The sequence below is a fragment of the Rhinolophus hipposideros genome (genome assembly GCF_964194185.1).
Source record: "Rhinolophus hipposideros genome assembly, chromosome: 21".
NCBI lineage: Eukaryota > Metazoa > Chordata > Mammalia > Chiroptera > Rhinolophidae > Rhinolophus > Rhinolophus hipposideros.
The window spans coordinates 47,347,416-47,409,204 of NC_138067.1; the positions used below are offsets into that span (position 1 = coordinate 47,347,416).

The 61,789-nt window shown below is 51.9% G+C and overlaps 3 protein-coding genes and 2 pseudogenes across 7 annotated transcripts; 2 read left to right on the forward strand and 3 right to left on the reverse strand.

Moving 5' to 3' along the window:
* Positions 1–2,317: 2,317 nt before the first annotated feature.
* LOC308489942 (large ribosomal subunit protein uL2-like) lies at positions 2,318–5,102 on the reverse strand (annotated as a pseudogene). Its single transcript has 2 exons — positions 5,043–5,102; positions 2,318–2,986 (listed from the first exon to the last, which is right to left on the reverse strand). The product of its transcript is annotated as a large ribosomal subunit protein uL2-like (transcript).
* A 2,010-nt stretch (positions 5,103–7,112) lies between these two features.
* On the reverse strand, positions 7,113–18,698 carry RDH13 (retinol dehydrogenase 13). The gene is made up of 7 exons (XM_081030654.1): positions 18,505–18,698; positions 15,874–15,992; positions 14,219–14,374; positions 11,761–11,865; positions 10,593–10,805; positions 9,705–9,806; positions 7,113–8,324 (listed from the first exon to the last, which is right to left on the reverse strand). The coding sequence occupies exons 1-7, from the start codon at positions 18,567–18,569 to the stop codon at positions 8,080–8,082; spliced, it is 1,005 nt and encodes a 334-aa protein (XP_080886780.1). The 5' UTR covers positions 18,570–18,698; the 3' UTR covers positions 7,113–8,079.
* A 3,361-nt stretch (positions 18,699–22,059) lies between these two features.
* Positions 22,060–22,924, forward strand: LOC308490110 (large ribosomal subunit protein eL6-like; annotated as a pseudogene). The gene has a single exon. The product of its transcript is annotated as a large ribosomal subunit protein eL6-like (transcript).
* Positions 22,925–29,739: 6,815 nt separating this feature from the next.
* On the forward strand, positions 29,740–41,109 carry EPS8L1 (EPS8 signaling adaptor L1). Of its 2 annotated transcripts, XM_081030653.1 has the most exons (21): positions 29,773–29,846; positions 30,116–30,260; positions 30,527–30,581; positions 31,791–31,831; positions 32,057–32,115; positions 32,705–32,866; positions 33,139–33,288; positions 33,785–33,867; positions 34,262–34,523; positions 34,727–34,853; positions 35,050–35,138; positions 35,230–35,304; positions 35,409–35,557; positions 36,234–36,375; positions 36,471–36,499; positions 38,396–38,528; positions 38,618–38,749; positions 38,959–39,070; positions 39,226–39,400; positions 39,770–39,902; positions 39,990–40,407. In XM_081030653.1, exons 2-21 carry the CDS (start codon positions 30,221–30,223, stop codon positions 40,068–40,070), a joined length of 2,229 nt encoding a protein of 742 aa, XP_080886779.1. In that variant the 5' UTR covers positions 29,773–29,846; positions 30,116–30,220; the 3' UTR covers positions 40,071–40,407. The 2 variants fall into 2 exon arrangements, with proteins under 2 accessions (XP_080886778.1, XP_080886779.1); XM_081030652.1 differs by lacking the exon at positions 30,116–30,260 and having other exon boundaries at positions 29,740–29,846; positions 39,990–41,109.
* Positions 41,110–42,298: 1,189 nt separating this feature from the next.
* On the reverse strand, positions 42,299–60,168 carry PPP1R12C (protein phosphatase 1 regulatory subunit 12C). 2 transcript variants are annotated; one of them, XM_081030796.1, is made up of 22 exons: positions 59,711–60,168; positions 55,963–56,093; positions 55,764–55,882; positions 50,383–50,542; positions 48,074–48,218; positions 47,911–47,985; positions 47,097–47,170; positions 46,884–47,011; positions 46,675–46,748; positions 46,261–46,419; positions 46,118–46,185; positions 45,355–45,438; positions 45,040–45,130; positions 44,761–44,844; positions 44,618–44,678; positions 44,390–44,472; positions 44,234–44,274; positions 44,039–44,132; positions 43,691–43,795; positions 43,277–43,327; positions 43,035–43,085; positions 42,299–42,957 (listed from the first exon to the last, which is right to left on the reverse strand). In XM_081030796.1, exons 1-22 carry the CDS (start codon positions 60,029–60,031, stop codon positions 42,871–42,873), a joined length of 2,286 nt encoding a protein of 761 aa, XP_080886922.1. In that variant the 5' UTR covers positions 60,032–60,168; the 3' UTR covers positions 42,299–42,870. The 2 variants fall into 2 exon arrangements, with proteins under 2 accessions (XP_080886922.1, XP_080886923.1); XM_081030797.1 differs by having other exon boundaries at positions 44,390–44,475; positions 59,711–60,115.
* Positions 60,169–61,789: the final 1,621 nt, after the last annotated feature.

The window sequence follows — 61,789 nt, forward strand, 5'->3', positions numbered from 1 at the left end:
TGCCATGAAAAAAGATGAAATAATGCCATTTGTGACAACATGGATGGATCTTGAGATTATTATGCTAAGAGAAATAAGTCAGACAGAAAAAGTACAGAACCATATGATTTCACTGACATGTGGTACATAAAACTGAAAGCAACAAAATAACAAGACAAACAAATTAAGAAACAAAAACTCATAGACACAGACAATAGTTTAGTGGTTACCAGAAGGTGAGGGGGTCGGAGGATGGTGGGTGAGGGGGTAGGAGGATGGTAAGGTGAGGGTAAAAGGGATCAAATACATGGTGATGGAAGGAGAACTAACTCTGGGAGGTGAACACACAATGTGAGATATAGATGATGTAATACAGAATTGTACACCTGAAACCTATGTAACTTTACTGACAATTGTCACCCCAGTAAACTTCATTTAAAAAATATATTTTCCTATTTTTCTATCAATGTTTACTTGGTCTGCTATGCTTCTCATAGTCAGCCGAAAATTTTGACGTACAATTCAATGAAGTTTTGCCATGTTTTCATCAGTTCTACTGGTTACTGGCTGTCTTGACCTCTCTTCATCAGTGACACATTCTCACCCCTTAGCAAAACATTTAATCCATTTGTACATTGCTGTTTTCTTCATGGCATTATCCCCATAAACTTGGACTAACATGTCCCTGATTTCACTTCAACTCTTGCCAAGTATAACAAGAAATTTAACGTTTGCTCATTGCTCTAATTCAAGCTCAGACATTCTCAAGACAGCACACAAAAGCACACAACAATAATGAACTCCACTCAGCAAGACAGCGCCACACGTCCACAAGAACACAGCTGTCAGACACTGATATTTCAAGGTTATGAAACTTTACCAAGTGCATGGTAGCCAGTTCGCGATCTTAATTGTCAGAGCTCATATTTTGTGATTCCATTTATGCGAAAGAACTTCTCCACATCCTTTTGTCAAAATTTATTGAAAGAATTACTTTTAATACCATCTCCAGTTTTTCTCCTCTTCTTCACATCTCCTTTTTTTATTATGGTCTATTTATTTTAATTGCATAATTGAAAAGAGAAATTCATCAAAACTGGGGGCAAACTATAAATCCCCCCTCCACAGATGCTCCCCAAGAGTAACCCTTCTTGTCAAACTGCTTCATTTTGCAACTTTGTTGCTTCACGAAAAACACTTCCTTGTTCAATTTTTGCTGCTCTGAGAGCTCAGCTCTCAACAGCTCCTGGAGTGTGAGACTGAAACACTATTAGGAACTTCTTATTTGCCCTATTTGACTCCTACTTCTTTTTTGGGGGGTGGAGGGTTTAAGGGTTTTGTTATAATGTGGACAACAGAAATGAAGTACATTATGTTTTCATATTAAAACAAAAAATGCTGACGGTTGGATGGCTCAGTTGGTTAGAGCCAGAGCTCTGTACAATGGGGTTGCCAGTTCGATTCCCGCATGGGCCAATGAGCTTGTGCCCTCCACAACTAGATTGAAGGACAATGACCTGGAGCTGATAGGTCCTGGAAAAACACATTGTTCCCCAATAAATCTTTTTTTAAAAATGCTTACATTTTTTGATGGGCATGTTTTTTAAATGTGTTGCTGATGTCCCTCCATTCTTTTTTTTTTTTTCAGTTTTGTTTTTTTCCAATTACAGTTGACAGTCAATATTATATTAGTTTCAGGTGTGCAGCATAGCAGTTAGACATTGATGCAATTTACAAAGTGATCTCCCTGACTAGTCTAGTACCCCCTGACAGCATACATAGTTATTACAATACCATGTTTCCCCAAAAATAAGGCCCAGCCGGACCATCAGCTCTAATGCATCTTCTGGAGCAAAAATTAACATAAGACCTAGTCTTGTTTTATATTACATAAGACGGGGTCTTATATTGATTTTTGCTCCAAAAGACACATTAGAGCTGATGGTTCAGCTAGGTCTTATTTTTTGGGAAACATGGTGTTATTGACTATGCTGTACTTTACATCCTGTGACTATTTCATTTCTTTTTTTTTATTAAATTTATTGGGGTGACAGTTGTTAGTGAAATTACATAAATTTCAGGTGTACAATTCTGTATTACATCATCTATAAATCCCATTGTGTGCTCACCACCCAGAGTCAGTTCTCCTTCCATCACCATATATTTGATCCCCCTTACCCTCATCTGCCTCCCCCCACCCGCTTACCCTCTGGTAACCACTAAACTATTGTCTGTGTCTATGAGTTCTTGTTTCTCATTTGCTTGTCTTGTTCCTTTGTTGTTTTGGGTTTATGTACCACTAGTGGCAAAAGGACAGACTTTATTGCGCCTCACAGTCCTAGTTCTCTTTCTCCTGCACAGTCTTGGTTCCAGGTAGACACACCACAGCGTTCATGGCCACACACTGCACATGGGGCCAACAATTACTCTCTGCCTTGTACTTGCGGTAGGCAGGGCCAGCCTTCAGGATGGGCTTGTCAATGCGGCCACCTCTGGCCACCATACCGACCACAGCTCTGTTGGCAGAGGAAATTACCTTTTTGGAGCCTGAGGGCAGCTTCCCTCGGGTCTTTTTGGTCTCGGGGTTGTGGGAGATGGCAGTGGCATAGTTGACAGAGGCATGGGCCAGCTTGTCCGGGGCACCAGGCTTCTCCAGACAGCACACGATGGTGTCCTCAGGCCTGGTGCCCACCGGGAGCACACTGCCAGTGTTCAGTGGAGCCTTCTTGCAGCAGTACACCAACCGGCCCATGTGGATGCCTTTCGCAGCATTGAACAGGTCCGTCTGCTTCTTAAAGGGTATGGATCACGGAAGACCACCTTGGCAAGGGGCGCACCGCGACCTAGCTCATGGATGATATGCTTCACCATGCCCCTGAGGTACCTGTGATGCGGGAGGAAGTCCATGGGCACGCAACCCCGCAGCACCCTTGCGGTGCTTCTCATGAATGGGGAACGCGGAGCCCGCGTGTCCCTCTGTCTGTGGATCACTGTGCCCACCCGCACTCTGCTCCCCAGCGGCCAAAAGAGGCCGGGACTATTTTATAACTGGCAGTTTGTACTTTTAATCCCATCACCTTTCTCCCCCAGCTCCCCAAACCCTCCCATCTGGCAACCATCAGTTTGTTCTCTGTGTCTATGAGTTTGTTTCTGTTTTGTTTGTTCACTTATTTTATTTTTCAGATTCCACATATAAGTGAGGTCATATGGTATTTGTCTTTCTCTGTCTGACTTATTTAACTCAGCATCATACCCTCTCATCCCATGTGTGTTGTCACAAATGCCAAGATTTCATTCTTTTTTATGGTCAAGCAATATTCCGTTGTATGTATGCCCACTGCTTCTTTACCCGTTCATGTATTGGTGCTCACTTAGCTTGCTTTCATGTCTCAGCTATAATAAATAGCGCTGCAATGAACACGGGGATGTACATCTCTTTTCGAATTAGGGTTTTGGATTTCTTTGGATACATACATAGAAGTGGAATTGCTGGGTCAGAAGGTGGTCCTATTTTTAATTTTTTGAGGAACTTCCATACTGATTTTTATTCTGAATGGCAAATGTTCAGCTTCAGAGAAGCCACATCCACTTTCACCATTTGTGAAAGAGGGCTACAATATACCTAACACATTCTAAGAGATCAGATGCCCCTTAGGTGCTGAAGGCCCAGATGGGAGATCTTAAAGACTGACCACAGAAAGGCAGCTTGTGATAGGAGATCACGGGGAGGACGGGTAGGAATCCACGCAGGGGGCTCCTGGGGTTTCCAGGGGTGAATGGGGAAAACTGTTCTCCATCAGGCACCAGCAAAAGAATTTGAAACCTGGAGCTTTTCAAGCCACATTCTGAGAGACGAAAAGGAGGAGAAAGACTGGCAAAAAAAATATTCCAGGCAAAGGGTAAAAGCAGAGTCAGTGAAGCTGTTAGGAAGTGAGAGTGGAGTGGAGACAGAGCAAGGGTCAGAGCTAGAATCAGGGTTTGCAGGAAGGGCAGTGTTCTTCATTCAAAGTACCAACCAAAACAAAGATTTTGAAGGGCTTGCCTGAGCTAGTGCTGCCCTAGGATGGCTTTTGAAAAGACCATTTTATTTGCAGCATGGAGGCAGCGCAGAGCCGGGCAATCGTGGGAGATGAACACAGGTGGGGAGGATGTAGCTGGAATCCATTGATGTGCAAAGTTCACCTAAGAACACCTGAGGGCATGGAGAGAAGTGGGCAAACTGTGATCATTTTCTAACGTAGAAAGGGTAAAATATTCACCCGTCAAGTGTGGGTTGTAAGGGAAGGACAGAAATTGAGATGAGCCCAAAAATATTTGATTGGAAAGAAAGACAGAGATCCACACGTCAGTGCTGGGAAAAGGGTTTGAGGGAGGGAATTGTAGGATGCAGGGAAAACTTACACATTTTTTCACATAAGTGCCCTAAGAAACAGATGGGAGGCATCACTTCCCTTATTTCTAATGGGGAGAATTCAGCCTTATTTTTTTTTAAAGATTTTTTACTGGGGAAGGGGAACAAGACTTTATTGGGGAACAGTGTGTACTTCCAGGACTTTTTTTTTTTCAAAGTCAAGAAGCTGTCCTTTCAATCTTAGTTGTGGAGGGTGCCGTTCAGCTTCAAGTTGTTGTCCTGCTTCAAGTTGTCCTTTCAGTCTTAGTTGTGGAGGGCGCAGCTCAGCTCCAGGTCCAGTTGCCATTGCTAGTTGCAGGGGGCACAGCCCACCATCCCTTGCAGGAGTCGAACCTGCAACCTTGTGGTTGAGAGGATGCGCTCCAACCAACTGAGCAGCTCAGCTCAAGGTGCCGTGCTCAATCTTAGTTGCAGGGGGCCGAGCCCACCATCCCTTGCAGGATTTGAGGAGTTGAACCGGCAACCTTGTGGTTGAGAGCCCACTGGCCCATGTGGGAATCGAACCGGCAGCCCTCGGAGTCAGGAGCACAGAGCTCCAACTGCCTGAGCCACCGGGCCGGCCCCTCAGCCTTATTTTAAATTTGTAATTGCTCTCACACTTTCAGATGTGACTGCGAGCTCCCAGCTTATGGTGCCAATTTGGTGGTCAAACCAGTAGCTTCCCAGACTCCCCCACAAACTCCCCCACTGACCCTGTCATGCGGGGTGTCATGCGGGGTCTCTAGTCCCACTCCCCACATAAGAATGCAGGATACGGTGAGGCCAAAGAGGAACACCCACGGAGCCATAGGTAGGGCTATACCACTATACCACACCACTACAGTCTCGCTGGCGGCTGGGTTGGAGACACAGGAGGCAGGAGCCACATGATCCGCAACCCACCGTCCACTTGTCTCTGCCAACCAACCTCACTTGCTAGCTGCAATGCACCTCTCTACAATCCGTAATCCACACTCCACCACACCACACCACGCCAGGACTCCACACCACTACATGGTGGTACGTTCCCAAGCAATCAGTCAAGCGGTCCATCAAATCAGGGATGAACAGCAATTCCCCATAGTCCACAGTCATTAGCCAGGGCTGTGAGCCTCACAATCTGCGCCCCCTCCGCAGGGGGAGGGCTTCAAATCCTCCCCAACCTGGGGGTGAGGGCCTCAGCAAGCATTTCTGTGGGGACAGAGCCAGGAATGCCATTTCCAGGCTCTCACCCTCACATGGAAAGGTGTTGGTTCAGGTAGTAAATGGCCATCAACTGTGATTGGATGGCCGTCAGCTGTAACCAGTGAACCACTGGCCACTAATATAACTGTCATGGCTATGCTAGCAGAAAAGGGGGACTAGCGAGAAGATGGTGGCTGGTAAGTGCGGATTGCAGTTAGGACGGTGGGTTGGGGACAGTGTGGCTCCTGCTTCCTGTGTCTCCAACCCAGCTGCCAGCAAGAATATAGTGGTATGACTCCCACATATATGGCTCCGTGAGTGTTCCTTTTTAGCCTCACCCTATCCTGCGTCCTTATGTGGGGAGCGGGACAGAAGACCCCATGTGACACCTTGCATGACAACTTCCCAGCCCACAGGGCCACAATGACCTTTGCTTTCTCCGGCCTATGCTGGTTGGAGAACCGTCCACGTCTTCCCACCCCTCCACGGGGGTCCAGCTCTCCGGCAGCTGCTCCTCCTGGTCTTCCTGAGACTGAGTGTTCATACGCACAAACTGCTCCACTGCCCTTCAGAGAGCTTTGGCCGGCACCGTACCCTACCCTGCTTGCTGCGCCATGTGTCATACAGCGTGTCAGGCAGGGTCTCTGGTCCTGCTCCCCACATAAGAACGCAGGACATGATGTGGGGACAGAGTCCCAGAAAATAGTTTCCAGGCTCTTGGCCTCACGTGGAAAGGTGCTGGCTCGCGTAGATGTGCGTCAGCTGTAACCAGTGAGCCAATCAGCCACTGATCTAACTGCCGCGGCTGCGCTGGTTGGTCACTCGGTTGGTTGGCAGGCAGAGAGGCAGACAGCAGGTTGCAGGTCGTGTGGATCCAGCCTCCAGTGAGACTACAGTGGTCTGACTCCCCTACCTATGGCTCCATGGGTGTTCCTTTTCGGCCTCACCATGTCCAGCGTTCTTATGTGAGGAGCGGGACCAGAGATCCCGCAGGCCGCCTTGCACAACACATGATGAAGCCAAAAAGGAACACCCACGGAGCCAGAGATAGGGGAGTCATACCACTGTAGTCTCGCTGGTGGCTGGGATGGAGACACAGGAAGCAGGAGCCACACAATCCACAATCCGCCGTCTGCTTCTCTGCCAACCAACCTCACTTACTAACTGCAATCCGCACTTTCTAGCTCAGCCACCATCTTCTTGCTAGCCCCCATTTGCTGCTAGCGTAGCCACGGCAGTTATATTAGTGGCCAATGGCTCACTGGTTACAGCTGACGGCCAACTAGCCACAGCTGATGGCCATCCAATCACAGTTGAAGGCCATTTACTACCCAAGTAAGCACCTTTCCACATGAGGCCGAGAGCCTGGAAACTGCACCCCTGGCTCTGTCCCCACAGTCACAGAAAGAAAACTAACTGGATTTATAAAGTGTTGGATGTCTTTGATTCAGCCTCCACCACTCCCCCCCACCACTGCTGGCATCCAGGGCTGGTCATTCTGTGCTGTTCTGTGGATTGTAGGATGTGACGCAGCACCTCTGACTTCCTGAAGTATCGTAAATATTAAATATTACATTTTTTAATGTTAAAATGTTTATCTGGATTACTGAGCTTTTGGTGCCATCCCCCCTCAAATCTGTGCCCAAGCTGAGTGCCAGCCCTGTTTCTAACACAGAAGACAGCTAGACTTCAATGACTGTCGCCACATAAAAAGAGGGAAGGGACCCTTTCACCTCTAAACATCTGAACATGATTGTTTTATTGCCCTGATATTTAAATTGACATCTGAGTTTCCCAAAAGGAAGAAATGCATGAGTTGTTCTTATTCAGCTCATTGGCACTTCCTCACTGGCATGGAGGAAAATAAAACCTATGACTCAGCTAGATGTTTTATTATTAGTCTTTTTAAAGATAAGCTTGAGAGTCTACGGGCCAAGGAAAGGTCATGACCCCAGGCATCCGGGGTCCTCAGCAGCAGCAGCTGTTGTCCTGGGCGTGACTGGGGGACAACAAGGCCAGGTCTGGCTTATGTAAGACCCTCAGTAAACTTACTCTGGGAAGGAATGCACAGCTACTATTCACTGAGCATCACGCCATCCTGTGAGGTAGTCAAGATATTGCACACATTCTACAGTTGGAGAAACCGAGACTCGGAGAGGAGGCTGGAGCTGTACAAGGTCCCACAGGGAACCGTGAACTTGACAGTGTCTGTCAGACAACTTGTCCATTGTCATACGGTCCCCCATCACTGTGGCCCACACCAGAGGGAGCTGGCTCCTCTCGGCAGGCACAGTGTCCCAGCCAACCCCCGGGTAAGGTGCCCACCTGAAGTCCAATCCACTGTGGCCACAAAAGAGAAAAAAAAACCAGGTCAATACTGCCATTTAGAGGGTGACGTGGGCATGGCAGCCAGCATTCCTTGGCCAATACTGCCACCTAGAGGGTGATGTGGGCATGGCAGTTATCCTTGGTCTTGCTCCATCCTGATGACTGCCTCCCTGATGGCTTTCACACCTGCTCCCAGGTTATTTGGGGAGGGGCTCTCTCCTCACAGAGGACCCATGAGAGACCTCCAAGCCCACCAGGCGGGCACTTTCAGCCCAAAGCCTCTGGGCTACCTCCTCATCCTCAGCCTCAGGGGCCGGAGCTTTCTCTTTAAGTCCATCGAAGTACTTTCCAGAAACGCCTTCCAGTTCCTCTGCCACCACAAGGTAAGTGCTGGGCTGGGCCGCCAGCTGGGGGCTCTTGACCAGCAGCCAGAAGATGGGTCCTGCAATCAGCCCACAGAACATTCAGTCCACACACACTCAGAGAGGAGGACACAGAAAGCCCTACACCACCCCCAGGACACAGGGCCCACTGAGGCCAGACGTTGGCCTATTGTCCCACAGAGCCCAGTTCCAGGCCTTTGCTCCTAGGATGCCCTCCACCAGGAATTCTCTTCCCTTGCACTGCCTAGCCAAATCCTTCCAGATGCAGGGACTAACCCAAAAGCTGCCTCCCCCAAGAAGCCTCCCTGGCTTTCCCAGGCAAACGGAAGGCCTCTGTCCTCTTGGTCAGCCCTGAGTCCCACCCTGCCCCATCGTGCTTTAAAATAACGTGTATTTGTTGAGCACCTCCAGTGCCAGCCTCAGCCTAAGACCCTTGACACTTGGCACTCACCTACCGAATGTTTCTCAGGATTACAAATCCAGTTACAAAGTTCTAATTACTTACTCAGCTTAAATCTGGGCCAGGCACTGTGCTGGCCTTTTTAAGCGGGGGGTCTCATCTAAACCTCCCAGCAACTGTGAGGCAGGTACTATGCTGGCCCTCACGTTGCAGGAGTAAACTGAGGCTCAGAGAGGTGAGCCTCGCAGAGAAGCACAGCTAGTTTCGGGTGAAGCTGAGGTTACCCTGAGCACAGCCAGACTCCAGCAGTGGGCTTCTACAGGCTCCTCCTCTGAGACACGGTTTTCTCATCAGATGGGCTCTGGCCTGCTTCCTGGGACTATTCTGAGGCTGGCTGGCCAGATCGACATAGAAAAGTGACTTGTTCTTGGTACCATGGAAGATACAGGAAAGAGGGCAGAGCAAAGCCCCTGAGAATAGTCTCTGAGTGTCATTAATTTTATATGTCAACTTGACTGGGCTAAGGGACACCTAGAGAGCTGGTAAAACCTTACTTATGGGTGTGTCTGAGGGTATGATCAGAAAAGATAAGCATTTGGATCCTTACACTGAATAAAGGAAACCCATTTATCCCTGGGCAGCATACACTTAGTTCAGGGCCAGAATAGAACAAAAAGGTGAGGAAAGGTGAATTCGCTCACTCTCTCTCTGCTTGAACTGGGACATCCACTTCCTCCTGCCCTCAGGTATTGGCACTGCTGACCATCAAACTCAAACTGGGGCCTACACCACCAGCTGTCCAGGTTCTCAGACCTTTGGGTGTGGACTAGAACTACACCACAGGCTGTCCTGCGTCTCCAGCATGCCGATGGCAGACGGTGGGGCTTCTCAGCCTCCATAAATCATGAGCCAATCTCTTCTAATAAATTTCCCTAAATATCTATACATATCCTATGGCTAATACACTGAGGAGGATCCTGGGCCCCCGCTGAGAGGGCAGGGGTTCAGCTAAGGGACCCCAGGCCGAGAGGGGACTTACCAAGCATGAAGCTGGAGAAGGCAGAGTTATACATGCCTGTGTGTCTGCCCAGTTCTGTCCTGGCCACACCAGGGTGCAAAGCATTGACGGTCACTCCTGTGCCTGGGGAGAGAAAGAAAGAATAAGGAGTGGGGAGGGGGTCAGACACCAGGTTCACTCCTTCCCAGGAAGCCTGATGCTGCCCACCCTGAGCCCTGGGGGTCTCCTGTTTCCTACCCTCAAACCCACACCACCTTCTTGCTCTGAAGTCTTCATGATAGGTAGTCTCATCTTGCAAGACAGCTCTGTTTCATGGCTGCCCAGAGCAGAGCCTTTCAACCTGAGCATGTGTGTAAAAATAACATGGAGGGCTGGAAAAACCCAGACCACTGGCCCCCACCCCGCAGAAAGTCTGAAACAGTAGATCAGGGTGGGGTCTGAGATGCTGCAATTATGACAAGCTTCCAGGTGAGCTGATGCTCCTGGTCCACTTTGAGAAGCAAGGGTGAAGGGCAGACTTTTCAACTTCAGCACTATGGATGTTGAGATCCAATCATTCTTTACCCTTAGCACTGTAGGAAATTGAACAGCATCTCTGGATTCTGTCCACTAGATGCCAGTAGCAACATCCACCCATCCCCACTCCCTGAAATGACAGCCAAAGAGATTGCCAAATGTCCACTGGCCTAGAGCACCAAAGGCTCAGATGCCTGTCCTGGATGAGCAGGGGAGAAGACTGTGATTGATTAGTGATGTCTGCTTCAGGCACCAGTGGGGAGCCTGCTGGTGTGTGTGTCATTCACTTGCCTACTGTGTCCTGGAGCTAGTGCGTGACCTCTCATCAGCCCAGGGTCACAGCAGAACTGTTCCAGGCTCAGAGCTAAAGGAAGAAGGAGGCCACACTCGCACCTTGCAGCCGCTGGCTCAGCTCCTTGGTGAAGAGGATGACGGCCAGCTTACTCTGGCAGTAGGCCGCTTTAGTGTCATACTCCCTCTTCTCCCAGTTCAAGTCATCAAAGTCTATGTGCCCAGCAACGTGGGCCAAAGATGAGAGGTTGATGATCCGTGAAGGGGCCGAGGCCTTCAGCTTGTCCAGCAGTAAGTTTGTCAGAAGAAAGTGACCTGGATGAAAGATGACAAAAAGATAACTTTTATTGAACTTTTATCACATGCCTAGGACCATACTGAGAACATTACCTTCACCCTCCCAATAACACAAGGTAACCAATCGTATGTAATTTTGCCCCCCAGGGAATATTTGGCATTATCTGGAGACAATTGTGGTTGTCACAACTGCAGAGTGAAATGGGGGCATTACGGCCATCTATTAGGTAGAGGCCAGGGATGTTGCTCAAAATTCTATAATGCACAGGACAGTCCCCACAAGGAATTATCCAACCCCAAATGTCAAGCCCTTTGATAACTCTATGAGGTCAACTGGGAAAGAAACTGCCTTCTGTCTCCCAAAATATTTTCTCCATTTCTTCTTTAGTAATATGATTTTTGGCTTTGCACAAGACTGCCCAGTGAAAGACTACATTTCCCAGACTCCTTTGCAGCTACATCAGTTCATGTAACTGAATACCAACCAATAGGGTATGAATGATAGTAATATGTGTGTTTAGGGTTGAATTGTGTTCTTCTCCCCACTAAAATATATGTTGAAGTCCAACCCTCCAGAACCTCAGAATGGGACCTTATTTGTAGATGGGATCTGGGTTCTTTACAGAGGCAATTAAAGTAAGGTCATTAGGGTGGGCCCTGATCCAGTATGACCCACTGCCTCTTTGCCCTTACTAACAGAACCCTGGGTGTGTTCAGGGTGACAACAAATAGACTGAAAGACAGACTAAGACTGGAGGACGGACAAAGGGACGAGATGTCAAGAGACTGATAGAGGTTCGGAAAGACTGAACATCCAGAGGTGATCAGGCAACCCCCAGCCACCAGGTGACCCGGACGCCTTGGACAGTGGAGGAAGGCACCCCCCACCTGCACTGTGAGCCTGCGTTTGGCCCACTGGGGACCCCACCCACATCCCAGGCTGACACCAACACCACGCAGCCTGTGGCCTCACCCAGGTAGTTAACGCCAAGCTGCATCTCAAAGCCATCCTCAGTGGTCCAGTGGGGGCACCGCATCACAGCTGCGTTGTTGACCAGGACGTGTACTTGCTGCTCCTCTGGAAGGCAAAGATCAGGGCAAACGTGTCAGCTCCATACCCGCTGGGCTGACCAGTGTTCCCCAAATATTCATGTCTACCCAGAACCTGTGAATGTGATCTTTCTTTGGAAACAGTCCTTGTAGAAATAATCAAGTAAAGATGAGGACATAGGGTGGGCCCTATCGAACATGAGTGGTGTCCTTATAAGACAGGGAAATTTGGACACAGACATGCACATGGGGAGACCATGGTGTGATGACGAAGGCAGAGCGTGGAGAGATGCAGCTAGAAGCCAAAGAACACCAGGATTGACGGCCACCACCAGAAGCTGAAAATCTGAGGAAAGATTCCATCCAGTGCAGTCCTGCCAATACCTTGATCTCTGGCCTCACACTGGGTGGCTTGAAAGCAGAAATCTATCGTCCCCCAGTCCTGGAGGCTGGAAGGTGTCGCAGGGTTGGTTCCCTCGGAGGCCATGAGGGAGAATCTGTTCCAGGCCTCTCTCCTTATCTTGTACACAGCCACCTCCCTGATTCCTCACGTGGTCCTCCCTCTGCACATGTCTGTGTGCTAATCTCTTCTTATAAGGACACCACTCAGATCGATTACGGCCCACCCTAATGACCTCATTTTCATTTGGTTACCTCTGTAAAGATTCCCCTCTCCAAATAAGGTGACAGTCTGAGGCACTGAGGGTAGGACCCTTCAACATGTCTTTTTTGGGAGGACACAACAGAACCCATAACATTCCCAAAATGGTTTTGGGATCAATGAAAATAATGAATTAGGTCATGTAGCACCTAATAAACAGAGCTTCTATTTTGTTCTTTATTTGAGGGGAAAGGGACGTGGCATACCCATCAGGATCACAAGCTCTGGAGCCGATCAGAGGGGGGTTCGAGACCCCCAGCTCTACCCTGACCAGTATGATCCCAGCTAAGTTATACAGCTCCCCTGTGACTCAGTTTCCCCCCTGCAATTCTTCCTGCATGTTATTAATTTGTATTGTTAAAATAAAGAAGACCAGCTATGTTTTCAAGATGAAAGCTTCACAATGTAGAGGGGAGAAAAAGGTTAACAGTGACTCCCTTACGGCTGGTGTGCAATCAAAGGTGTTTAGTTCTTTCTTACTTACTGTTCAGGATTTTAATAGATTGTCCACAACAAATATGTATTTCTTTGCATCAGGGGTTAAAAAAATCACTCCATAAATGTTTATTTCTTCACCACTTCTGAGCAATAGCTGCTGTCTCCCCACTAGCTTTCCTGCTTTCATTTAATACAAAGCTGAATGAAAAGGAAGAGGTTGTTCAAGATCTGCAGAGACCCTCACATGTGTGAGAAATAACACAGATATACGAGGATGTTCACAGCATCAGTGCCTGTAGCCCTGAAAACCTGTAAGCCACGTGGCCATTGGTAGAGAACCAGTAACATCACCTGTCAGATCCACACAATGAAACACAATGTAGCTGCAAGAAAAGAATAAAGAAACACAATGTAGCTGCAAGAACTGGGACACTCTGCCTAAAACCGATCTCTAAGAGACAATGGGGGAGAAAGAGCATGGAGCACCAGGAGTATAACAGGCTCTGATTTGTACAAAAAAGCCAAGGGGAGGTGTATACACCTGCCTGCTTTATAAATGCATAAACTGTCTCCAGCAAGACACATGGGGGAGAACTGAACACACATGAGGAAGGAGTCTGGGTAGCTAGGGGCAGGAGTGGCAGGGAGACCTGTCCCTGTCTCCTCATTTGTACTTTCTGAATGTTTATTCCTGGAAAGGTTATTCCTATTCAAAAAAATAAATACGTGAATAGTTCTAAAAACACCAGGTGGGAAGCAAAAAGCGTGAGTAACCAACTAATGCAACAGAAGTGCTGAAAAACAACAGCCTGACCCCTGGATTTGCAAAAAGAAATGACCGGCAAAGAAGTGGGAGGTCCAGGGAGTCTGCACTGTGCCCGTGGGTGCAGGATTGGGTCCTCCAGTAGAGCAGGATTGTCATGGCTGTGTCCCCGCCGGACCGGGCGCTCCTTGGAGGCAAAGCCTGAATCTGACTCATCTCTGTCCCTGGAGTCACCTGAGAGTCAGAAAGCCTCAAGAAACAATGGATGAATCACTGCTTCTGCCCCTTTTCCATGGCTAACTCCTCTACCTCCCATCTTGGCTTCTACTTCTTGTAGGATCCAAGCTAATGCAGGAGTTCGTTTTCCTAAAGAGCTGGAGTCAGCAAAGTCTCTCTGGGAAGGACTAGGTAGTAAATATTTTTGGCTCTGTGGGCGATGAGGTCCAGGCCTGGTTTAATTTGCTCCTCAGAGCCTGGCCACCCGAGACCCTGCCCACAGGCCAGCGCCCTCCCTCCTACCTTCAGTGATCTTGGCTGCAAACTCTCGAATGGACTTCAGAGAGGCCAAGTCCAGGTGCCGGGCATTGACATGGTGATTCAGGGTCTCCCTGCGAATGTCCTTTGCCGCCACCTCACACTTCTCCATGTCTCGACAGGCCAGGATGATGTTGCCTCCTGGAAGCCCAAAATAGCAAAAATTTTTTTTTAAAAAAGGATCCACTCCTAGATACATATATCCAGTGCAAATGAAAACCGAATTCCGCACAAAAACGTGTCCACAACAGCACTACGCACAACAGTCGAAAGGTAGAAACAACCCAAGAATCCATCAACAGACGGTGGATAAACAAAACACAGTCTGTCCATACAGTGCAATATTATTCAGCCATGAAAAAGGACTGGAGTATAGATACATCCTGTAACACAGAACCTAAGGCTGAGTGAAAAGAGCCCAACGCCAAAGGACACATAGTGTATGGTTCTATTTATATGAAATGTCCACAACAGGCAAATCCATAGAAGGTAGATTAATGGTTTCCTAGGGAGGGGAAACAAATTGGGGGCTGATGACTAAGGGAGGCAAGGTTTTGTTTGGGGGTGATGAAAATGTTCTAAAATTGAGAGTGACGATGGTTGCACAACTCTGTGACTATACCACAAATCCCTGAAGTGCACGTTCTTCAGTGGGTGAATTGTGTGGTATGTGAATTAAATCTCAACATAGCCATAAAAATAACTTTAAAAAATTAGAAAAGTGAGAACAGAAAGCAAGGATTGAGAGGACCATGTGGACCTGTGTGGCTTATCCCACCCACAGGGGACCCAACCCCTCCTATACATTCCACTGCCCCCTCACACTGTCCAAAATGGAACTCCTCAGACCCCTGAATCTGTGTGTCTTCCCAGTGGTATCCCAGCCCTCAGGACAGCAGTGAGTATGTCTTCCCAATTTCCCTTCTGACCTCATCCTGAGAGCAGCACATGTCCTCCCTTGGGGAAACCCCTGTGGTGCTGTGGGGCTGCCCATCATAGCACCCACTGTGACTCAACAAGCCCAGAGAAAGTGTCCACTGTGCCCCCGCCCTCATACCTGCCTCAGCCTTCCTGTCCCAGCTAACCAGCTCTGGCCTTCCAGCTGCTCAGACCAAAAACCCTGACTCTGCCCTTTCTCGTGCCTGACCCCTCAGGAAATCCCATTCGTGCTAACTTCAAAACAGATCCGTGTGCAATGAGGAGGGCACCTCTCCTCTGTGGAATTCCTCCCAAACCCCAGTCAGACCTTGAGAAAAACATTGAATACCCAAATCGAAGGCATTCTACAAAATGCCTGACCAGTACACCTAGAAGAGCCTGAAGCCAGGTCTTGACCTTTACCTCTGACCCAGGTCCCGAGCCAGCCATTAGGGCTGAATCCATCTGAAGTAGGAAAAAGCAAGGCCAATACAGAAAAAAACTAAAACCAAAAATTGCTGAGTATCCACAGCCTCCTCTGAGACCCTGAACCCCACCTTACCTCATCCAGGGTCACCAGCATTTTTGGCTTAAGCCAGTGTGAGTATGGTTTCTGCTACTTGCAGGCAAAAGAATCGGATGACCTTGACATCCCCTGGGAAAGCACACCCTCCATCTCCAGTCTCATGCCTCAAGCCCCTGCAGAGAAAGCAGGACCTCACCTCTTCTGGCCAGCTCCAAAGCAGTCTGCTTCCCAATGCCTGTGTTGGCACCCGTCACAATGACAGTCTTCCCCTGAATGGTGGCCTTGCTGGGACAAGCCCCACCGGCAACATAATCCCTAAAGGTAAGAAACAGCACTGTCAGTTCCATCTGTCTGTCCATTCACCACAGGTTACCCCGACGGCTTTGACCTTGGGCACATGACCCCCCTGAGCCTTGTGTTCCCCCAACTGAAAGACAGAAAGGACATCACATAACTCCTTGGGGCCGTGGTTACAAGTAAAAGGCGGAGCACAGTCTGCCTTTGGGAAGCCTCAAGGATGTGACAATTGTTTTTTTAATAAAGACCCCCTATATTCATGTCCTATGGCTGATGTAACAAACTACCACAAGCTCAGTGGTTAAAACCAGGCAAATGTATTCTCCTACAGTTCTGCAGGCCTCACTGGGATAAAAGCAAGGTTTCGGCAGACTCTGTTCCTTCTGGAAGCTCCAGGGCAAAATCCGGTCCCTCGCCTTTTCTAGCTTCTGGGGGCCTCCAGCATTCCTTGGCTGGTGGCCCCTTCCTCCTCCTTCAAATCTCTGACTCTGACTCTCCTGCCTCCCCCTTGTGACGTAAGTGGGCCCACCTGGATAATCCAGGATCACCTCATCTCAAGGTCCTTAACTCAATGACATCTACTTTGACGGGAACATATTCACAGGTTCTGAGCATAGGATGTGCACATCCTTGGAGGGGCTAAAACTAGAAATTAATGAGACAGGCAAAGAGTTAACAGGAGCAAGCTTGTGTTAACAAAAACGAACTTAAAAAATTGTGTGGCTCTGAATCTCCCAGCTATCACTGCACCTGCAAGCCAACAAGCACCTTACATCCATCATAGATGGAAACAGAACAGTTCCCAAAGGAAGCCAACAGCAATGGCAACCCCCTGCAATCAAACAAACACCCATTATAGATGGGAAGAGAACAGTTCCTGGAAGAAGTCCCCTGCAAGCTGACGAGCACCCTGCATCCATTATGGATGGGAACAGGATGGTTCCTAGAAGAGGCCAATTATAATAGAAGAGGCCTGCAAGCTGACCAACACCCTACATCCTGCATAGAAAAATATAAAACCTCGCTAAACAGAAACCCATGGCAGCTGTCTACTCTAGACTCTGTCCCCGGCAACTCCTCTGCCATTGTTTCTCCTTCTCATCGGCGCAGCCATCTTCTCTAGACACTGCCATGGGCATCCTTGATGCCCAACTTTCAATAAACCTTTTCTTATTTTCCTACTTTTCTGAGTTTTGTGAATTCTTTCACGTTCTGTGAAAAACAAAAGATATCCAAAAACAGAACAGAAACCACCAAATGTCACCAATAGGGCACTGGCCATATAAAAAAATGCCATCTCCATACAAGAGAAGGGCACTGTTTAATATGGTGGCCACTAGTCACCTGAGGCTAATTTTTAATTTAAATTAAAAATAAATAGCCATATTTTCCTTTCCAGGGCATTCAGTTGTTTTTCATTTTTCCCATAGTGGCACTTAACTTATTTTTAGCTTTTTCAGAACTGAAAGACAATGGTATGAATAAAAATAAAAACAGCGGCCAATGAATTTTATTACCATAATACTATATTATTTATCCCATCTTCTAGAGATTTCCAAAAATATCTAGTTCATATTTACAACGGCAGTAGTTTAATGAATTATAAATAACAAGATACCCGCCAACTAAATTGAAAAGATGTTATCAGATCAGGAGGAACAAGTTCAAAATGAAGCCTCATCATAGAGCAGATAAATAAATCCAAAGGTAATTGTTCACAGAGATTTAGTCTATCCTTCATGCCCTTAAAAAAAAGAAGCTAATTCAAAATTCCAATTATTTTCTGGCGTAACTCCCAGACAATCTCTTCTCTTGTGTAACTAATAAACATTACATATTGCTAATCTTTTTATTTTTTTACTGTGGCAGGAACATTTATGTTTATATTGAGATCTACCCTGTTACTAAGTTTTTAATTGTATCACACAATACCACATTAACTACAGGCATACTATAGCCATACTTTAAGCTCTCAATAGCCCCATGTAACGCACAGCACAAATATAAAACATCACAGCATTCCCATCACCGTAGAAACTTCTACTGAACAGTGCTGCTATACAATATTTGGTAGCTTTTTTTTTTCTTTTTAAAGTAAAGTAGCCTAGGAAAGACAAGAACTGTGAATACATCCCATGCAATACCAGCTTTCCGTTTACTGAGTTGGAGAATTCTATTGGTTTCTCTAATTTCGGATAACAAAAGCTTCGGTGGCATACATTTTCCTTGTACCTGGGCCAGCAAAGTGACATATGGGAACTGCTCCAAAAATATTTGCTGAATTAATAAATTTATCAAAAGTCCGAAAGCAACTAGACCAAAATGTTTACAAGGGCCCGGATCCGCCCCTTCCTCTGGGTGACCTTGGCCGTGACCTGCCGTCTTGGGGCCTCGGTTTGCCCCCACATTCTCTGAGGACACTGCTGGTGGGGTGAGCTAGAGGGCTCCTGGGTGGGAGAGGAGTCTTCCCGGTCTTCCCTCCCTTGGCTGCCGATCGCCCCGCAATCACCCATGAGTGCCACATACTCACTTGAGCAGCACCGCGCCACCCACCGCTGTGCCCAGCACAGACACCGGCACAAGATAGCGGTTCATGCCCAGCCGGAGCGGGACGCAACCCGGGGCCACCCCCAGACCCGCCGCTCCAAGGCACTCGAGTCCAGGGATCCACGTGGGGAAAGTCAGGCGCAGCCTGGAACGGTGACTTTCTGAAATAGGCGTGGCGGGGGCGGGGCACTGGGCGAGGGGCGGAGCTTCCGGGGCGCGACCTATGGGGATGGACTGCGAGCGCGGCTACTCCTGGGAATAGTAGTTTACCGGGAGGGAGCGTGGTCGCGGTCCTGAGGGCGGGGCTTGTGGGGCGGGGCCTGCGGGCCGTTCGAATGACGTCACCCGCTGTGAGCTACTAGGCGCAGTAGGGTTCTGAAGTGAAACTGCGGTAGGATTCCAATCATGCATCTGCCCGGTCCAGACTGAGCTCCTCTGTGTGACTTTCAAATATATCAGCCTGTTTCCTCATCTAAGAATGTGTTCACCGATAGTACTTCCCTCATAGACGCTACAGGAGAATTTGAGAATTTCGATGCTCAGAAACCAGGACCTGGGCCGGCCCGGTGGCTCAGGCGGTTAGAGCTCCATGCTCTTAACTCCGAAGGCTGCCGGTTCGATTCCCACATGGGCCAGTGGGCTCTCAACAACAAAAAAAAAAAAAAAAAAGAAACCAGGACCTATTAGCCTGGGATTCCCAAACTCCTGGGTCTGAGGGAGGAGGGGATGGGATGGGGGTTCTGACCCCTGCGTCTGGGAGAAGGGGCTGGGGATTTTGTCTCATGGCTCTGAGAGAGGAAGAAGCCAGACACCAAAAACTGGTGCTGTGTGATTCCAGTTATATGATCTTGTAGGAAAGACATTCTAGTGAAAGAATGAAGACCAGTGGTTGCCAAGACAAGAGGGAGTGGGGAAAGTGATTCCTGCAGAGAGAACTTTTGGGGGTTTGGGAAATAGTCTCTATCTTCATCCTACTAGTTGTTATATTATGACTACATACATTTGTCAAATCTCATCAGAGCATTCACTTAAAAATAGTGAATTTTATTGCATATAAATTATACTGCAATAATGCTAACTAAAATTTTAAAATGTTGAAAAGATTTTTATAATTTTGTTTTGGAAATTATTTGACAAGTAACTCATTTAATTTATGATTGGATTGGATTTGTCAGCAATCAACAGATATACTTGAGAATTCTTGTCAAGTGAGGAATATGTGACTCATAAATCATTTTCAAATGTCCCAAGAGGTTTTTTAATATTGGCTTGAACAATAAAGTTGATGCAATATTTTGTTTTCTAGACATAGAATGAAATGTATTCACTTTGGGTTTGCAGCTTTTGTAGTACGGAGCTAATGATTTTTTTCCCCCTTGAAGAAGTGTGTCTTATTTCTGTAGTGCTCTAAAAACTGTGAGCCCAAAGGGAACACAACAGACCTGGGACCATGATCTGTGATTGAAGACTCAGCCTAAAAGTGAGGGAAGACTTCCCAGAGGAGGGGAAACCTAAATAGGGTTTTGAAGGATGAGTAGAAGTTCTTCAAGAGGACCAAGTAGAGAGGATAACTACATAGGAAGAAGAGCATATGCAAATGCTAGGAGTCATGAGGCAACTTGCTTGGGACGTGACAGATGTTTGGGATAGTAGAAGTTTGGCTTGAAGGGAGAGGCAGCTGGCAAGAGATGTGGCTGAAAAGAAAATAATAAAAAAGGAATAATATGAATGACTATTTATTTATTAAGTACCTAGTACATATGCCAAGTCCTTAATCTACACAACAAACCAAAGAATAGGTTTGCTGTTGCAGATGTAGCAAGGGTGGCTGGGTCTGGCAAGATGTTTCTCCCCTTTCTGAGATTGTAGGAACTCATGGCGCCTGGACTATGGAGGGGGCATGACCTGGGAAAGGAGAAGGTGCCATGGAGACTGTGGTAAAGAACCCCAGACATGGATCTAGACAAATCTTATTTCAAATTCCTGATCCATTTCTTCTTAGATGCGTACCTTGAGCAGTGACTTCCCCTCTCTTTGTTTCTGGCTCCTCTTATCCACCATAATGACAAAGAGTTGACATCCTTATTATGTAAAGAGAGCTTATCAATCAACAAAAAAAAGACTCAAACCACCTCCCTCCCCCAACAAGGAGAGGGGAGCATAGGCAAAGTGTATGATGGGCAATTTGCTAAGAAAGTCAACAAACGTATGAAACTACTCAGGCTTACTACCAATCAAAGAAAAGCTTCTTAAGATAATGACAACATAATATTTTTTACCTATCAGATTGGCATGATCAAAATAATGATAAAACCAAGTGTTGGCAAGTATGTGGTAAAACAGGTACTTACTCATACCTTCTGATGGGAGTGTCAATTAGTACAGCCTTCCTAAAAGGCCATTCCAATACAAGGTAAAAATAATGCGTGCATATCTTTAACCCCGCCATTCCTCTTGTAAGAATTTATGCTACTAATTGCTCATTGGGAAAGAAACATACATAGGAAAATGTTCCTCACTGCGCTGTCTGTCATAGCAACACACTAGAAGCAAGTAAAATCAACCTCACTGTCAGCAGGAGAGGGGTCCTACTCTCTCCTAGTCCTATTCCTACATTCCTTCTATAACAATTATTTAATGAGCACCTACAAATTCCAGGCATTGTACTAGACACTGGAAATTCAGCCACAAGGCACACAGGGTCCCTGCCCTTACAGAGCCCCTGACACTGATAGTAAAAGTTAGTTCATCTGTATGTGCTTCTGGACAGACTCTGTCTATGCCTCCAATGTTTAAGAACATCCATGAGTTTCTTCATTAAGCACCAATACGTGGTGGGGGTGGGGTACGGGGAGCAGACTGACTCTCTTTTTGTTAAGTTTATATACATGCATATTTTTAGAGTAAAAAAAAAACCACTGTAATATTCTGCATGGGCTCTCTGCCAGACAGGGTGATGGGTAGTTTTATTTTTTTGTTGTTGTTCATATGCATTTTCTCAATGTTTTTGGAGAACAGTTTCTTCCTTGTGCAGGTGAAACCATCCATGAGACGTAGTGGAGGGCGGTGGTTAAGAGTGTGTGTGGGCGCAGCAATCCAAGTGTACCTCAGAGGATGAATGGATAAACAAAACATGGTATACACAGACAGTGGAATATTATTCAGCCTTAAAAACGGGTGAACTGTGAAAATATTGTGCCAACTGAAATGAGCCAGTCACAAAAAGACAAATACTGTATGGTTCCACTTCTTTGAGGTGCCTAGAGCTGTTAAGTTCATAGAGATAGAAAATAGAATGATGGTTACCAGGGGCTAGGGAAGGGGCAATGGGGAGTTGTTTTTTAATAGGAACAGAGTTTCAATTTTACAAGATGTAAAGAGTGATGGAGGTGGGTGATGGGGATAGTTGCAAAACAATGTAAATGTACTTAAATGTCACTGAACTGTACACTTAAAAATGGTTAAAATGGTAAATTTCATGTTATGTATATTTTACTACAGTTAAAAATAAGGAAAATAGTCTTTCCCAACTTGCAAGATGGTGGGTGAAAAAGCTGGGAAGCCGGACACTAAGGAGAAGAAACCTGAAGCCAAGAAGGCTGATGCTGGTGGCAAGGTTAAGAAGGCTAACCTCAAGGCCAAACGCCTAAGAAGGGGAAGCCGCACTGTAGCTGAAACCCTGTCCTGGTCAGAGGAATCTGCAGGTATTCCCGATCAGCTATGTATTCCTGAAAGGCCATGTACAAGAGGAAGTACTCAGCAGCTAAATCCAGGATTGAAAAGAAAAAGAAGGAGAAGGTTCTTGCTACTGTCACAAAACCAGTTGGTGGCGACAAGAATGGTGGCACCCGAGTGGTTAAACTTCGCAAAATGCCTAGATACTATCCTACTGAAGATGTGCCTCGAAAGCTGCTGAGCCGCGGCAAGAAACCCTTCAGTCAGCACGTGCGAAAACTGCGGGCCAGCATCACTCCCGGGACCATTCTGATCATCCTCACTGGGCGCCATAGAGGCGAGAGGGTGGTTTTCCTGAAGCAGCTGAGCAGTGGCTTGCTACTTGTGACTGGACCTCTGTCCCTCAATCGAGTTCCTCTGCGTAGAACACACTGGAAATTTGTCATCGCCACCTCCACCAAAATTGATATCAGTGCTGTGAAAATCCCCAAACATCTCACTGCTGCTTACTTCAAGAAGCAGCAGCTGCGTAAGCCCAGGCACCAGGAGGGGGAGATCTTCAACACAGAGAAAGAGAAATATGAGAATACAAAGCAGCACAAAATTGATCAGAAAGCCTGGACTCGCAAATTCTGCCAAAAATCAAAGCTGTTCCTCAGCTCCAGGGCTACCTCCGCTCTGTGTTTGCTCTCACAAATGGGGTTTATCCTCACAAACTGGTGTTCTAAATTAATTAAGAAGAACCTAATTAAATGCCTGAACTGTTAAAAAAAAGAAAATAAGAAAATAATGAATAATAATAAAAAGAACATGGGTACTGTGTTCAGATACTGGTTCTCTCAGCCTTCAATAAAGCATTTCCCTCTCTGAGCCTTTTTCTCCTGTTCTGTAAAGTCGGCTCCTAATATCATCTACCTCTAGGTCAGAGGTCAGCAAACGTTTTCCGCAAAGAAAGGGCCACATAGTAAGTAGTTTCAGCTTTGGGGGCCATGCAGTCCCTGTTTCAACTACTCTGCCATCATAGCAGGAAAGCAACCATAGACAATATGCAAACAAACTAGCACAGCTGAATTCCAATAAAACTTTACTTACAAAAACAAGCAGTGGGCTGTACTTTGCTGGCCCCTGTCACAGAGTTTGGAAGGATGATACTAAGTATTCACAACAAGGACCTAATCCACATTAAGTGCCAGAACATCGCTAGCTGTTAGTGTTATTATAAAGAGAACAATGCATACAAACTCCTTCCTCCCACCTGGTTCCCAGACTCACCCAAGATGTTTAGAGTCTCTCTTTAGACTCCACGTAGGCTATGTACATTTATCATTGCTGATGTTCTTAACAAATTCCTGATAAGCATTGGGTGCTGTCCCAGGTGCTGAGAGAATCCCCCCACAATGCTCTCTACTTTCCCTATCAGAGGGCTTATGGCACCCAATTCTCTCTCTCTCTCTCTCTCTCTCTCTCTCTCTCTCTCTCTCTCTCTCCAATTTTGGAAATATATTTAAAGTTTTTAGGGGTAAAGGGATATCAGGTCTGCAACTGACTCAAACAGTTGAGAAAAAAGCCGTGTGTGTGAGCTACAGAGACAGAGAGAAAGATAAAGCAAAAGCATTCATGTTCACTGTTAACCTCTGGGGAATCTGGGTGTAGTATATGGGAATTGTTTGTATTCTTTTGCAATTTTTCTATAAGTCTGAAATTATTTCAACACTTGATCAATATGACATGTATGAATCTTAAAGACCCTATGAGGTCACATAGTGTACAATTCCATTTATATAAAATTTCCAGAATAGGTAAATCCATACAGGCAGAAGGCAATTTGTGGTTTCCAGGGACTGTGGGGAGGGAGGAATGGGGAATGATTATTAATGGGTACAGGGCTTTATTTGGGGGAGCTGAAGATGTTTTGGAACTAGATGGAAGTGATGGTTGAACAACACTGTGAACGTACTAAACGCTACTGAGTTGTTCACTTTAACATGACTGATTTTGGAGCAGCTGGATGACTCAGTTGGTTAGAGCGTGAGCTCATAAAACCAAGGTTGCCGGTTTGAGTCCCACATGGACCAGTGAGAAGCAATGGCTTGAGCTTGGAGCTGGGCCACCAGGGAGCAGCCAGTGGCTCAGTGGTTAGAGTGAGATGCTCATAACACCAAGGTCAGCAGTTCAAGTCCCACATGGACCAGTGAGCTGCGCCCCCCGCCCCACAACTATATTGAAAAACAACGACTTGACACCCTGGAAAAACACACTGTTCCCCAATTTAAAACAACAACAGAAAAGATGATTAATACTTTTTTTTCTTTTTTCCCCTTCTTCCGCCTCTCCCCACCTCTGGTGCAAGCCGTTGTTTCTCAGTCTAGTTGTGTGAGACACAGCGCCCTGCTCCATGCTGGTGTTATGAGCCTTGCGCTTCCCTGCCCAGAGGCAGTCTGTCACCTGTCGTCTGCGGCTGCTGGCCAGCATGAGTGGGAACAGTGCCTGGTGTAGAGTAAATGCTTAATAAACATTTGTTGAATGGATGAATAAATGTACTGAATAAATGGAATGGCCACCAGAAGCTAGGAGCTGGAGAAACAGACTTGCCTGAGGTGTCAGAGCAGGCACTGAAACTCAGGGCTGTCTGTCTGCAGAACCAGCCTTGTCACCTCATGTCGCCTTGGTCATTTACTTACTGGTTCACTCACTCCTTTCTTTATTTATCCTTCATCGATCAGCTGAGCACTGAGCCCAGATGTAAGCCCTTTACACGTCTTCTGACTGCTCACCTTCCCACTAGCCTTTATGGCAGGTACCAGGACTTCTGCTCGTTTTAGAGATGAAGAAATGAGAATAAACTGAGTGACCTGTTCAGAGAGTAAAGTCGCTTGCTCCAACCCAGTGTCCAAACTCATCTGTCTGGAGTCCTTTGCCTGTCACTGCCCCCCCGCCCGGCCCAGCCCCCCAGCCTCGGAGCCAGGCACCTCCAGTTTCAGCAGACCTTCCCACTTTCCATCCCTCCCAGAGAGCAAACAGCCTTGCCACAGCCTCCCTCCCCCAGCCTACGCCTCCAGCTGGCCGGTTCTTAGACTCACCCTGTTGGTCCACTCCCCTGCCGCACTCTATAGCTGGCAGGCCTCAGAGGAACTCCAAAGAAAAACCTACCCTATGCCTTTGCCCAGGGAGGAATTCCTCTGGACTCCCACACTGCCTGAACGACCTCCGTGGTGGCACATTTAGACCGCTCCATGTTTGCGTCACCTCCCCAGCCGACTGAGAGCTTCTTGAGACTCAGGCTTGGGGCAAACCCATTTGAGTTGGAGTTTGGCCACCCTCTCATTTGCTTTTGTCATTGTCCTCACCAATATCATGACTGTCCTCACAGCTAGGTTTCTGGTCCCACCTCCTGGAGCCAGCCACACCTCCTACAGACTTTCCTGGTCCGGCCTCCCCAAGGTATTCCCTTGGCCTGAAACCCTCTCTCATTCTCGAAATTCAGGTCAAAGCTCACATGCCACCTACCTGAGAGAGGCCCTCTCTGACCACCCCACCTGAAGTGACCACACCTGCCTGTCTCTTGGTCAATCCATCTCTTCCCCTTTGTTTCATTTCCTCCATAGCGCTTACCACAACCTGAAAGTCTTATTCATGTCTGTGTTCCTGCCTGTTTATCTTCTGACTCCCCACTACACCCACTAGGATGACAAAAACACAGGGGCAGGGGTGTGCTCTGCCCAGCACTTAGAACGTGCTTGGCACACAGTAGGTGCTTAAGTATTTGCTACTACGTGGCTTTGGGACATCGCGTATGCCACTCCCCATGCTTAGAATATCATTCCTTCCTATATCTTCCTTGGCAAACTCATATTTATCCCTTCAGAACACCGTCTAGTTATCACTTAACCAGCGAAGGCTTCTTTGACCGCCTCACATACCCATCACAAAGCTGGCATAAAGGCCTCCTCTGGGGATACACAATGCCGTACGCCACCTCCATTAGTGCACACGTCACTGTGAATTGTGACTGTACGTGCCAGCAAGGTCTATTTTCCCAGTGAGACTCTCTTCTTGAGGGGAAAGGGTGAGGCACTCATTAGGTCTCAGGAACCATTTACTGAGTGAATAAATTAACAAGTGAATAAATATATCTCCCTCAGACCCAGCTCCCATCTTTACACCCTCTCCCAAAGATCTGTCATACCTCCCATTTCCCAAGAATTTAACCTCCCTCCCTGTCCTATGAATTCATCAGTAAATCCTCTTGTTGGGTGCATGTGTGTGGGGGTGTGAGCATTGGGAGAGGAAGATGAGGGAAGAGATGGGGGTGAAGTGTCAGATATGACACACAGGGCATCTTAGCTTATGAAGCCCCAGTGGAGAATTCTTTGGTTCCCCGGTCCCCTCAACCCAGAGAATAAATTAAGTAGCCCAGTTCCCCAGTTTGAGGACAGAGGCAAACTCAGACCCATAGTCCTAAAGCTCACTTACTGAAAGATGCCGTAAAGACGGCATGAGAAGGCAAGGGGGTAGAAAGGGTTATGTTTTTAGGTGCCCGGTTCCTCCCACTGGTAAGTCTCCAAGACAGGGGTTCACTGCCTCCTCCCGGGGCTTACTGAGTCAGGCTGTGCAGGGGTGGGAGTCCCCACTGGTATCTGGGAACCTCTTACTACGGTTTGGAGAGAGGGAGGGGCCTCCTTTGCGGCCACAAAAGGAGGAAGGAGCTCCTGGGCCCGGGAACTAGGGCGGGGACTCCGGTTTCGGTCTCTCGTGCTGCTCCGGACGGCGGAGAAGGGGGGCGGAGCCTGGGAGAGGCTGCGCGGGGCAGGCCCTCCTCCCTCAGACCTGGAGTCTCGGTCCCTGACTCCCACCGAATGCCTCTATGAGGACAGTTTCTCCACCTGCACCTAAAGAAAGGGCTTGCGATCAGCTAAATATGCATTTGTGTCACAGTCCGGGGGTACTGTGACCTTGGGCTAGTGGTTTTCCCCACTCCGAGCCTTTATCTGCTCCGCTCTCGAAGGGGTGCCAATCCCCCCGTCAGCCTCACAGAGGGTAAGGGGTCTGTTCCTTCCTTCCACCCCCAACCCAGGTAGGAGCTCAGAAAATATTTGTGCCATGGATGTGACAGGGACACAGAGTGACAGGAGCTGGAGACAGAGACACACAGATCCCTCTCCCTGCTGCACACCTAAGACCCACCCGCCCAGCATTCAGGTACGCCCAGCGGGCACAGCGCCTTGGCTCCTCCACCGCGGCTCCAAAGCTCAGGCAGCTCCACGGCCTGGAACACTCCTCCCTCCCTCATCCTCTAGGCCACTTTGAGCTGCCAAACTTGCCCTTCAGGTTCAGCTCTAGCTGCCCTCCTCCAGGAAGCCTGCCCTGCCCCTCTTAGCAGCCTCTTCTGGGCTTCCACAGCACCCTTTGTGTCCTCCATGATAGCACATACCTAAAGAAAGACCATCATCTCTGTCCTTGTAACATTCATCTATCGTTTCCCCTTTGCCAGGTCCATAATCTCATTTAATCCTCCCAACACTGTGATCACCATTTTACAGTTAGGGGGCTGGGGCACAGACAGGGTAAGTCATTTGTCCAGGATCACACAACTAGAAAGGGGTCAGGTCACAAAGTAGCAGTGCAGGCTAGCACCAAAGGATGCTGGGTCTAAATCACATGGCCTGGATTCAGCCGTATCCATCATGTATTAGCTGTGTGATTGCAGACAAATTACTTAACTTGTATGTGCCTCAGTTTCCTCATGTGTAAATGGGGTTCATAGGACCCATTTCATATATTGTTGTGGGGATTATACATATACACACACAGATATAATGTACTCAGAAAACGACTTAAGCACACAATAAGCATGACCCAAACTATTAAGTGGCAAAGCCAGAACAAGAACCCAGGCTCCCGGACTCTTTGCCATCACACCACACCATATTATTGTCTCTTTCTCTCTGTTCTTTCATCCCCTTCAATCTAGGACAAGTATGTTTCCTCTGGTTTCCAGCCTCACTCAGTGTAAACTGTGAAGTCAACACGCATTGATTGAAACAATGAAGCAATAATGCACATGAGTGCACCAAGTACAAAAAGCTCATTAATTCAACAAATATCTCACTTACTCTGTGCTATACCCTATTCTATATGCTGCAGATAGAGTGGGAGTCTGAACATACCTTTGTGAAGCTTTCATTCTAATGGGGAGACATATAATAAACAAAAGGAACACCTATTACATAGATTGTTAGAATGTGATAAACGCACTGAAGAAAAATTAAGTACAAAGCAGGGGAAGAAATGAACAAGGGGAAAATAAGAGATGCTGTAATTTTAAATAGGATGGTTTCCCAGGTCTCTCTGAGATGGTGACATTAGAGCAAAGACCTGAAGGAGGTAAGAAGCAAGCCATGAGGATGTCTAAGGGAACAGCATTCCAGGAAGAGGGAACAGCAGGTGCAAAGGCCCTGAGGCAGGATGGGGTCTGGGAGCTCAAGGAGCAGCACGAAGGCCGAAGGCCGGTGTTCAGAAACAGAGTGATAGGGAGAGGAAGAAGAGGAGGTTAGAGTAGTGACCCATAAGACCCTACAGACCTCAGCTTTCATACAGAGAAAGGAGAGCCACTGAAGGCTTTTGAGCAGAGATGAATTTGACTTAGGCTGACTTTTGGGCTGACTTCAGTTTCTATGAAGTCCCTGCACTGAAACTAGACTGAGGGGAAGGGAGCAGGAAGACCAGTTTAGGAGGCAGGTCCATGTGAGAAATGATGGTGGTGAGAACTAGGTGGCAATCACTTATAAGAAAGAATAAAAGTGGGCATGTCCAGCCTCCTGCTTTTGGAGGTCTGAGCTTTGGCAGCTGTCGTTCTCATGCATTCACTGCAGGAGTAGCCTTGGGCATGGCTCTTAATCCTTGTGCTCCTCTGTTTCCTCATCTGTGAAATGGAGACCCCCCTCACCTCACTGGGTTTGGGAAAGAAATGATGTATACATATACCTCGGTTAGCAAGGATCTTGGTACAAGGAAGTTCTTGAAAGCAGACTTTATGCCTGAGGAACCTGCTTGTTTTTGTGATGTACCTGGAGCTGAGTTGAGTCTTAGCCATCAGTATCATCATAGGGGTTTATTGAGGGAAATTTCCAAAGAAAGAGGAAAGAGGAGGGAGAAGGGTCGAGGGCACCAGTGGAGATGGGAACTGTGGACAGGTGTGCACAGAGCAGGGGATTACACTGGCCCTGGAGATAGAAAAACAGCCGTGGGTTCAAAGCCCACCCTTCCACATTGACCGCCCCTCTCTTGAAACATGAACAAGTAGAAATAAAATCTCCGACTTCCAGAGATATTAGAAGAATTGGAAGGGAGTATTTGAGACCAAGAACAGGTAGTGTGACATCTAGGACTGTTGTTATTGTTCTACTGTTGTTGTGATGAGACAATTACGGCTCCTGCTCCCCTGAGGCTGTCCCAGCTGCCCCTCCCCTTCTTCCCCGCCCTGGGTCTTTCTACCAGCCCCGCCCAGGGGCCACTCCAGCTGGGCTGTGCCAGGTGAGTGCTCAGGTATGCGGAGGCGGGACGGCCCAGGGAGGGAGAAGGAAGGAGGGGCCCTTGGTCTGGAAGGGAGAACAGAACGGGCCTCTCTGCTGACAGAGCCTGACAGGGCAGGTGAGGAGGGGGCCCAGGAGAAGGTCTGGGTCTGAGGGAGAAGGGGCTGGAAGGTGGGGACTCCTGGGTCTGGGGGAGAAGGAGCATGGGCCTGGACTCCTGGGTACTCACAGGAAAGGCTGCGGGACCTAAACTCTTGAGTCTTGTAGAGGTGAGGGCTGAAGATTGGGCCCCCAGTCCCTAAAGGAAGAATATAGGGTCATACGGACTGAGGAATTGAATGAGTGGTTCTCTGAGGAGACCTGGGCTCAAAACCCTCTGGTTCTTAGGAATGAGCAGCTTGGAGCTTAAACTGGGACCCTGAGAAGATAAAGCTGGGAGACTGGATCCTGGATAGAGGAGGAAAGTGGGATACACATAGATTAGGAAAATGAATGCATGGATTCCTGAAGGATTTGGGGGCCAGAGTACTAGGTGTGAAAGAGGAAGGGCTGTGGGCCTAAACTCCTGGATCTGAGGGAGGAGGGGCTGGGGGCCTGGACTCCTGGGTCTGAGGGAGGAGGGGCCTAGAGTCCCAGGTCTGAGGGAGGAGGGGCCTAGAGTCCCAGGTCTGAGGGAGGAGGGGCCTAGAGTCCCAGGTCTGAGGGAGGAGGGGCCGGGGGCCTGGACTCCTGGGGCTGGCCTGGGAATCTTAGGTCCCGCAGGTCAGGTCAGGCCTCACCTCTTCACTGACTCCCAAGGTGCCTCCAGGCCGCAGGAGCTCCCCATTCTGAGCACCATGAGCACCACCACAGGGTAAGTGCCCCCTGGCCACCAGGCCCCCAACCCCACCACACCTCTCCACCCTCTCACTCATATCTGCCGGTAGCATTTACAGCAGCCCAGATCTGGACACTCAGAAGGAAGTCAGAGCTGCCTCCTTTCCTGTCCGGGCTGTAATTAGAGCTCTGCTCCAGAGCAGACAGACCTGGGTTCAAATCCAGACGCTAACACTCAGCAGTGGTATGACCCTGGCCAAAGGACATCTCCTCTTTGAGCCTCAGTCCCTCCTCTGTGAAACAAGGACAATTTTGAGAGCTTGATGGGATAGTACACATAGAACTGACTAACAGCAGGTGCTCGGCTAATAGGAATTGCTATTGCTATTGTTATTATCTTATTATTAAATAGTGACCCTTTGCTAAAAAGTGAGACATGTTTATAACAAAGGCTCAACAAAGGCTCTCCTGGAGTGAGCAGGGAGAAGGACAGGTGCACAGGAGGTGTGACGTAGTAAGTTCTCCAGGCCAGAGGTAATCAAATTGGGGGGAGATCTGACTGGCAGGAACAGAATGAGAGGTGGAAGTTTGAGTGAAAGGGTTTCATATCCCTCATCTCTGACCTCACCTGAGCTCCGAGCTTCTGTTATTTCTGTGGAAATGGGGACTCAAGAATTCTTGGAGAAGGTGACCTTGAAGAGGGGGTCGAAGGCAGGAGACAGAGAAGGATTTGGCTGGGAAGAGCCTGGCCCATTGCGGGTGGGAAGGGAAGAAGGTAACTCTCTGTCTACTCCGAATGCTAATGCTATTGTAAAAATTCCCATTTATTGAGCAACTACCGCACACTTATTAAGGCTGCAAAACACTTTAACTGCATTATCTCATTGAACTTGCCCAACAGCTCTACCAGAGGGAAGCTGTAGGGTAATTAACCCCTATCTTACAGAGTAGGAAACTGAAGCAGGAGAGGTGAAGTCTCCTACCGTGGATCTTATGGCAAGGCAGTAGTTGACAGGGGACTCAAACCCAGGTCCCTGGGACAGTAGGGACCACACTCACCAACACCATCCAGTACCACCACGTCACCTGTCTTAGTAATGTCCAGCTATGCCCTGCCTTCCCCTGCTTAGAACCCTCCGTGGCTCCCCAGGGTCCTCAAAATGAAGTCGCTGCTCTGCTTGGCATTTGAAACCCCCATGATCTCCCAATTGCCACAACCCCTCTCACCCCTGTTTTCCTTCACCAGCCCAGAAGCTGCCCCCAAACCAAGTGCCAAGTCCATCTATGGTGAGTTTTCAGGCAAGGAAACCCCAAGCAGAGAGAAACAGGATCTGAGGAGTAAGGGAACTGAGAACCTGGACGCCTGGGTCTGAAGGAGGAAGGGCTGGGGGCGTGGACTCCTGGGTCTGAGGGAGGGAGGGCTGGGGGCCTGGACTCCTGGATGTGAGGGAGGAGGGGCTGGAGGCAGGGGCTCCTGGGTCCATCCTCCTTTTTTCCCCACACACCCCACAGAGCAGAGGAAGCGTTATTCAACTGTGGTTATGGCAGACGTTTCCCAGTATCCAGTCAATGTGAGTCTGGGGTCTGCATTGCCACTGGGAGTCTTGTAGGATGAAAGGAGACTGGGCTGTTGAAAGCAGTTGGGCCTCCAAGTAGAAAGAACTTGGGAAACAGTTTGCTCACCTGTGCAGCAAACTTCACCTTACCTCCGACATGGGCATCAATGGAGGAACTCAATTCCACTCGAATCTGCCAACTTTTCCTCTGGACCAGCTCTTGAGCTGGACGGTCTGGCCACAGGGACAAATCAGATGCAATCCTGGATGAGTAGGGGGCAGACAAGGTCCACAGGTGTAGCAAAGGGTGCCAGTAGCTCTAATGGAGGTAGAGGTGCTTAGAAGGGACTAGATATAATCTAGACCATTCCCTACTTTCAAGGAACCTCCAGTCTAGATGGGAAGGCAGACACAGGTGTTAGTCACTCTGGTGAAAAAGAAATAAAGGTCATTGGGTAGAGGCATCCATAGGTGGAGCAGGTGATCAGGGAAGGCTTCCCAGAGGAGGTGTGGGTAGTCACAAGCCTGAAGGCTGATTCCAGGGGATGCTAAGCCCACCTGGCATCATCCGGGGACTCACTGCTTTCTCGGTGGCCCATGCTAGCACCTGGTGACCTTCTGCCTGGGTGAGGAAGATGGAGTGCACACCGTAGAGGACGCCTCGCGGAAGCTGGCCGTCATGGACAGCCAGGGCCGCGTCTGGGCCCAGGAGATGCTGCTGCGCGTTTCTCCCAACCACGTCACGCTGCTTGACCCCGTCTCTAAGGTACCAAGGGGCACGTGGGTGGAAGGTGCAGATGGACTGAGCAGAGGAGGCATGGACTAGTGACATCGGGGATCTTAGTGTGAAATCTTGGCTCCCGTGTGTCCTTCCTCAGGGAACTTCTGGACCCCTGCCCCATTTTTTAGCCCTATTTGCGTCATCTATTAAACAGGGGTGCTGTCGCGGGTTTGCCCTGCTCAGTACCTGCACCTGCTGTCCCTATGCAGTAGTGTTTTTGGTTCCGGACCTCAGTTTACCCGCAGTCCCGTCCGCAGGAGGAGCTGGAGTCCTACGCACTGGGCGCCATCGTGCGCTGCGACGCGGTGATGCCCCCAGGCCGGAGCCGTTCGTTGCTGCTGCTCGTGTGCCAGGAGCCCGAGCGCACGCAGCCGGACGTGCACTTCTTCCAGGGCCTGCGTCTCGGGGTGAGCGGGCCGGACTCTGGGGGCTGCGACAGAGGACAGGGCTGGTACCTGGAGGCGTCTAACATTGGGGCGTGGCCTGGGGCAAAGGCGGGATCTGGGCCAGCGGAAGGGGCGTGATCTAGAAAGACGTTCTGGAAGGAAGGGGGCTTTGAGGGCAGGATGGATACAGGGTCGAGGTAGAACGTGAAGGCGTAAAGGAGATGGAAGCTAAGGGCTTGGACACAATATGTGAGCGGAGAGCAGCCAGACCTGGAATGAGGGTGAGTGTGGTCTGAGGTCCAGGAGCCACCTAGACAGGGCCTCCGTGGGTGGGGTGTAGCCTAGATCAGTGACAGATTTATGGCGAAGGTATGAGTCTAGGGCGTGGACTTGCGTGTGTCCACAGGCGTGAGTGATGACTGGAAGTGGTCTGGGCCGAGCCAAGGAATCCATCCGGAGCTCGGCCAGGTCGGGCAGTGGGTGGGGTGGGGGCATGGCCTGACCGCGTGATTGACAGGCGGAGCTGATCCGGGAGGACATCCAGGGGGCTTTACACAACTATCGTTCCGGCCGTGGGGATCGCAGGGCGGCGGCGCTCAGGTAAGGGGACTGGACGGGCAGCGGAGAAGAGAGGACGGGTGGGGTCTCTTTGGTCCTCAGTTTCCCCATCGGAGAAATGGGCTGATACCACTAGCCTAGACCAGAAAGAATTTTGAATGGAGTCAAACAAAGCCTGCTTCAATTCTTGTGTGTACCTCCCAGAGAAGTGTGGGAGGACCCTACTTTTCCTGGTTTTGGTCCTCGTGTTCTCCTCCCTTAGCCTCGTTTTCCTCCAGAGAAGTGCTTCCCCTGGCCCCCCATATTTTGGATTTCTCCCTACCACTCTGAGCCTAGATTCGACCTTTTTGGACCAGTGTCTCCGTCGTAAGCCCCGAATTTTTCCCCTCTCTGGGCCCCTGGGGGGACTCAGCCTCAGTTTGTCCTCCATTCACAGGGCCACGCAAGAGGAGCTGCAGCGTAGCCCCCCGCCCGCCTACGAGACCCCGGCCCTGCAGCGCCGCCCGTCGGTCCGCGCAGCGATCAGCACGGTAGAGCCTGCCGCTGGCTGCGGGCGACCCCAGACGGAGCCCATCCCCGAGGCGGAAGCGGCGCGGAGACCCAGCTTGGCGGAGACCTCCGGTAACGTTGACCCGACCTCCCCGGACCTGGGCCCGCGCTGCGAGGACCTGGCCAGTCTGCAGGCTGAGCGGGACGTGGTGAGTGAGGCGCGGCCGGATGCCCAGGGGCGGAGCTACACTGGGGGCGGGACCGGCTGTGGGGTGTGAGTCCTCCATCAGGGGCTGGGGCTCGGTCCTGGACAGGGGTTGGTGTCTAAGCGCTCTTAGCTGGAGGGCTTCCACCCTGGTGATGAGGGTCCGGGTCTCGGGGGTCTTACGCGTCCTCTTGCTCTGTCCCCCAGGACATCCTGAACCACGTGTTTGACGACGTGGAGAGCTTCGTATCGAAGCTGCAGAAGTCTGCGGAGGCGGCCCGAGTGCTGGAGCACCGAGAGCGCGGCCGCAGGACCCGGCACCGGGCGGCCGGGGGTGAGGAGCGCCCCTCGAATGGAATACCGAAAACTCCCTCCCCTGGTCACACCCAAATGCCTCCCTTTCCCTAGGATCTCTCCTCATACCCCCTGCTAGTTTGACTCCCCATCCTGATCTCACTGGGTCTCTGCTCCTCTCTCTCTGACGCTCTCTCGGTGTTCCTGCATCGCCTTGCTTGCCCCCTTACCCACAGAGGGCCTCCTGACGCTGCGGGCCAAACCGCCCAGCGAGGCCGAGTACACCGACGTGCTTCAGAAAATCAAATACACCTTCAGCCTGTTGGTGAGGACGCGTCCGACCCAGGGCGACCCAGGGCGTCAGGGGCGAACCTGACGCCTCCATGCACTTATGCCAAGCCCTTTCTACTCTGCAGGCTCGGCTGCGCGGCAACATCGCCAACCCCTCCTCCCCAGAGCTGCTGCACTTCCTGTTCGGACCTCTGCACATAGTGAGACGACACCCCCCCTCACCCTCAGGTCCCCTTGCAGAAGGAGGAATTGGGGTTCCACTTCTAGAGGGTCTGATGGCGTGCCCACTTCTTTCTCCTGGCAGATTGTGGACATGTCGGGCGGCCCCCAGTTCGCTGGCGGCGTGCGGCGGCCGTACCTAACGTCCGAGGCCGTAGCACTGCTGCGGGACAATGTCACTCCAAGTGAAAATGCGCTCTGGACCTCGCTGGGGGACTCGTGGACCCGCCCAGGGTGAGAGTTGTGGTGACTGAGGGGTGGGGCTGGGAAGCAGGGCCGTGGCTATTGGAGAGCGGAAGGGAGGTCGGGGCGTGGGGATTGGAAAGAAGGTGGGGCTGGGAAGGAGTCGAGGCGGGGTTTCCATGGGGGGGTGTCGAATGAAGAATGGACCTAGGACAAATGACAGCATCCGATTGGGGGAAAGGCCAGAAATTAGCGTGAAGGAGAGATTTAAATTTAAGATTGAATCACGACCGCACAGGATCAAAAGGCGGGGTTTAGAGGAATAGAGTGGGGCTCCAAGTGCGAGGCAGAGCGGTACTGAAGGGGCGGGGTTTAAGAAAAGTTTGACCCGTGGGTTTGGAAAGGGGACGGAGTCTGTGTTCTTGGAGGCAGAAAGCCTCAAGGGGGTAGGGGCAGAACCAGGAAAAGATGTGCGTAGCTAGAAACCCGGTTTGGAATCAGAGGTGAGATACGTACAGAGGCTGGTGCGGGGAGCATTAAATTGGAATCCGTGTATTTAGAAATGTAATTGATGTCGTGGGTGGAGCAGGGCTTGGCAAAAAGTGGCGAGGATAGAATAGCTGGGATAGCGTGAGGCTTAGGGAAAGGGGGAAAGTGAAGCTAATGACAGGGCTAAGTCGGGGACGAACCAGGATCCCTAAGCCCTGGGCCCTGTCCTTGGTCGCAGGGTGGAGCTGCCCCTGGAGGAGGGACTCCCATACATTCCCGAGTTCTACAGTGGCTGGGAGCCCCCGGCCACTGACCCGCAGGGCCGCCCCTGGGAGGACCCAGTAGAGAAACAGCTACAGCACGAACGGCGGCGCCGGCAGGTGAGGCTAAAGCTCCCCCAGGTGACACAGCGGGGACCGGGAAGTCTGGAAGCAGGCTGGCCCTGCCTGACCTGCCGCCCTTTTATCTCCTGCAGCAAAGCGCCCCCCAGATCGCTGTCAATGGGTGAGTGTTGGCCCCAGGGCGGGGCAGGTGGGATCCAGAGGGGTAAGTCCTGGGGGCTGCAATGCTAACTTCGCCCCCTTTTTTCTTTTTCCTTCTGTCTACCCGGCTCTTCGCAGGTGGGTGAGGTGGTGACACGGCGGGGGCCGGGGCTGGGATAGGGGGGAGGAGTAGGGTGGGAGGGGACGGGGCTCTGATTTCTGGGTCCAAGGGAGGAGGGAAATGGAGGTCCAGATTCCAGGGTCTGAGGGAAGAAGGGGAGAGAGTGGGTAAAGTCTGAGAGGTTGGACCCCTAGGTCCCCGAAGGGCTGGAAGAAGGCAATTTGATTTCCCAGGGTTTGGGAAGCTCTCTGCATGGGTCCCTATCAGGACAGAGCGCTGAGTGTTGGGGGGAAGAGGCTGGGAAACTGGACATTTGGGTTCAGAAGAAGAGCTCAAATCTGATGCTTGAGACCTTGGAGAACCAAAGAAGTGGGCTTGGGACTTTCAAGAGCCATGGGGCAAGTTTCCAAGAAAGTTAGGAAGTGGTAATATCTCTGGGCCCCTGAGAGAGGTGAAGGCTGGGAGCCTGGACCCTCGCTTTCCCAAGGCTCTAAACATGTCAAATTGGAAGCCTTTACAGGTTAAAAGGGCAAGGAAATTAAAGCTTGAGACCTGGACTCCTGGGTCTCTGGGGGAGAAAAAAACTGAGGTGTCCAAGTTCACTGTTACAAGCAATAGGCGTGCAGGGGGGGAAAGGGGATAGAGGGGATAGGACTCTAAAGTCCCTAGGCAAGTCTGGGGAAGATAGGAGGGAAGCCACGTGGGATGAGAAGAAACCAAGCAGCAAGGCTGGAGGAGCAAATGGGGGGTCTGGGTGAGGGCCCGGCAGAGGGTCTCAGCAGGGACAGCATGCTGGGAGTGCCGGCCCCACACAGGGGGTGCCGCGGCCCTGAAGACCCCCCCTCTCCCTTGCACAGGTAGGCCTGATCTGGGCTGAGATCCCTCTTACTGGGGGGTCAGAGCCCAAATCCTGCTCCCCTCCCCCCAGATGCCTGGTCTTGCGGAACCCCCTCCCTACCCTACCTCTGTGCTTCTGAATCTTGGGCTTGACCCCAGCTTTTGAGTTCTTTGGAGAGAAAAATGGGAATCGTAATAATAATCCCTTGCTGGAAGAATGAGAAGTCCGTGCGGTTGTACAGGCTAGCAGTTAAGCCAAAGCCATGGCAGAGCTCAGCTTCATGTGCAGTTGCATGCACAGGAGAGCAGAATTGCTCAGGACATGGGCTCGGGGGCTAGCCTGCCTGGGTTCCAGGTCAGCTCCGCCTCTTTCTTGCTCTGAGACCTTTACATCACCGGGTCACTTTACATCACTCTTCCTCCACTTCCTCACCTGTAAAATGAAGATAATAATAGGGTCTTTGGGAAGTGGAAGAGAATGGGGAGGGGGGGCCAGTCCATATATATGGTTCTTCCAGGGATTGTCTTGAGAATCAAATCAGCTAATATATGTAACAGACTGAATAGTGCCTGGCACTTGCTAGTAAGTGCTAACTATTGTTTTTATTATGACCATGGGTTATTATGCATGAGCCCAGTAAATAGTAGATGCTCAATAAATAGTAGCTGTCTCCAGCTGTGTGATCTGGGGCAAGTGATTTTATCTCTGAGCCTGAATGTTCTCATCTATAAAATGGAGGTGATGCTGTACCCGTATCATGTGCTTACAGCATGGTACCAGGCACATAAGAAGCAAAATAAATTCAAGCTGTTATTCCAATTTTAAATTTCTGTTAACAGTACTAATTTGGCCCCCTGCCTTGGCCCCTGCTTGGCTCTAACCCCAGCTCACACCAACACCCTACAGCTCAGAGTAGTGAGGCTGCCTGCCTCCTATCCCCAACCCTTCCTTTTCCTCAGTCACCAAGACCCAGAGTCAGAAGCTGAGCCCCAGCCTAAGCCAGAGCCAGCAGGGAAGTGGGTCCTCTGTAACTATGACTTCCAGGCCCGCAACAGCAGCGAGCTATCGGTCAAGCAACGGGACGTGTTGGAGGTTAGAGGGGTGAGGCGGCTGAGGCGCTGGAGTGGACCCAGCCCTAGCTGCAGACACAGGCTCTGAACCCTCCCTCATACCTCCCCCAGGTCCTGGATGACAAGCGCAAGTGGTGGAAAGTTCGAGACCAGTGGGAACAGGAGGGATACGTACCCTATAATATCCTGACACCCCACCCAGGGCCCCAGGTAGGGCGCAGCCAAAGCCCTGCCGGAATTCTGGTAAGCCAGGGCAGACTCCTGGGTCTTGAGGGAAGAAGTGCTGGTAGCCAGGTCCTGGGTCCTGGGAACGAAGGGCGTGGACATGTGGTGTCAAAGTCTAGGGCACTGGCAGGGGAGTTGGTTTCGGGTTCAGAAACTTATGTCCATAAGAGGAGGGGCTGGGACTTGGAATCCTCTCTGATCCAGGTGCTCTCCTCTTGGTCCTCTAGCATAGCACTCCACCTCCCCCAACAGCCCCGGACCTGGCCGCAGCTCCTGCCCCGGCTCCGCCCCACTGGGACAGCTGTGACAGCCTCAACAACTTAGACCCCAGCGAGAAGGGTGAGTGGTGGGGGCACCCTCCCATCCGGGGGAGCGGTGCCTGCCCTCGCCTTCCAGGCAGGGAAACCGAGGCTCAGAAAGAGTAGACGCACTCCGGCCCATTATGAGGACCCTTCGTCCTGAGTCCGTCCCCACTCCCTGTTTCCCGTCCGCAGAGAAATTCTGCCAGATGCTCAGTGTCAACGAGGAGCTGCAGGCGCGCCTGGCCCAGGGTCGTACTGGCCCCAGCCGCACAGTTCCGGGGCCCCGCGTCCCGGAACCGCAGCTCAGCCCGCGCTCGGATGCCTCAGAGGTCCGCACCTGGCTGCAGGCCAAGGGCTTTAGCTCCGGGTGAGTGGCGGGTGCCGGCTCGGCATCCTGAGTTGTGGGCACTAGAGGCGGAGCGTTCTGATTGGCCCAAAGGGGGGCGTGGTTAGGCCGCAGGGAACCGATATTGGCCCAAAGCGAGGGTCTGTGTGTGGTGCAACAAGGCATGACTAGCTGTGATTGGCATGTTTTCCCAGGCTCCGATTGGAGTCTCCAGGAAAGTCCTGCCTCCCTTCAAAAGTAGGATTCAGGAGCTTTCAGCAGTGCCCCGACCTTGCTTGAGCTACAATGCTGATGATTGGACAAACGGCTGGGTGGGCATGAAGTGACTGGTGGGGCTTGGGGAGCTGATTGGCCGACAGGCCTGACCATGCCTCCGCTGCCCTCGCTCAGGACTGTGGACGCCCTGGGAGTGCTGACCGGAGCGCAGATTTTCTCGCTACAGAAGGAGGAGTTTCGGGCGGTAAGCCCTCAGGAGGGGGCACGCGTGTACAGCCAGGTCACGGTGCAGCGGGCGCTGCTGGAGGTGAGCTGGGAACCCGGGCCCGGGCCCGGGCCAAGGAGGGAGCACAGGCTCGGATGCCACGGTCTTGATTTTCACTCCGCCCACCAGGACAAAGTGTCAGAGCTGCAAGTGGTGATGGAGAGGCAAAAGAAGAAGGTGGAAGGCCAGATAGAAACGGAGGTCATTTGACTTTCCCTGGCTCTCCGCTAAAAGTTGGCAGGCAGCGGGTTTCCCTGCGCCCATGGGAGAACTGACTCTGCAGACCCCCAATCAGTGGAAGTAGACCCCTCAAAGGATCACCGACCTGTACCAGCCCTGGTCTTCCCGTCCGGGTGGATAAACTGGCCTGTCCTCGCTGGAGTCTCCTGAGTGAGCGCTGAACTTGCAGACTGGCCAGGAGCGGGAGGGGAACAGGGTGAAGCGACAATTTAGGGACCCCGCTTGCGACGCATCCCAAGAGAGGTCGCATGTGGGAGCCCTCTGCATTGTGATATGTGACCCAGTCTATAAACAGCTTCCTCTTAGCAGGCGGTGTCAACTGCTGTCCTTTCTCTACTAGGGGGCTCAGGGAGCTGATTGCCCCAGCTATAGCCTCAAGGGATGAAAGGAATCTAGGAGCCCTCCCCACCTTCTTGAGTTTCTCTGAATCCTCTTCTCCCTCCCCGGGGTCCCAACCCAGGCTTCCTCTTGACCTCCCGGCCTCCAGTCTGTCCTCCAGTTCACTCCAGAGGTATCTTCTGAACACCCAGTATCCCAGCCCTTGCCTTGCTCAAAATCCTTCTCTGGTTCCTCAATGCCTTCCTAGTCCTGTAGTCTGGCATTTGAGGTACTGAGTGGTTTGGTCCCTACCCATCTTTCGAACCTCCTCTTAACTCCTCATTCTTCCATGCATTCTAGTCCTGCCCTCTCCAAACACTCCCCAAACCCCTTCAACCACTGGGGTTTTGCATTTGCTAGTTTCTGCTAGCTGGAACAGTGGTTCTCTGCCTGGTGAACTCCTATTTGGCCTTCGGAACCCAGCCCAAATACCCACTTAGTCTCCTAGGATCCTGGTTCATGCTGTTCCTTTTGCCCGGAACGCTGGCCTTCGTGGGTGTCTAACCACCCTTCAACCTCTAGCCTGGTCCCCCAGCCCTCATTTCTAACAGCAGAACCAGAGAAGCAAGCAGACCCCCAAACCTGCTTGCTCCAGTTTCCGCCTCCTCAATAAACCCCCTACACTGCCATCATCTAGGATGCAAACTGGAACGATTCTGGAGGGGACAGCCACCAGGATGTCCTGACAGGTTGGACTGTAACAGGAACAGGGCTTGAGCCAGACAGCTGACCCACGTGAGCAAACTGGGCCCGAGCCTTGTTCCTATCACAACTGAACCTATCCTGGAGGCTGTCCCCTCCAATATTCTCAGAATCTAACCATTTCTCACAATCTCTACCACCATCGTCCGGGTCTGAGCCATCACCTCTTGCTGGGATTGTGGCAGTAGCCCCTTAGCTGGCCTCCGTTTCTGTCCCTCACTACCATCCCCCAGACTCTTCTCAATGCTGGAGCAAGACGGATCTGTTAAAACCCAGGTCCCACCTCACAGCTCAAATCTTTACCAGGACCATGTCCTTAAACAGCCCACCATCACCTCTCTCCCCCTACCCCCCCCCCACTACTTTCCTCCAGCTACACTGGATTCATCCGTGCCTCAACATGTCAGGCACCCTTCTGCCCCAGGGCCTACATGGCTCGTTCCCTGATGCCATCAAGTACTGCCTGTGCCAGCCTCTCTGTGAGGCCTAATCTGATCACCCTGTACAAAACACACCAGTCTCCCCAGCCTTCCTCCTTTTTCTCCATAGCACCACCACCTGAAATACTCTAATTTTATCACTGGATGTCTTATGCCTCTCCTCCTAGAAGGTATCAGGTCTTTGTTTTAGTCATTACTGTATCACCAATAGGTAGGACAGGGCCTGACACGTAGAAAATGACCAAGAATGAAGGCATGCATGCATGCATGCCCCACCTTTAAAGATGGCTCCTACTCAGCTCCAGCCACCTGTTACCATGCAGGACTGAAGAGCTCACATTGTCACAGCTTCCTATTTTTTTCAGGGAAGTCAAATTCTAGATTTTTCTGTGAACTACCCACATTTTAAATGTTGGCAATGGACTGTTTCAAAAACACCAATGATAAGACCCGAGCTCCCTAACTCAATACTCACAGGCCCCATCGTCTCACCCAGCCGACGCTTCCTGCCCCGTCCCAAGCCACCTTACTTCTGACCGTATTAGCCCTGGCTTGGGGCCCCTTCCCGCCCTGTGAGCACACACCTACCCATCCCTCAGCACCCACTCGCGTAGTCCTGTGCTTTGGTCACACGCACAGCCGAGCACAGAAGCAACACCCCACCTCCAGCCAGGGACATAGTCGTTGAGTGGCAACTTCACGACTTTTATTTGTGGTGCCTGTGCTTTGTCTCGAAAATACCTTCTCCCCCTGCCCCGGACAGTGGGCGGGGAGGGGGCAGCAAAAAATAGAAGACATCCTCCCTATTGCACATGGACCCTATATACAGGCCCACCCGGCCAAGGCCAGCGGGACTCTTGGCACATTCTTGGATCCCTGTTCAGGAATGGGAGGGGTGCCTGGGTGGCATCACACGTGAGAGAGGGGACGTCCGGGTGGCCACTCTGATCCTGGCTACTGGTCCTACAGCTTCCTGGTCCATGGTCCTTCCTGGTCCCACCTCCAGCCCTGGTCCCCTCTTAGCAACAACCCCTGCCTGGCTCAGCCTCCCACCTCCATCCTGGCCTCGGATGGCCCCCCTTGGCTCCTGGGGACTCTGTCCTCCCCTCCCAGTCTGGAGGTCCTGAGGGGAGGTTATGGCTTCTCAGAGACTCCCCCGAGAACCCTGTCACTCGTGTTCACGCAGGGGAAGGGGTGTGTGTGGCAGAAGCAGCTGTATAAATGTGGGTGTGGGAACAGATCCTCTAGAGTCACTTGGACAGTTTGCTGATGACGCGGATCAGGGCCGCGTTCTCATCCTTGAGCCGCTGGTTGTCAGCCCGGAGGTCAGACAGAGCCTATGGGATGGAACAGGGTCAGCTAGTGGCCCTGGGCAGGCTGAGCCCATGGCCTACAGCACCCCATGAGGATTCACCTTCAGCTCTTCCTCCAGCTCGGCTGCCTTTCGCTCCAGGGCCCTGCGCTCCTGTAATAAATGGGGAAGGTGAAAGCAAGGCACTGGGGGTCAGGGAGGGCCAGAGGTTGAGCAGGACTGAGAAAGGTTATGAAGGTCAGAGGGCCAGGTTAGAAGGTCAGTGTGGCCTCCTTCATCCACACCTGCCTGGACTTGTAGGGCTGGTGACGCATGTCTGGCCCCACCCCAGCTGCCCTACTCACAAATCTCTCCAGCTCCAGAAGGGCAGGCCTCTCTGCAAAACGCTCCTGCCTCTGGTGGGGACAAAGAAAGCCCAGAAGTCAGATAAACATCCAAACCGCAATGGCCAGGAAGAGGAAACCAACAGTGAGAAGAGGAAGGCTTCTGGCTGGACCCCACTGCAACAGCCCACGACTGAGTCCACAAGCTCCACCCACTGTCGCCCAGGCCCCGCCATAGAGCCCTATCCCCGCCCATCAGGCCCCTCCCCTTTGAAGACAGCCCAGCTCTCCGACCCTTCTTGCCCCCAGGAGTCCTTGCTCCATCCCCCCCTGAAGGCAGAGCCCAGCTCAGACCCCACCCTTCATTGCTTATAATTCTCCCCTTCCCCCCCATAGGGTTGCCAGGGGCCACCTGTTGGGCCTCAGCACCCTCACCTGCGTGGCGCGCTCCAGCTCCACTTTGAGCTGCGCCAGCTGCAGCGTGGTCTCGGTCAGGGCCTCCCGAAGTCTCTCATTCTCACTGCGCAGCTCTGCGTAGAGCTGGGGGCACCAGGAGGAGGGGCACAGGATCAGGCCTGCTAGCAGCCAGACCCAGCTGCCGCATGTTTGTGGGGAGGGGCCGACTGTGCCTAGGTGAGGTCAGGTGAGGCAGCCAGGGCAGGGAGGGCGCAGGGACGTGGCAGGCAGAGCCACTGCCAGGGGCAACAGGGCAGGGGTGTAAAGGCCAACTTGTGGGGACTTGCAGGGTTGGTAACGGCACCACTGTGGGGCGGGATCGCGAACCTTCCTGAAGCCTCCGTCGGGCTCTTCCAATTCTGGCTGGGGTGCTGGATTGAGGTCCCGCTGCCTGCGAGATGAGGGGCCGCTCTCAGGTATGCTGGGTGGAGGCAGAGCACAGTGTCAGGGGGCGCGCCCCGCAGCCATGGATAGCCCAAAACCTGCGTGGACAGCCCAGCCCCTGCCCTGCCCATCCCATACCTGGATTCTGGGCTCCTGTCCCTGGATTCCGCCTCCTCACCCTGCAGGCGGGGTGGAGTTCAGCCAGATGCCGGAAGGGGAGTTTGGTCCAACCCCCACAACCCCTCCAAAGCCCACCCACAACTCCAGCTCGCCCCACCTGGGCCCACCCCTCACCTCAGCAGGCCCCCTCCGTTCCTTGCCAACTCTGCGGTTCTCCCTGGCAGCCTGTGGTCCCTGCCCCTGCCCATCGGGGGCCTCTGCTGGGGGGAGGGGCAGGAATCAGGAATCCCCTCTCTGCAAGTGTCAGGGTCCCTGGGCCCAAGACCCCAGGAAAACAGGAAGACTGCAGCAGAAGGGATCGGGTGGGCTGAGGAGGGCAACCTCCCAGAGACCAGACCTCACCTCTCTGGGCAGGACCATCAGAGTTCTCAACCCCAGGAACTCGGGGCCGCCAGGAAGGGTCCTGTGGGAGAGGGGTAGAGGGGTTAAAGGAGGGCATCTTGTACCACCCACTGCCCAATTACCTGATCTCCACCACCTCTGACCAAGCTCTGTGGGCATGACTTCTCTGGCTCTGGAGCCTTCCCTGCGGCCTTTTCTGCTTCTTTCAGGTCTGTCAGAGTCACACCCTACAGGAAGAGGGGATAGTCCCGCAGCTCAGGGCCCAGTACCTTCAGTCCCCTAGTCCAGGCCCCCAGCCCCTCCTCCCTCAGACCCAGGAGCCCAGGCCCCTGACCCTTCCTCCTTCAGACCCAGAAGTCCAGGCTCCCCACCCCTCCTCCCTCAAACCCGGGAGAGTCCAGTCCCCCATCCCACCCCCACACCTGTGTGGACCTCCGAGACTGGCGCATGAGACGGGAGCGAGCTTTTCGCTGGGATTCAGATTCCTCATCCCGCACAGGCATCTGGTAGGACCTGAATGAAGGGCCCCCAGCCTCAGGGACAGTTCCTTTGAGCCCTGTCCCCACCCCTGTCTGACATCCTTAAGGGGAGGCAAGTTCTGTAAGAGGACTTCAACTCCTAGCAGACCCTGGGACAAACTCTCCCTTGGGAGCTCCCACCCAAAGCCCTGGAGCCTCCTGAGTAATGCAGTTTTCTCCCGGCCCTGAAAAGACAGGCTTCTGGGGGGGCCTCTTCACCTCCGGCGGTCCCGGGAGTCCACTGTGGGTACTGCAGAAGCTGCTGGGACAGCTGGCTTTCCTAGGGAGTCAGGCTCCGGAATCCTGTAGGGAGGAGTGGAGTTATCCAAGGGAGGAGACCCAGAGGTCTCACACCTGTGTGAATTCATTCATTCAGTAAATATTACTCAAGCTCACATTATGTGACAGGCACCGGAGATACAGCAGTGAGCAAAAGAAACAAGTGACCTCTGCCTGATGAGTCAAATCTGAGCAGAAAGGATGCAAAATAAATAATAACCATAAAAAGATTAGTCTATCGTTGGATATGTTAGGAGAGGAAGCATACCGGAGAAAAGAAACAGAACAAGGGCGGGAGATGGGAGAGTGTCAGTGTCCGGACACTCCTACAATGTGAGGAGAAGGTTGCAGTGGACCTCTCAAAGAAGATGACATGAAACATGAGGGAGGGACAGAAGGAGGGAGCAAGCCCTGTGGGTGTGAGGGGGAGAGCTAGAGCAAAGGCCCTGCGGCAGGAGTGTGCACATGTCAGAAAGGGACAGGTGGAAGCCAGGTAGAGAGGCAATAGGAGGTCAGATCACTATGGCCTTGCAAGTTTTACTGTGAGCTTTTACTTGATACAGAAAGAGGGAAACTGAGGCACAGTGGTAGGGAGCAGAAACCAGATTCCAGAGAGCAAATGGACTTGCTCAGAATCATGCTGACAAGGTTGGAAGCCAGACCTGCCTCCCACCCTAGAGGAGCCCTGGCCCTTGGTACTCACAGGGCAGAGGGCTCCAGTACCTTCCGGAAGGGGGTTGGGGTAATTCTGGCAAGACGGGGCTCCTTGGCCTGTGGAAAGAGAAGAGGAGGGGGTATTGTCTTCCACTAGGTGAGGCCTGGCCCCCTGCCTCTCACCCCACTCACCTGAGTGGAGGTTCCCTCCAGCCGTGAGGAGGAAGCTGAGCGCTGCAGCCCAGCCCCAGGGGTGCCCTCAGACCCCCAACTATCCGTGGGGCCCAGGGCACCAGAACTGCCCGTCTTCTGGAGGCCAAAGCGCCTGGAGAAGGGGGCATCCTTGGGGTTCTGGAAGAAGAGAAAAGTATCAGTTATGGAGAATGGGTCCCTTTTCCCATACATTTCAAGTGTTACCAGAAGGACCACAACAAGCTATTAACTCTCATCAGTCCCTGGGGTGGGTGCAGCCAAAAAAAAGTAGTCAGTTGTCCTGGAGTTTTCTGGGAACTGTAGTGTTCACCCTACATACCCTAACAAGAGGTTTACAGGATTCATGGTATGCCTCCCCTCCCTTCCCCAGGCTAGCATGGCATCCAGACTCACCGTGGGGTCCTTAGGGCTAGGGGGTGGTGGGGAGGACACTCCATTGAGGGTTCTAGATTCTGCAGGGGGTTGCTCTATCGGGTAAGATGGGAACAGTAACAAGAATATGCCAGCTGCCTCAGAACCAGCCCCTCCTCCCTCAGACCCAGGAGTCCAGGTCCAGCCACCTCCTCCCTCAGACCCAAGGGTCCAGGCCCCCAGGTTCTCACCTGTGAGGCCTTCCTCTCCATCATCGTCATCCTGGATGAGGGGTCCCCCTGTCCCCGCAGGCCGGCGCTCCTTGGACAGGTCTTGGAGGGAGATCTTCTCTCGGCTGCTCAGACGACACACGGAGCTCCTGGTGGGGAAAGGGAGGGTGCCAGGGTCCAAGCCCTGAGAGCCTCCAGATACCCTCCCCTGCCCCCTGGACACCTCTCCTGTACCTTCGGTGTTTGCTGCTGGAGGGCACCTGGGGCTCCTGGCCCCTGCTCTGGGAGGCTGCCTTCTGGTTCCGCAGCTGCAGGGAGAAAGGGGGCTGCTGCAGGAGGGAAGAACACGGGGGTCCCTCCTGGGGCTCACGCCCCCAACATGGGGGCCACCACACACAGCTGTGCTGGCCATGCCTTTGCGGAGGCTCTAAGTACGGAGAGCTCAGTTCCTGGGTAGCATAGAGGGTCTGTGGACTCGTTTGAGTTTTCTTACAGTCACGCAGTGTCCAAGGCGTGTGCCCTGGATCTCATGTGGGAGCACACCCTGTGTGCTCCCACATGAGCACTGCCGTCATCCTCTTCTTACCCAGTCTCCTGCTTCCCAGCGTCTGCTCTCATTCTACCTCCCAGGGGTCACCTGGCCAAACTTCTCCCTAACCCATGAGCACCCAACACAGACGGGTCTGGCCATCCCAGCCTCCTCTGAGCTCATACCACAAACCTACAGCAGAGCCTGAGTCCACACCATTCACCCTCCACTCCCCGTCTTTCCAGCAGCAAGGCCCAGCCCAGTGCCAGTTGGGGGCCACCCCAGGGGAGACGAGGCCCAGCGCGAGCCTGGGCAGACTACCCCATCTGCATCCCAAGGTCCATCTGGAGCTCAGGCGACACCTCCTCTGGCTGCCCAGCTCTACCCTCCTCACTGGGTCTCAGTCACCAGCGGGGAGCAGCAGGTCCCCAGGGTGGTGGGCATTGGGAAGATGGGTAGGGATGGGGGACAAGGAAGCCCGGCCTCCAAGGTGCTGACAGGAGGGGGGCCGAGACTCACGTCTTCCTGCTTCCTCGCCAGCTCCTCCAACAGGCTCAGCACATCCTCGTCAGCAAGGTCACAGGGACGCTGCCCCTGTGAGGGAAGGGAGGGGAGGCCAACGGTGAAGGAGGTACAGGGCCCTCCCCACCCCACCGCCAGTCCCAGGAACCCCAGGCCTCACCGCATGGGTCAGTGAGTCCATGCCCCCACCATGCTCGGCCAGCAAACGGCAGGCGTCCTCCACACCCCAATGGGCAGCCGCGTGCAGGGGGGTCCAGCCATCCCCATCCCGGAGCTCAGGGTCATAGCCAGCCTGGAGGAGCAGCCTGGAGGCCAGAGAGGCTTGGGTCAAGGACCAGAACAGGGCTTCTGAGTCAAGGGCTGTGACAGCCGGCCATGCTGTGGTGGTAGTACGGGCTTGTGGCAGCAGTGCCAGCTGTGACAGTGCTGAAACCATCCTGAGCCCGTCCCCACAAATGACCCCTCTGCTATGGGCTCTGACCCCTCCCCGGCCCAGCAGGTAGCCTCTGGAACCCTGCTCCTTGTATCTGCGGCGGGGGGGGGGGGCCCAAGCCTGTGAAAAGGTTGAGACCCAGAAGGGGCAGTGGGGGCAGCACTGTCCTGGGAAGCCGGCTGGCTCAGAGATCTGGTTCTTAGCAGTGGTGATGCCGCCCCTGGGGACATCAGGCAGTGTCTGGAGACACTTCTAGCTGCTACAGCTTAGGGGTGGGTGTAGCATCTAGCAGGCTGGTGCCAGGGACGCTGCTATACATGTGCTGTGCAGAGGACAGCCCCACTGCAAAGCACCACCTGGTACAAATGCCACCAATGCCAACGCTGAGAAACCCCAGCTTAGATGTCCTTCTCCGGGGGATTATCACCCCCTTATGCCACGCAATTCAGGGCACGGCAGGGTAACAAGTCCAGGGCAACTCTGCAAACCCAGCTTAGGGCAGACATGCCTGCCTTAGAGAACTGGCATTAGGCTCTGTGTCTGAGGAAGAGCTAAAGCAAGGCAGACATGATAGTTTACAAAGAACCTTTTTAAATAAGGTCCTCTGTGTGGCCCTGCTGACCTGGTCACTCACCTGCCCCCCAAGTTCCCTCTGCTCCAGCCCTGCAGGGTGCCCCACTATTTCCCCAAAGGTACACCCACTTTTTTAAAAAATTTTTACTCACATTTCTTACCATAACTGACAGCAGAAGCAGATAGAAAGAAATCACTAAGGACATAGATTTCAACAGCATGACTACAAAGTTGAACTAATAACCTACGTAGAACACTGTACCTCACAATACAATTTTTTTCCAGCCCTACACTTGCTGTCCTCTGCCTGGTGGGTGTTCTCGGCATTTCACATGGCCGTCCCTTCTCAACAGGCACACCCCTGAGTCTGACTATTTAGAGTACCCCGACCCCCTTGCCACAGGGATCGGCTCTGGGACAGGCAGGTACCCAAGGTGGCCCAGTGAGCATCAGACCCACGACTCTTGCTGGAACTATGGAGAATGAGGCACTCTACTTCAGGAGCGGGTAGTAACCAGCTGGGACACAAGCCTGGAGCTTTTAGGGGTCATCTTAAGTATTTCATTGGAAAACCTGTCTAAAGATTCAACACAGAGGTGCGTAGGGATGGAGTTCATCTTAACTCCATTTTTATACTAAAAACAAAGTATAACTTCACAAAAGACAAAGGGAAATTAAAGAGAGAACAGGGAGCCTGAGGATAAGAACTGGAACCAACTACTCCAACAGAAGGGGGGTGGAGCAGCCAAATGCGGACAGGACTGAGGTGAGTGACAGAAAGGAAATATGCCCCATAACAATTTAAACTCTACATGTACCAAACAACCTAGCCTTGAAATATATAACACAGAAATTGACAGAACTACAAGAATGAATATGCAAAAACCACAATCATGGGTGTGTGTTTTTTAAATCACACTTACAATAACTAACAGAATAAGCAGATGGAAAGAAATCACTAAAAACATAGATTTCAATAGCATGACTATGAAGTTGACCTAATAACCTACATAGAACACTGTGCCTCACAACACAATTCCTTTCCATCTTACTTATACTGAGAAATAAAATAAAGCAAACCAACAAATTTCAGAAATCTGGAATCATACAGACCCCATTCTCTGATCAGAGTGCAATTAAGCCAGGAAATGTGTAATGAAACAATGACTATAAAATCCCATGTATTTGGAATTTAAGGACATACTTCTAAATAATCCATGGGTCAAAGAAAGATTACACATTGGAAAATGTTTTAAACTGAATGACAATGAAAAGCCTACGCATCAAGATTTATGAGAGGAGCTAAAGCTGTATTTAGAGGCAAATGCATAGACTTAGGTACACACGTGAGGAAAAGATGGAAATAGACAAAATCCACAGGAAAGTGTAAGAAAACGAAAAAGAGCAGACTGGCCCCGCACAAAGAACAAGAGAAAGGGAGGGTCTACACCGGCCCAGCTCACCTCATCACTTCGATGTAGCCCTTAGCAGCAGCCACATGCAGGGCCGAGGCCCCCGTGCGGGGATGCCGGGCCTCAGGCATGGCACCCCCATTCAGCCAGCACCTTGTGTCGTGAAGCAGCAATTCCTCCTCGGCCCGTTTGGCTGCCTCCACATCTACACCTGGGAGGACAAGGGGTGACAGGTGGGACTCATACCCCAAGGTCCAGGTAGCACGGTTCAGCTCCATTCCCCTCTGTCTGTGTGCTCCTCTGGGACTCAGAGGGCCTGGACCAGCTCAGCAACTTCCCAGCTGTGCTCTGCACAGTCCAGGTTCCACGAAGTCTCCAAGTCACTGCTGGGGCTGGGACAATGGAGATCGGAGGCCTTTTCCCATTAATCTAACTCTTCGTGTCACTGCCAATACAATCCTTAGCCCACCACCTTCATGCATTTTGTCACCATTATCACTGATCACTCAAGAGTATGATAAACGAAGCAAAAAGCCACTACACAAAATTTTTGTATCAAGGGCAGCAGCTTTGTCCCTGTTCACAGCAGCGCTGTCTACTAGAACAATCTGGCTTCCTTCTTAGTCAATTTCATTGTACCCAACTGGGTCCATGGAAAGCTGTACTGCATTTATAGATGCCAAAAGCAAGTTACGACTTGAAATTAAATGGAAGTTGATTTGGGACCAAAATAGCCTTGTTGAGGTTGGAATATTATGTGTGACTTGTGACTGAGAATCTGCATTCTTTTAACTCTTAAACTACTGAGGCAGGAGTAAAAATTGTCTTTCAATCTCTCTCCTGGGAAGTTTTTTACTATGATTTTTTTCAATTGTGAAATTTCTCACAAAGTGCCGTATGGAGCTGCGGTGTCCTGCACAATAGCTGTCAGCCACATGTAGCCACTGAGCACTTTTAGGGGGAGCTTTCAGGGGTCATCTTAAGTACTTCATTGAAGCCTGGAGCTTTTAGGGGTCATCTTAAGTACTTCATTGCCAGTTGAAGTGAGATGTGCCATAAATGTAAAACATGCTGGATTTCAAAGGACGGGGAAAAAATGTGCAGCAACTCATTAATGGTTTTTAAAATATTGATCACATGTTGAAATGATGCTTTGGATACACTGGGTTAAACAAAATGTACTACTAAAGTTAATTTCACCTGTTTCTTTTTACTTTTTTAAATGCACGTACTTGAAAATTTTCAATTACACTTGTGGCTTACGTTGGCTTTCCATTGGACAGCACTGGCAAAGAACCCCACTTACCACCACTTGGCTTAAAAATTTTAAACGACAGAAACACCAGAAGCCTCCTCATCAATCTCCTCCGACTCCTTGCGACCCCCGAGCTAAGGACCATCATGAATTTGCTTTTGTAAACATGCATTTTGTTATATCCTTACTGCATATCCTTACTGCGTATATTGTAAACTTCTGCCCTAAAGCTGCATGTGGGATTCCTAGAAACAATCCCCACCATCCACACCTGAGGATCAAATCCACCCAGGTCCAGGCTTCGTGTTGCACTTGGTGGCATCTGTGCACCGCCTTTGCCTCTCCTGGCTGGCGGCACTGGACAGTGGCAGCTATTCCAGGAATGTCTGGTTTGTTAGGGCCTATCTCTTGGGCTCAGTCTAAGGTAGAGAGGCCCGGAGAGCGCTGGGGACTCAGAAATCTGCCCTCTCCCTCACCCTCTGCCAATTCCTTAAAGGGAATCACCTACACCCTATCCCATTGCAGCTGAAGTGCCTGACTTCGGGGAGGGGAAGGGCCAAGGTTGCTGACTTACTGAGCAACCAGTTAGTACAGTATTCTTAGTACCAGGCTCACATGTACCCTTCTCAAATTTGCTTTCTGCACAGATCTGCCTGTGTCTATTGACAGAGTTCAAGATCCGGGTCTGCAAACTGCATCCTGGGTGTGCAGGCCACCTGTTTGGATCTTTACTTTTTTTGTTGTGGTAAAATAAAGATAACATAAAATTTACCAATTTCGCTATTTTAAAGTGTACAATTCAGTGGCCTTTAGGACATTCACAATGCTTTGCAACCACCATACTACCTAGTTCCTGAACTTTTTCATCTCCCCAAACAGAAACCCGTACCCATTGAGCAGTCACTCTCCGTACCTCCCTCCCCAGCCCTGGCAACCACCAGTCTACTTTCTGTCACTATGGATTTGCCTGTTCTGAAAGGCCACCTGTGTTTGTAAATAAAGTTTAATTGGAACACGGTGATGCCCACTCACTTATGAGTACATACCGTCCCTGGCTGTTTTTCCCACTATGGCAGCAGTGAGGTAGAATGGTCCAAACATGACACCACATCCTGCAAACCTTAAATTTTTGTGCAGCCATTCTCAACATCCATCTCCATGACTCTCTTCATCTTACAAAATGAAAACTCTGTGCCCATGAAACAGTAACTCCCCCAACCCCTGGTCACCCCCATTCTATTTTCTGTCTGTATGAATTTGACTACTGGGCACCACATATAAGTCGAATCATATACAGTATTTGCATTTTTTGTGACTGGCTTATTTCACTGAGCATGTCCTCACGGTTCACTAACGATGTAACACGTGTCCTTCCTTCTCAGGCTGAAAGTATTCCATCGTATGGATTGGATGAACCACATTTTGTTTGTCCATCACCTGTCGATGGACATAACAGCTTCCGCCTTGTAGCTGCTGTGCACGTGGCTGCACAAACTGCCTCTCTGGCCTGAGCCAGGCTGTCACGGGCTTCTGGTCCTTGCAAAGAATCGTACCTAATTCAGCTGAGCCAACCGGACCATGGCCTTCATGCGGTGCGCTCCGGGTAACTGGCTGAGCGGATCAAACACTTTCAATGACCAGCAGTCCCCAAAAGAGGGAGACAGCAAGTGAGGCGGGGCAGCAAAGGGGACAGCTGTGCTTGAGAAAGAAACCGAGGCCGAGCTCTCAGCAGCATCCACAGCACTGATGCCTTCCTTCCTGGAGTCTCCAGCCTCTATCCACATCCGTCTTCCGTCCTGGCCCTGCTGTAAGCAGCTGCCAGGGTTCCACTTCAGCCGGCACCTGTCTGGAGGCCCAGCACACATAGGTGTTCTCCATCTTCCAGATGTGTCCCTCGGTGAGGCAAGAGTCGCTGTCCTCCTTGCAGCTGGGGTTCAGCCTGCGAACCGGGTTCTGCTGAGGTCTCCGTGTGAAGATGAGGGTTGTGCAGCCACGTAGCAGAGGCCCCCAGATTCCGGAGGCAGTGACAGCAGTGGACTTCACAGCAGGGTCACGACCCCAGCAGTGCAGCTGAGGGTTCTCCCAACGGTACCACTGGCCTTTGCGTTACAAGCCAACCTCCCCCAACCTTCTCCTCACCCCACAAAGGGGAACATGGACCCCCTTCAGAAGCTGATGTGCACTATGGGCAATGCCTGAAGAAAAACCCAGAATCTCCAAGAGTTCACAGACCTTGACATTCTCATGCCCCCAGGGTGGACATCCACAGAAGCAGCCCCGACACATTGCCCTACAGACTCCTTTTTCTTACGAAGGGAGGAAGATGCGTCCACCGAGAGCTACCTGGCTGAAGCCCTGGCCAAAGTCGAAGGTTACCGTCCCCAGTAATGGGGCAGTCTCCTAGAGCGACTGCAGGTCCTGAACCCGAGGACAAAGCTACCCGCCCGACAGATAACAGTGGTCCTGATGCTGCTGGGAGTGTAACACTGTCACGTCCCATGCGGTTACTAGGAGTGTCCTTGCTCTAGGAGACACTGGCTCCAGCGTCCGGTGGAGGTTACAGTGTCTGCAATACAGTCTCCAAATGTTTCAGGAAAAAGGGAGGGAGACACGGAGGCATGATGGGAAAGAAAAAAAGAAAAAGGGGAAAGAGAAAAGAAAACGAAGAAAGGAAAGAAAAAGAGGCAAATTTATGTATGGAGAGGGGAGGGAAAGGGGAAAGAGGGAGGGGGAGCACACGCAAATGTGCCAAAAAGTTACAAAACTGATAAATCTGTATTTTATGATTCCACGTATACAAAACATCCAAAACTGGCAAACCTAGAGAAACAGAAAACTGACGGGTGGTCTCCTGGGATGAGGGTGACGGGAATTAGAGGTAATGCTAAGGGACGCAGGGTTTCTTTCGGGGTGACCAAAGTCATCTGAATCAGTGTGGCTGTGGGTGCACAGCACCGAATATACTAAAAACCACCAAACTGGACACTCAAGGGTGAGCTGTACGGACTGGAATCGTGTCTCCATAAGGCTCTTACAACGCGGGGGGACCTCAGTGAAGGGCACAGGAGACTCGTACTATTGTCACAACCTTTCTCTAAGTTTCAAGTTTTTCAAACTAAACAGTGGAAGGAGAGGAGGGAGATGACCCAGCTCTGTCTTTGCTTTCCTCCCTCCCCCACTTTAACCAAAGCAGGGCTCCTGAGACCCAGATGTCAACTCCATGCGTCCCGCTAGAGCCTTGTTAGCCGGCGGGGCTGCTGGCGGGGCTGCTAGCCGGTCTGGGGCACTGAACTGCATAGGGCCAGGCCCTGACCCTTCTCATCCTGGCCTGTAGCTGGGAATCTGGGCATCACCGCAGACACCCCATAGTGTTTCTTCATTTACCTCCTCCATGGTCCTCCAGACCTGTTTTCATCGGTGGCCTGGCTGAACCCTGGCTCCCAACCCAGGCGCCACGGCCATCATCCTCCGTCACCCATACAGCCGGGATGCCAACCCAAGCCAGACCTTGGCAGCTGCACTAGAGGCCCAGGACTCCTGCGGGGGTCCCACAGGCGCTGCAAGCCCAAGATCCTGTGAAGCTGTTCATGTCCCACAGCCAACCTGCCCTGCATCCTCTGCTGCCAGGCCACAGCCTGCCCCATGCTGCCTCATGTCAACTTGTCCTAGACGGCTTTTAGGTGTGTGGGGAGGGACGCGAGCCCCTCTGAAAACCTGCTACAACCAACACATGCCCTCCTTAGACAAATAAACATAGCCAGTCACCGAGTTTTTTGAGGTACTGGACAGCATACTAAGGAGCCCTGGGGTTCAGTGAGCCTGAGCATGGGGGGACCAGTCCTCAGGGGCCCTCAGCAAACGGTCCTGAGAACACCTGCAGCGGGGGTGGATGGGGTGGGGAATCCCACAATCCCACCCCTGGAAAAGCGCCCCTCAATGTCCTGTTACTCAGATGGTAAAATGACAGTGCAGGTCAATGTCAGTCTGAGCTCTTAATTCTGTGCCCAGTGGTGGCACGAGCACTTTATACGACCACTGATTTAAGGTGCCAAGCGACCCCTGGGGTAGGTGCTGACACCTCCACTTCACCCCCACTGAGGCCCAGAGGGAGTCAGAGTCCTAGGAAATGGAGGGGCCAGCCTCCGAGCCCCGGCCCCCGGCAGCACCCAGGCCCCACCTCGGCGGGCGATCTCCGCCCTCAGGAGCCCCTCCATGGCATCGGACTCGGCCAGGTCCAGGGGCAGGTCCCCGTCACTGTTCACGGCAGCAATGTTGGCCCCGTGGCTCAGGAGGTACCTGGGGGCAGAGAGGACGTCAGCGCCGAGGGCTCCGAGCCCCGGCCCATTGTCGGTCCTGCCCACCCTCTCCCGCCTCACCTGGCGATGTCCAGGTAACCACAGGAGGCGGCCACATGCAAGGGCGTCCAGCCCTCGTTGTCCGCCTGGTTCACCGTGGCGCCCTGCTCCACCAGGAAGTGCACCACCTCCAGGTTCTCATCGATACACGCCTGGGGGGTGGGGGACGGGCTGTCAGCACTCACCTCATCCGCACACCTCACCCCCAGCAAGGTGGCACTCCTGACAGGGACCGTGAGACAGATCCAGGGGCTAAGTCACCGTGACATTCAAGGAAGAGACCCCAGTGGCTCTGGGACAGGCTCTGAAAGGTACCAGCCAGGCCCCTGAGGCCCCTCCAGCCACCCAGTTGTTAGAGACACCCCTGGCCTCCCAATGGTTAGGTCAGCCAGGCCGCTGGGATTCAGTGAAGACCATGAGAGGGGGTTTCCCAGCTCCCTGCAAGCAGGAAGTAGATGGAGAAGAGAGCGGGTTTCTCCTCCAGGTGTAGGAATCCTGAATAGTGCTTGTTAGATATGACCTATCCCACAGCCACACCAACAGGATGTGGCTCCCAGTGATGAACGGAAGGAAAAGGCCCAGCCCATCCTCCCTCAGACCCAGCAGAGACCCTCCAGGAACTGACCGTGGCCCCCCTTGCACCCTGAGGGGAGAAGCTGAGCCCCTGAAGCCCAAGGCTGTTGCAGGGCTGCTAAAGTCACCAGGTCCCTGAGAATATGGGGCAGAGTGAGGGACTCCTCCTGTAGTGGGACAGGAGGCTGCATCAGTGTGTGCCCAGGCCTGGGGCCTGAGGAGCTGCAGCTCCCACACACTGAGGGTCTACTATGCGCAGGAAGCTGTGTCCACGGGTCTCTGCAGGCATCTTCCCCATGCCTTTTGCTGTCAGGGTTCTGTTTTACAGAGGAAGAATCAAAGCTCCAGAGACAAAAGCCCCAGGACACACACAAACACTGGGTGGGCGCTGGACCTCAGCAGGTCTGTGGGAGGTGGGTGGACTTGGACTCCCGGGTCTTCCAGGTAAATTAACCCAACTCCCTCACCTCTCCCAAACTGCCCATCTGGAGAGGAGGGAGGAAGCCACGAGGGCCAAGAGCATGAAGTCATGGAAACTCAGGCTGTGAGAGGGGGGCCACACGTGCCCTGGGAACGGGATGAACTCTGGGCTCCGTTTATTTCCACTCTGTTGTCATGGCAATGGGGGAGGGGGGTAAGGAGGGAGATGGGCCTTTCCCTTTCAAGGACCTGGCCCTGCACAGGCATCCATGTGAAAGATGCCTGAGGCCTGGGCACCAGCGATCCAAGAATCCAGGCCCTCGCCCCTCCTCCCTCAGACCCAGGAGGCCATGTCCTCAGCTTCTCCTACTAATCCAGACCCCAGACCCTAGCCATGAATTCATAAAGCAATTTCGGGAAGGGGAAGAGTATACCAGCCTCATCAGGTGGCTGCCAAACTGGCCTGAGGTGGGGCTAAAGTTTCAGAACTCCTGGGGACACAAGCAGGGCAGGGGGCTGATGCCTGGGGACCCAGTCGGGGAGTATTCAGAACAGAAACCACAGCCCAGGTCGAGAAACCAGAATCCACAGCCCAAGGACTCAAACCAGACGGAGAAGCAGCCATCCCAGTCTGCCTGGGACTGGGGGCTTCCTGGGCCCTGGGACTCTCAGTGCTAACACCAGGCCAGTGTTGCGGCAAACCTGCATGGGGTGGTCACCCCACACCCAGCTCCCCCTGCTGTCTGGATCTGAGGCGGGAACTTCACCTCCATGAACCTCAGATGCCCTAACCCTTCAGGCCTCCTTAGAGCCCTGGCAGCAAGTTATCAAGTGCTGGCCTGAGGTGGGAGACGGATCCCACTTGAGAGGCAGCATGCTGGACAAGGCAACAAGACCAGAGTGGCCTTTTACAGGGTCCAGGCCAAAGGGATGCTGGGTAATGGGGCTTGGCCTGAAGAGCAAGGTCAGGAACCCCTTAGAGAAGGTCCAGGGGAGCCAAAAGCACGGATGGTGGTGAAGGGGGACACTGAAGCCTGAGGTCCCTCTCCTGGGATGGCCAACCTCTGAGATCCTACAAGGTCTCAGGGAAGCAGGACCCTCTTCTAGGTGGAAGAAAATGTCCCAGATGGCACTAGGGCCAATGCCAGGAATAGGCCTGAGGGTGGGGAAGAAAAGGGGGTAAGGAGTAGCACTTAGACCAGGGGCAGCAACTCCCCAGCTAACCACCTAGGGTGCTTTCAGAAGAGAGCTCTACACACACACAATCTCCCTCCTTCACCAGCGCTCTGCCAGGGAGGGCACGACGACTGGCCCCATTTTACAGATAAGAAAACCGAGGCACAGAAAGAAGAGACACTAATTCAAGGTCACAAAGTTGAGAAGCTGAGATCAGAACTCAGGGTTCTTCTGTTTTCCTCACCTGCTCCTCTTCCTGGGAACCTGAGAAGAGGGACACTGTAAGCATCCACTCCACCAGCCTGCCCCCTGCCAACCTTTCCTTCCCAGCTAGGGTCCTCTCTAGCTCCATCCGTAACCAAACCCTAGGGGCTGTGGCAGGGAGGAAAGGGCTGGGACTGGATCAGTATTAGGAGACTAGGAAGGAGATGGCCTCAGAAATCAGGAGAGGGGATGGAGGCTCTCCTGTGGCCAGTCCTGTGCCTGGTGGTGGGTGGGGGAGCAGCGATGAAAGGGAGGTAGAGCAAAGCACCCAGAACCAGAAAGAACTCTGAGGCATAACATGGCCTGGTTCGTGACACAGGGACACTGGAGGCAGCAGCCGGGGTGTCTTGGAAAAGCACGGGTGGCCAGGTTGTGGACTAACAGGATTATAGAACCCTTAAGAATTGACATGACAGACAGGTAGGAGAGATCGCAGTCTATGGGAAGGAGAAGCTGCCCTAATCCACAGGAGAAGGGGGGATCCAGGCAGAGAAAGCAAGATGACCAGAGGATGGAGAGGTACCCCAAAGCCAGGAAGAGGCAGGTGCTTTGAGGTTGCCTATAAAAAAGGGGATGAGGTAGGTCTAGCCAAGGGAAGGGCAGAGAGAGAAAGAGGAGGAGGTACCTGCAGGAGAAACATCCCTGGCGTATGATGGGAGGCAAGAGCTGGCACAGGCCCCAGGAGGAGAATTAAGAGGGCATGGGAGTGGATGGGGGCAGGATGCCGCAGACAAAGAAAGCATCCTCTTCAAGGCTACAGAGCTGGAAGGTCGTGTGAACATTCAGGAAAGAGTATCCTTAGACAGTAACACATGGCACAGACTAACGGGAACAAGGAGGAACCTGAAAGAAGTGGCATGGAAAGATGTGGGCCCGGCCAAAGAGCTGGCCCAGGCCGGAGACCCGGAGAGGAGGAAGAGCAGGGCCAGGAGAGAGGATGCTCCTCGGTGAAAGTGGCAACTGCCTGGAAGGAGCGGCAACAGTGGGCCCGAAGGGGTGCCAGTACTGCGGGAAGAAGTGGCACAGACTCAGGAAAGAATTAGAGGCCATTGTAGAGGTGGCATCGGTGGAGGTGGCACAGATGAGACTAGTAAAAGGCTACTCAGGGTCAGGCGAGAACAGCGCAGCGACAAGACCAGAGCCAGTGAGATGGACCAGACTGGGGCCGTCAGCAATGGCTGGGGTCCAGGAAGAGGGCAGCACAGGGTGGCATGGACCGGGGGCGGCATCGCCGGTGCAGACCAGGACTGGCAACGGTGACTCCGGACTGGGGAGGTTAGGTTGGTGGCGCAGACCGAAGGCAGACGAGGCCCAGGGAGGGGCGGGGGGCGCTGACCTGGTGCAGGGCGCTGATGCCATCGGCGTTGGTGGAGTCGAGCACGGCGCGGGCGGGCGGTGGGGCAGCTGGGTCCGGCTCGGCGCCGGGGCCGGGGTCCGCCGCGCGCAGCATCAGGCGCGCCTCGTCCAGGTCGCCGCCCGCGCAGGCCGCCAAGAACTCGGCGGCGCGCTCGAAACGTACGGTGCGGGAGCGCCGCTCCCCGGGGCCCGGCTCGGCGCCCGCCCGCGCCCCCCACTGCCGCAGCTGCTCCCGCCGCCGCTCGCGGGCCGCCGTCGCCGCCGCCCCAGGGCCCGCCCCCGGGCCGTCCTCGCCTGACATCGCGCCGCCCGCCCGCCCAGTGAGTGAGCGAGCGAGCGAGCGCCGAGCCCCGAGTCGCGGCCGCCGCCCGCCGCGGGGCCGCCGGGAACTACCGCTCACCCCGCGCAGTCAGCCGGAGGAACTGCCGGCCCCTGTTCGGCGCGTGACGTCACCGCGCTGACTCGGGGCACGCTGGGAAATGCAGTCCGCAGCCCAGATAGAGCCGCGAGGAGCGCTGGGAAATGGAGTCTACAAGCGGAAATTGCTAATTGCAACATTCTGGCCTCAATGTGCTCCGAGGCACACTGGGAAGTCTGCTGCTTCCAGGGGTCAAATGGAAATCCGATTGAGGGAATTCTCCGGGGAAACGCTGGAAAATGAAGTCTAGAGGCTGGAGGTGTATTCCATGGCATGCTGGGCAATGTAGTTCACAGTATCTAAGGGCAGGGAAAGGGTTGGAAAGGGTTAGAAAGGGACACACTCGACGGCCCGGGAGTCCTAAAAGATAGAGAACTAATTTTTCCATACGCTTTATCAGCTTTCCTCATACCTTATGATTTACTTATTTGGGGCTAGTTGAAGTCTGCTCCCTTTAACTAGAAATAAGCTGCAGGAAGATAGAGATTTATTTTGTCTCCTGCGTGCACAACTTGTTCCCAGAGCCTGTAACAGCCTAACGGTACGCGATCGAAAATGGTTTTTGAATGAATGAATGGATTCCCTAGGTCGTGGGAAACACCAGGGCACCATGGGAAATTGAGTCCGCAACCACTAAATCATACAGGAAACTTCACCTCCGAGGGTCCCACGGTGGCCGCCCAGGGCATGCTGGGAAATTAATTTTGCGGTACAAAAGTCAAGGCATCCCTTAACAGCCTCAGGGCATACTGGGAAATGTAGTCCGCAGGACCACGCCCCTAACGGCTCTGCTTGTCCTAAAGCAGAGCCCCACAGCACCACAGGAAATCAGGCTCAATTCCAAGAGAAGCTCAGAGTCCCTGATGGTAACCCATGGATCACATCAGAAAAGGAGCCCAAGGGGCGGAGTCCACAATGCCAGCGCCCCCAGAATCTGCGGGCCCGCCTGTCTCCCGCTCTCACTCAGTGACGTGGAGCACACTGGGAAATGTAGTCCAGCCTCTACATCCTCGCAAGTCGTGCTGGGATTTGTAGTCCAGAGAGAGAATGAGGCGTTTGAATAGATTTGGAAAGTGAATTGTTTCATACAGAGCACTACAAAGCACCAAAAAATACCTTAAGTATTCTGCACCGAAATCCAAATTGGGAAAAATGCGGGCACTTTGAGAGCGGAACAAAGACTATACAAATTGCACAAAGGCGCCGCAATCTGGACAGGGGCAACAGACTCTACCTACTCTGAAGTCCTTGGACCTGTGCAAAGAAATAAACTATAAATCCCATGAGGCTTGGGAAACGCCAACCATAGATACAAATGGGTTAGCACTCCCGGTGTCTCTTGGGATGGGTAGTCCTGAACCCCACACTTTCACACCCGAGCACAGCAATCTCCTTTAGGAGATTGCCGCTTAAAAGCGGTAAATCATCCGTGTTATGTATTTCTGTGCCTGTGTGTAACCTCGACACGTTATAATTGTGTGCATTTCAGATTGTGTTTATGGCTGGGTGTGTGCCGTTTCTGAGTGCTTGTGTTTATGATGTCTGTAAGCTTTGGTGTAAATACATCTGTATTTTTGTGACGGTAATTGTTTACTTGTGAGACACAACTTGAGGTATCTGCTCAACCCACACAACAAACTG

What these genes read in the sequence shown, in the direction of transcription:
- RDH13 (XM_081030654.1), bottom strand. Translation starts at nt 18,569, where the DNA reads ATGAACCGCTATCTTGTGCCGGTGTCTGTGCTGGGCACAGCGGTGGGT. An exon ending in TGCAGCCAAGATCACTGAAG is followed by an intron (nt 11,866 to 14,218) that starts GTAGGAGGGAGG and finishes TTTGCCTTCCAG; the next exon opens with AGGAGCAGCAAGTACACGTC. An exon ending in GCTGAGCCAGCGGCTGCAAG is followed by an intron (nt 9,807 to 10,592) that starts GTGCGAGTGTGG and finishes TTCTCTCCCCAG; the next exon opens with GCACAGGAGTGACCGTCAAT.
- EPS8L1 (XM_081030652.1), top strand. Translation starts at nt 29,744, where the DNA reads ATGCGGAGGCGGGACGGCCCAGGGAGGGAGAAGGAAGGAGGGGCCCTT. An exon ending in GACAGAGCCTGACAGGGCAG is followed by an intron (nt 29,847 to 30,526) that starts GTGAGGAGGGGG and finishes CTGACTCCCAAG; the next exon opens with GTGCCTCCAGGCCGCAGGAG. An exon ending in CTTAGACCCCAGCGAGAAGG is followed by an intron (nt 39,071 to 39,225) that starts GTGAGTGGTGGG and finishes TCCCGTCCGCAG; the next exon opens with AGAAATTCTGCCAGATGCTC.
- PPP1R12C (XM_081030797.1), bottom strand. Translation starts at nt 60,031, where the DNA reads ATGTCAGGCGAGGACGGCCCGGGGGCGGGCCCTGGGGCGGCGGCGACG. An exon ending in GGCTACATCGAAGTGATGAG is followed by an intron (nt 48,219 to 50,382) that starts GTGAGCTGGGCC and finishes TCTGGCCTCCAG; the next exon opens with GCTGCTCCTCCAGGCTGGCT. An exon ending in TTCTGGAGCTGGAGAGATTT is followed by an intron (nt 43,086 to 43,276) that starts GTGAGTAGGGCA and finishes CATTTATTACAG; the next exon opens with GAGCGCAGGGCCCTGGAGCG.